General features: G+C 36.2%; 1 long non-coding RNA gene across 1 annotated transcript; it reads left to right on the forward strand.

Moving 5' to 3' along the window:
• Positions 1–14,350: 14,350 nt before the first annotated feature.
• On the forward strand, positions 14,351–17,007 carry LOC148655629 (uncharacterized). Its single transcript, XR_015940760.1, has 2 exons — positions 14,351–14,620; positions 16,025–17,007. It is a non-coding gene; the product is annotated as an uncharacterized LOC148655629 (long non-coding RNA).
• The last annotated feature ends 55,082 nt before the right edge of the window (positions 17,008–72,089 follow it).

Genomic DNA, 72,089 nt, shown 5'->3' on the forward strand with positions numbered 1-72,089 from the left:
CGTACTGTACATGAAAGTCTGAAAGCTTCTGTTTAGCAGAACAGCTTACCTTAAAAAGTACCATAAACTCGCCATCCTCCTCTACACTTGTGCATATGGACAAAGATGAACAGAGTTCATAACCTAACTTTGTAACTAGCTTATATGCAATATTCTAAATTTTTGTCTTTTTTTGTTATTGTATTTGAAATATCTATAATCGTGGGCACAACAGACTTTCAGGTACCTTTACACCCTTTTTTACTGTACTGTATGTGTTTATAAACAGGAATAACAAATAAAAGACAATGTTTAGAAAAAATAAACAGTAGAGTTGAAATCAGTTTACAATTGATCTCAATAGATTTCTTCTAAAAGGCCATAGTTTTGGAGGTCTAATTTAAATTAATATAGCAGAGAAGGTCACAGATTAAGGGGGAACTGTGGTAAAAGGCTTGGAAGGAGGATCCAATTGCAGACCAGCAGACTCTGACAGGGCAGAAAATGTTCTAAGGGAGAGATAGTGATTCTGGGATTTTGTGCAGGGAACATTTCTAGTAGTGGGTACATCTTGTTCCAGTCTTTCCAATACAGAACTATATCACCTATTCTGACCCCAGCCCAGAATAAACAGGATCTCTATTATCTTGCAATCTACTAATAAAAGCCTTAATGCAAATTTGCTTTGTCACATTACAGACCATGAACTGAGGTTATGATGGTCTGGCCTGACTTTCCACCTTTACCAGCATTATGGAAGTGAATTGTCTTTTGCTTTGTCTGAACTACAGCAGCTGAAAGAAGGCATGACTTCAGCATATTTTTCAAGATCAAAGACCAAAACCTGGGAAACCCTCCTGGAAACACCCAGGCTTTATGCAGATCACTTTTAGAAGAGATTGATTTAAACACGCTTAGAGCCTATGCACAACCTCATACATTTCTGTCAATAATGAGCCTCCCACTTTGCAAAAGAAATCTGACCTTAATTTGCAAAGATCATTCTGGCAAATTGAGACGAACTCTGGCCATAGTAGTTGCACGGAATTGGTGTGGCAATTAGGCAATTCACAGTACTTTTGTGCATTTATCCTAACAATTGACTATCAGGTGAGGTAGTTGCAGAGCAGACTTGAAGTCTGTCCAGTAATAAAGAATGACAAACACACATGCAGGCATGCATGGAAGTACTGTTCAGAACACACACATACAGTATAAGACATTTTCAATGAGCAGGAGATTGAATTTGTTTTTGGAATTCAAGATCATCTTTTTACATAATAGCCCTTAAAGATTCGACTCCTCGAGAAATTAATGGTAAATTTGGATATCAATAGACGTTATAATTTTCCTTTATGAAATAAAACTATTCCTGAAAGCTACTTCAGAAAAAAATGTTTATAGATTGTGTCTCATTCTTTAAATTGATTTGTTTTGAAAAGTATGTTTGTTCTACTTTCAAACATGACAGAAAAGTTCAGATTATAAAGTGTTTTGTTAGTCCAAGACTTTTACCAACCATGTCTAGTATTAATACATATTTGAAAATTAACACTGATACTCCAAATCCAATCATAAAATGTTTATTAAAAATATGCAAAGAATTTAACCTAATAAACACCAATTAGATGCTTAAAACTCAGTTTGTGGCTGGATAACAATTATTCATTATTAAAATGATTATTTTAAGAAGCCATTGCATACAGCTACACACAAATGGCTTTGCACATACAGTAGCATTGTTAGTACGTACTGTTCTGTATGTTATTTATTGTGTGAATTGTGACAGTTACCACATGTCAACATTATAGATGGTAGGTACTACAGTCCTCTTTGAAACATCTGAACAATTTTCAAATATTGCAGGAGTCAGTAAAAGGCAATGAATGAAATGACACACATTTGAAAGTTATTTAAAAAAATAAAATACAGTTTATGAATACTCCCCACATTTAGATTGACTTTAAACTATTCAAAGGCATACTGGATTTCCATGGGGAAGTGCCTCCTTTTGAATCCATCTTCCATCTTTTATAAAAAGATGATTCAGTTAAATAAAAAAAACTTACTGTTGCTAATTAGGGGTAATTTGCAATAAAGAGATGCAATGTTGCAATAAAGAGGTCAATTCACAGGAATAATATTCCAGCCTTCATAACACACCTGCGCACAACAAACATTCATTTTTTTTAAGTGCTTGTTCCTTCACACTTAATTTGATCCACTTTAAGAATCTTTAATAAGAGAAACAGTAAATTAAAGAGAAAGTTCATATTAATGTTTCAGAAATACTGTATATATTGCTACCATTTAATCATGAAGTTCTGACAGACATGGAGATGTGAATTTGTGGGTTACAGGCTTATGTTTTTGATCATTTGCATTTCATGTAATAGAATTTATGGAATCCTCAGAAATTAAAGTTTTATTGTATCCATCCTTAAAAATAACTAATCCATTACAAGTACTATATCTGTTGTTAAAGGGGCTAACACCTTACTGCCCGAATGCCTTCATACAGTACCATTTTATTAAACGGTGTCTCAAACAGATCACTTGAAGGGCTGGTCATGTGAATCAGCATTTGTTTAAGAAGGATTAAAGACTTAAAATATTGTGTTACTACCAATTCACAATTCAGGGTTTCAAAACCCTAATGTAAGTGAAAACCCACAAGTCTTTATTGGAAGATGTAAACCCTCACCGATCTCTGACATTATTGTCTTGGCAGGCTCTCGTGTGTATCAAAGACCTCCACAAATATTCTTGTTTGTGACTGCATTGGCAGAAGTGCAATGTAGTCCCTTTGCTCTGATTTAGTGCTTTCAAATAGGCATGCCTTCGAGCTCTGGCTGGCTATTGAAAGACAACACAGAGCAGACAGTAGAGTTTAGCATGGCCACTAGGAAAACACAAGAACAGCTTTGTTAGGCTACAACTGATTACTGGGACAAGTGCCTAAAAGTAAAGCAAACATACTGCTTTCCACACTCAGGACAAAGAGGCAATTGACTCTCCTGGTCCCCATTAGTCCATTCACTAATTAGTAAGCATTAGAGACATTGTCTTTAACACCCACAAACCACAAACTTGTTAACCTACAGTCCGAGAATATAAAAGAAGTACTAGCCAGCACTTTTGTAGTGTTAGCCCAATGCATTATAAAACTCTTCAATGCAGCAACACAAAAACCTGCTAAGAAATGCGACTGTCTTGATTTTCAGCAGCATATTGTATGTCAGAGAGGAACACTATTACAACTATTACAACACTATTACAATAATGTGTTTTCTAACTTTCAGTTTCAGCAGTTACAGTGTAGACCTGATATCTTTTTAAAATAATTGAAAATAACTTTACATAGAGTTCAAAGTTAAAAAGTGTTTTTTTTTATTTCAGAGCAAGTAGAAAAACAATTATTCTTCTGAAAGAAATGTTCTACAAATGTGAAAGTTCTGTGTGTTAAGTCAGTTGACTTTTACGTGAATGATCTATTTTTGTTAATATATTTTCATTATATATAAGTTTTATTCTTTAATATTTTGGCTCCCCCAGGGCTGTTTCTTTGAACAATATCATTTTTCAGTGCCCCTTAAAAATCCATGAAAATTTCATGCAGTAAATTAATGTAAAAGCCACCTTCAGACAGACAGACTTCATTGGGCTTTACTGTGCAGTAGTGAGAGCCCTGCACTGTCACACACCCCCAGAGTTTATTTTTCCACAGGGAAATATGTAATGAAGTACAGTACATGTCTGAAGTACAGTACAAAAGAATATAATCAAAATGCAAAATTAAAATGTTACTATTCTTCAACTCTTCTCAGTTTGACATGCATTGTAGATGTCTTTCCAAATAAAGATAGTGTTTCCAGGGTAGAAATTTGGCACCGATTTTGTGTGTGTCTTATCATAATCTGAGAGGTGAGCAGTAGATGCCTTCTGAGACCGCCCACATTGATACATTATTCACATTACAAACCTAAAATGTTATGAACTGAAAGAAAAACATTTAATAAGTGCAAACATTTAGTTATTCTAGTGTTATTTACATCCATCTATTTTTTGTCCAAATCAGGGTCACAAGGGATCTGTGCCTATCCCAGCAAGTAACGGGTGCAAGGCAGGATACAACCTGGACAGGACAGCAGTCCATCGCAAGGCAGACACAGACACAGACACAGGCACACACACACACACACACACACACACACACACACACACACACACACACACACACACAGACACACACACACAGACACACACACACACAGACACACAGACACACACACACACAGACACACACACACACATACACACACACACACACACACACACACACACACACACACACACACACACAGGGCCAATTTTCACTGAAGCCAGTTAATCTACATACCACTATCTTCGGCCTTTTGGCTAAGATCAAGCGTAGTATCTTTGGACTGTGGTAGGAAACACAGGCAAACATAAGGAGGAAATAAATTCCTCACAGATGTCACCTCAGCTCTGCGACTGAACCCAGGGCATCCTATGCAGGGCAATGCTAACCACTGCACCACCATGCTGCCACCTCTAGTGTTATTTATTTCTCATAATAAGTCACTTAAAGGAGACTGCTCCCTAAGGTTTCCCATCCCACTGAATACTCATACATCTGTGGTTAATAGGGAAAGTCAATTGAGATCTGAAAGTGTAGACAGATGAGGTGTGGGCAATGACTTTGCTTCTTTCTCCATACTTCACTTGAGTATTTTGTGACTATGTCTCCCGGGTTACTGATGGATGTTTGGTAATGCACAAGAACAAGGTGAGCTTTTACTAGTAAACATAAAGCCAGATATGTGATGTTCTAATTAACAGTTGTATACAAAAACTTCTGTATTGCAATACAAATATTGGTAACATTTTGCATCTGCCAAAGGAAAAATGTGTTAAGAAGAAATCTGTTTCAGAGAGTTCTCGGGGGTTTATGGCACTAAAGGGATTGGCAGCACTTTAGTATACACACCTCTAGATGGTGTTTATTTAGACAGAATACTGACCACCAACAGGCTTGCAATAGTAACAGGTCACCCTGAAGAGACTTCTCCAGCAAAAGCCTGCAACAGGGGTACCTACTTTTCAAAGATGCTGTATTTATAGTGGTAAGGGGCAGTGGTAAAAGATGGCATGGAAGGTGTCTTCTGCCTCCATTAATAGTATCTTTCGATTCCTACCCTAACCCTCACTCCTTGTGTCATCTTGTACAGAACACAGTCCACACAACACCATCAGACCCAAAGTCTCAGTGTCGTATGGGTGCTGGTCTGGGCATTCAATCACAACAATCTACAGTATTCGAAGCAAAATATAAGCTTCTGGAATTAATTTGCCCTAAAACAAACCACCATAAAACAGTCTGGCATCAGAAAGTAAAAATCAATAATAATGCGTATTCAGGAATTATCTTGGTGTGTTCCTCCCTCAGAGTTTCAAATGTCATTTTCTACACATGATATTTTGTGATTCACAGATTTGCAACAATCCTTTTTAAATATAGATGATTCCATTCATTTTAAAGTCCAGTTCATTGGCACATCTGAACAAAGAGAGGTTTTCCGGACAATACCAGTTCTCCACTTTTGAGATGAAGTCGCTGAAGCTCTGGATACTGAGAAATAGTCCATCGATGATGGCTAACTCTTACCCCCATCCTCGGTAATTACTGTGCACAATACACTGCAGGCTGTTGTGTATTTCTGTGCAGCCTCATTTGCATCTAATTAGTGTTATCCGTAAAGATGATATCCCTAATAGAATGACAAATGCACCCACCAAGTTTGGTAAAAGAGTAATTAATGAAAATGTGAAAAACCTACAGTGCTAAATTGCAGCTACGCAGATCTCCCATCCTGGATCTTCCAAGTGAGCTATACATTTGGACACATGCCAATGCAGTACAATTTCTTACATGTCATTCTGATATGTTTTAATGCTAATTTATACAGTACTTCTGTTTTCCTCTATCCAGAAATGGTTTTCTTTGGTGTGAATGCAGGACTTCGGAAGTGATCCTGAGTAGGATATTTGAAAGGACAGCTCATTTGATTTTATCAACCGATTAAATTAAACCGATTTAAAAAACAAAGCTACCCCAAATAAATGGGAAATTTGGTACCTAAGATATCTTACGTACATTGAGCAGGTAATTATAAAAAATTATATTAATGGAAATAAAATTGTCCTTTTTATTATTGTAACTTGATACAGGTGCTTATCTGTAAAAGCCATAGTTTCTGCTTCAGTTTTAATTATTCTCATGTGTGATTAGAGCTCAACATTTGGTTTAAATGTTATTTTTATTATATCATATTTGTTATTTGATTATTTCCTTTTAAAGCATACATTGTTTCTAAAAAATGTTCATTTTCAGTTTTATTTCTATAAACTATAATCCACAATTTTTATAGTAGATGATTGGAACAAAATTTGTCAGATTGTTTTATACATTACATTATTTCTATCATTTTATACATTGCTTTTTTAATAATTGTTTTATTTTCATTAGAAAAGATTGGTCATATTGTCTACTAACAATCAGATTTGTGACCTATTAGGAGGATAAATATGACTTGGATTAGAAGCAATAGAAATCTATTTTCATTTTCTTTGTTTTATCTATTTCAATTTAAAACAAGAATTTCAATAGGTCATAGGTTATGAAACCTCCATTTTAAAAGAAAACATGAACAAGAACAAGAAAGAACATGTTATTTATTTATATTTATTTATGCTGGCAAAGATTTTTAATAATGTATAATGGGTGCTTACTTAAAAGTAACCAAATATTGTAAAAACCTCAGGACGTTACATTCAACCAGTATGCAAAGGCCTTTAATTGAAGCACTTCACTCATCTGCAAAAATAGAGGAATTTTTATTAGCTATCTGCAAGAGGGAAACCACAGACTTATAATATTAAATAATTTTTATTTTTTATTTAATAAAATCTCTAACTACTTTATACAGTATATACTGTATAAACAGAACATTTAACATCACATGATTTTTAAAAACAATCAACTACATCCATGTAGTTATAATTTACAAATTAAGATTTCATTTTCCCTAAACAACAATCACCGTCCATTTTCTAAACCACTCTCTCCAGTACAGGGTCGCAGGCCAGCAACTGGCACAAGGCAGGATACACCCTGAGCAGGACACCAGTCTACCCCAGGCCACACACAGACACAACACACACGCTCACACCGGTGTTTACAGAAGAACAGTTAAAGGTTTGTTCCATGCTGAAAAGAAAAGAGACACAATGTTTCAGCTGTGGAGCCTTCTCTAGGTGTTCCTTTGCAGCCTCTGCAAGCTGACGCAGCTACAGTACCTACTTGAACAGTTTGTACCGAATTAACCAATTAACCTAACTGTATGGCTTTGGACTGTAGAAGAAAACTGGAGGACCTAGAGGAAGCCCATGTGAACACAAGGAAAACATATAAACTCTACACAGAGAGCACCACAGCCCCAGCACTGCGAGGCAGCAACACTAACCACGCCACCTCAAAAACATTTTGCGCTACAGTATACTGTATATCAAATTTACTAACCCATCTGAATCTGCCAAGGGATTGTGGCTTGAATGGGCTGCGATCATGCAAACCTTGGCTGCAGGCCTGGTCCATACAGTATACCAGGGCCTTACTGCTGAGTATATACTGACCCCACTCAAATTTTACAGTGCTGTGTTTTGAAGGGTACAAATCAGGGTGTCAGCTTACTTACATTAAGCACAAATTTAATTCCTGCACATTGGAATATATACTGTACAACTAACATTAATCGGGTCAAAACATAAGAATATAAGAAAGGTTGCAAATAAGAGAAGGCCACTTGGCCCATATTAAAAATAAAAAAAATGTGTACAATTTGGGGCCACTTCAGTTCATGCTGATATCACTTTTTAGAACAAAAGTAAACGTGTGTAATGAACTTGATTTTTGATGTTTTGTTCAGCTTGTTTCAGCTATTTTCTCTTCTCAAAATGCCTCTTAACCACTCTAAATGTCAGAGCAAACTTTTCTTGGAATACCTCTAGGCTGAGCCCTGTCTGTGTCTTTTCTACCATTAGTCACAACTCATCTGTCCTTTCGTGTACACAGAATTTCTTTTCTTTTTACAAAATAACCAGGCTTTGACTCTTCCATTGATTCAGGTTTTTGTGCATAAGCTTTTAAGGCATACTTGGGAGACTATCATTCACATCCAGAAAAAATGACATTTATAAAAGCAATCATAGGCATTTTTAGCAATAACCTGAATTGCTGTGATTTGTTTTTGGCGTTTGATCCTGCTCTCACCTATGCTTTTGTGCCAGTACACGTCTCAAACAATTTTTACCTTATTCTAATGGATGGAGTCTGAAAAGGCACTTTCACACACTCTCTAGAACAACATCAGCATCTTGGTACAACAGCAAACTGGAAGGAGTCAGAACCTGACCAAATAGCTCAGTTTGCACACTATGTAACATTAGCTACATTTTTACTGGTAATAAACAGTGGGAGGTGGGAGCCTTGAAGAAGTTAAAATATATAAAACTGCATATACTGTACATCTTTTACTTTCCAAATAGGCTTGAATGAGACTTTATTTACAAGAAATACTTGAAATAGCTTAGCTATAATTAATAAAATGAGTGTCTTTACAAGGGAAGAGAGCTCCAAATGAATTCCTCTTACAACCTCAATATCTGAGGCTACTTAATATTTTGAAAAAATGCAGTTAATTGCAATGACAGTCATAATTAAATAGTTCTAAAGAGGTGACTGTCTTTATTCTTGCTTGCTTTAGTTTATTCCACAAAGCTGTGGGGTTTATTTATATGCTATTTTATATACACTGATCATTATTACTAATATCAGAAATGATGATATATGACATTATAAATAACACCTACTGTAAAAGCATTTATTTCTTTGGTGCAGCTAGCTGGTAGCTATTGATTTAAACCTCTAAAATGTACCCAATGAAATACTAAAGGTACATGGTACATACTGTAATAGCACACTTAGTGATGTAAACATGTAGCAATGGCATTAAGCATGTTAAATGTGTACTGTCTTTAATTATGTGTTTAGAACACATACAAATTTTGAGCTTAAAATAAGTTAAATATTTGAAGTGCTAATGTGCAGCTGTAGTTCCAAGAAATATAATGAAACATATGTTTTTTTTTCAAACAATGAAAAATCCATTACAAAATGTCATTAAAGCATAAATTACAGCGATTACAGCTCGATATTCAGATAACTGAATATTGCAAACACATCATCGCTGTATACGGACTAATCTAGGTATAATCATATAGTGTAGGTTGACTCTGTCTTTTGAAATGAAAATCTGAGCCGGAGCGGAGGAAAGTGAACCAAAAAGAATAGTTTAAGGACTATTTCCCTTGATACCTCTTCATACTTGTTCATAGTGCATGCTGATACTGTGGTGCAGTGGGATAAGTGTGGACTAGCGCAGAAATTAAAGCACCCTAAAAGTCAAGAATGTTTAAAGTGCTTGAATCCTAAACTGTGCCTACAGCCTTTGTTCTTCTGCTCTGCTAGTTTTTAAAACGAAAGCTCTAATCTGTATTATATAGGATCATTAAATTGTGCATTTTACACTTGAACAACTGCATTCTGATTATCTGCTGCAATAGAAAGTAAGCAGCTCTGTTCCTGCAGACTTAATTACTTACTGCAGAATTCCCCATTATTGTCGGCGGTAGTGTGTCAGGGTCAAAGGCACTATTAGAATGAAAATTAGGCACTGAACGAGGAAAACAAACACAACATCGTAGCCTCAATTTCAGCACAAGTCTTCTTGAGCAATACAACATTCCTATTAGATGTACGGAATGATACAAAAAAAGTCAAAAGAATCTCATAAACAGCCATCACTTTTGTAGGGACAGTGAGGATTTGGATATGTCGCTGGTCTGTGATCTCGTCATGGGTTCTGATTGTCACAATAAACAGTCATTGTGCACTATATCAAAAGAATGCTGAACGTTTTGTGGCATGCCTGGGTCATTATTTATAGGTTTGGGTACTGACTGCAGTGTACCTTCCTTTGTATATCTAGGCCTGCCAAAAATATTCACTGTCATGAAGTCCTCTTAGAAATTTATGTTATTTTGATCAGATCTACTGTTCTTCAAATACGTTTTGGAATAATATAAAGACATCACTCTGCTTTTTTTCTAGCTATGCTTTCTCATGTGGACTCCTGTCTGCTTCTGCTCTGAGTTCATAATTAGTTACATGCATAACATGAAGTGATTAGTATGGGCATAAGGTTGTTAACACAAAATTTCCCTGAAGAATTTCCATTTAATTAGTGGGCACATTTTTTTTTCCCATTTTCTGCACATAGATATTTCTGTTTGCACAATGGAAATGACTCGTAGCTTTGATTCTAAAAACAGCTACATTTTTTTTTCAAAACCATGCTAACTAATCTTGAATATACTGTTTATCATATTTGAAATAATTAACTCATGAGTTAAACATACATCCTTACAAGATGCATCCTGATATTTGGAATTACTTCAAGTACTCTGCCTATTTGCACATATAAATTTACATAACTTAAATGAGTGTAGTACCCTATTTTTTTGTAAATTCATCTTTTATGGTATTCTAAAGACATTCCTCTCATCATAAATCTACCAAAATAAATGAATCAATAATGTATGAAGTAAACAGAACAGTTTTAAAATATTTTTTTACTAACAGTCAAGTAATAGAAGTATGAGGGCACAGAAATGTTTACCTGTGATTTATTTTTAATTAAACCTGTGTTTTAAAAAAAGTGTATTAAACAGCAAATACTGAGCATAATATTTCTTTAGTCAATATCATGATTTTGAAAGATTTTAAAACAGAAATCTTCAACTGTTTGAACTTTCTAGCTCTCTTATATGTAAGCACTGTCACAGATATAGTGATAAATTATTTCCACTGTGTTGCTGTGGTTACCCTCTCACATACAATAGGACTGCAATAGTTAAAGCCAACCAGGAAAAAAAAAGGAGAAGAGAGCTGTTTCTCAGCATGAAACAATTTCTATCACATTTCTTTTAATTATTGTATTGTGTACTTTCAAGATTGAATTAAAATGAAAAATGTATGAGATAATTCAATTTATAATACTATGTACTCAATATATGAAAGAGACATTGTTTCTTAATTATATAAATGTATCCATGTATAAAAATATTCTAAATACTGTATGTATTTAACTCTTAGCAGCAATCTCGGACAAAGATTTTTTCTTCACCTCTCATTTTACTGTTATTGGTTTTTATTAATTGTGTTGTCACTATTGTTACAATCCCAGATACTGTGTGGCTTAGAACAGATGATTTCACTTACCTACCTACAGCAGACACTCAGAATCTATTAAAGAAGTTCAAATTCTATCAGCATTGCCTATCGAAGTACCACTCCTCTTAGCCCAGAAAATAATACGTTGCACTGTGCAGCAATTCATTATCGAATAACAGAGAGCTGCAAGCTTGCTTAATAAAAGACAGCAATACAGACTATGTTTGCGCTCTTCCTTCCAGAAAGACATGCAAATGGCCTGCTCTCAGCATGGACAATCATTAGCATGGACAGTCATTAGTGCTTGTGTCTTTTTTAACACCCCCTAGATAAAAATTAGAATTCAAAACCCTCTTTTTCAGGGGGGGTTCGCTTAACTGGTTCTGTGTGTCCTCAATGTGAATTTTGTTTTGTTGTTGTTCTGTAAAGTGCTACTTTTAAAGGCACTATATAAAAATAAAGTCTATTTTTTTAATGATTACTATTATTATTCATACTTAATTATTATTTAAAAAACAGTATCCACATCTATCTATCTTAAAATGTCCACCCTTCAAGGTTAGGCTGAGGATTAACAGCAGAACTTATGGGTATGAATATTAATCAAGTATTAATTCTACTTATTCGTCTTAATAATTTGTCACAATTACCGTTGTGAGTGGATGGAGAGCTAATTATCTTGCTCTCTATTTTTTATCTTTGTCTACCTATCTGATTGCATGCCTACAGAATCTGCCTGTCTCCTTCAAGAAAACAGCATAGTGTGATCAAGCAACACCGAATATGCCATACACCTTTATGTTCACAGATGTAGAAAACTGATTCTTTTTGTTTGAAGAAAATTAATGAAAAATGAATCATGTTTGAAATGTAGTTGGGCAATACTAATCTCAGTTCTAGATGGTAGTATGATTTTCCCACATTATCACAGTTTGATCAATTTGTACATGCACACACTGTGCAAATATTTTTCTGAACATACCAAACATACCTTCTTGGCATTAAACTGTTATGAAAAAAGACAAATATCAACAGCAACAAATCAGTTATTTGTGTTTATCATGCATAAAATGGTGCCTTTTCTAGGTGCAATTTCTAGACAGACAAAGCAACCCTATAAAGACAGTACCAGTATGTGCACAGAAATTGTGGAACACAACCATCCTCCAGGAAAACTAGTCAAAACCTCAATAAAATAAAATGAATAGATAATACAGCAATTAATACATGATTGATCTTTGAATGTAATAGCTTGGCTACAATTAAGATTACAAATTCAACCGGTTGTGTGCAGTCCATTAAGTTGTGTGCAATATCTTATCTAAAAGTAAAAAAGAAAGTAGCTCCTTAGATTTTAGTTTTAAACTGAACATCTATTTTGTATTACTAATTGTTATAATTTCTTTATAAAAGCTTGCTCCAGCTATCAGAGCAATATCAAAATAGACCAACACTTCTTTTGTGACTCACCTGTAAGCAACACTTCACTTATTTATGAATGACACACAAGACTTACAGTTGCAGTGGACAATGCCTGAGTAACATCTGTTTAGGTACTTATTTCCTTTTGCCACAAATAAATAACTAATTCACTCCCTATATGTTTCACCAATAAGGTCTGTATTAGCCATGTCTTGGTGATTTACTAGGTCTCAACAAACAGATCCTAAAATATATTTAACCAGCGTTGTCCATTTGTCCATAATGGTGCTTTCACATCAGTGGTCATACTGTTAGAAGCATTACAAATGTTAAGCAGAGAATGAGAAATGAGATGACAGACATAAAGATGTTAATAAGAGTCTATGAATGAATTGTGTATACATTATCCAAAATAATCAAAAGATCTTCACTGTAAAATTCTACATTTAAAAAAATAAGTAAGTAGGTACCTGTGTTAGTATGCGTGGACTACAAAGGTTTCAAAAAATTGTTTCTTTCCTTTTCCTTTCAGCATGAAATTAAAACTGTACCTGTTCCATTTTTAAATAAAATAGTATTTATTCCTATCATGATAACAAATGTATGATACTTTTTCTGCGACCTGGTCATTATGCCATCGTGTTCAAAACGAAGTTGAAGAAAAGGGTTGCAGATAATCTGTAGTTATAAATATTACACTTTTCAACACTGTGGTGATGATGCCATTAGCTTCATGATGAAGTGGAATAAAAGGTTTGTGAACTTTGAAGGTAAAAATGTTACAACAATGTGTGATTTCTGAAATTCTTTTTAAATGGCCTGAAATGTACCATGCGCAAAAAAGCAATAATCAGTACTTTGTACAGTATCCTTGATAAGCATTTAAAAAAAAGATTTTTTTTTTGTATCTTCACACCATTTCATGTGCTATGATTTTGATCCATACAGGTATATTTTAACAAAACAAATGACAGAGTTGTCTGTTTTGTCTGAATTTAATTAATAATTTAATCATTTAAAAAGACACTAGTTCCATCCCACACACACACCCTCAAATGAAATAAGGAGCCAAGAAGAATTATACATCCTGTAAAAATGCTGTTTATACAACCTGATGGAAAGAGTAAAAGTGAGTAACCAGTAACGGTTATTTAAGCAAATTAAAATGTATTGCAATAATTTAAATTGTTTTCATGTCTTCATTTCTGTCATGAAATACCAATCAAATGAAGTGTTTAAATACTGAGCAACTGTATGATATATAAAGATAACTCAATTCTGCTGAACTATTTCCAGTTATTTCCAGGGATTAACACATTAAATATTTGAAAATAACACATAAACAGTATTTGAAAAAACACATACTACTGTATAAACAAAAACGTTCTGTCAATCTTTGATCATGAACCCATTAAACAGTAAGGGGTAGCTTATTTAATATTAAAAATATACAGTAGAATCAAAGCTCGAAGAAAGTATTTCTTCTGTTCACATTCATCTGCTTTCCAAATCAAATACACTATTTGTTCTCATTGCTGTCACATGACGGTCTCCTGCATTACTCTGCATCGCCACTGTATACAGCAACATCAAATGCTACAGTACTGTTTCTCAAATACACAATGGGAAACTGCACATTTGTCTTAGGGTGAATAATCAAAGGGGATATAGGTACTGTATACTTGGTTTCAACTGTGTTGGCTTTTAATGGAATTTACATTAGACATCAGCCTTAACACAACTGTTTTTCTGCAACCTCGCTACCCTGATTTCTTAAATGTTCACAGAAGAGGCTTTGGTATAATGGCTTCTCTAAAAGAGCACACTGGAGATGGGTCCTAAAAGGTAAGGAAAAAAACTGCTCCAAGGTAACGCACTTTGTGATTTTAATCTTTAAGGATACCAATAAGACATCATTCAAAAGAGGGCTAGAAACAAGATCAGCAGAAACAGACAGAAAAACACTTTCTTCTCAGGTAGCTGTGATAGATCGAATAATCTAATGATTTTTCTTTAAAAGACATAGCCATAAAGCTATTTTAATGTTCATGTGGGGAAAATACTGTAACGAACATTTTGCAATCTTAGGAGATTTTCCTTTTCAAATGTCCATTTGTATGATACTGAATTATATCAATATACTGTATACTGTATTAACACCCACTGTACATAAGTGCTAGTTGACTCTTGTCATATTTGGTGGTTATGTTAAAGGGTCTGGCAATGATTAATTTCTACAAAATAACAAGATAACAAAATATTTCTAAATTTACATTTGAAATTTACCATAAAAGCATAAAAGTTCATTTTGGGGTCAACCTCAGTGATGATTTTATTAACATACTCTGTATAAAAGGGATTATCTACAGATTTTTAATTTTCTGTTAAGCGATTTATGCTAGATTGCATAAATGTCTAAATGTCTTTAGGCAGCGCAGGTGAGATAAAAGATTCTCTGGGGAATTTAAACTCTAGACAACCAAAAGTTTCAGCACTATAAGATACAAATTTCTATAAGAACAGATAAATACAAAAAGATACACAATGGATACAAAATATAACTGACTGAATAACTGCATAAAGTCAGTAATATTTTCTCATTTGCATCAGGCAATTTAAATGACCTAATTGTTAAAAGGTCCTTATTGTTATTTATTTCTTTTATTTGCTTCCACTCATCTTTTTTCTTTTTTGGATTCCATGGATTTGCAATTACTTCCATAACTGCTCTTTCTGTTGACAAGACCCTTAGTCCTAATATGTGGCTGAGCTTTCCGTTATTAATGCAGTTGCTGGTTGAATGACGTGTAGAGGAATTGGTTACACTGTTGAATTGAGGCTTTGGGCTTTGGGTTTGAGTTTGAACACAACAGCATTGTAATGCGTGCTTGTTGTTACTTGAGACATCAGCTAATACCAGCCCACAAATTATTGAGCCAATTAACTTCATTAAAATAATCCTAAAATCAAACTCCCTTTCCACAAAAAATCGTGACTCATAATAACTACTGTATCCCTCTGCAATTTCCTGCTTTGAAAAACGTGCTTCCGTATAGCACATGGCCTCTTACAATTATTAATGTTTAAAAATAACCATTGCAATAAAGTACAGTTGCCAATAAGTTGCGTTATAGCCTTCCAATTTAGAACAGCCAGTTTCATGTCTTTGCTCACAGGAAAGGGGAGAATGGGGAAAAGCAGGCTGCCGTCTCTGACCCACCCAGCTTCAAGCCCTTCGTCTTTTAACAGGTCACGGGCACCTCAGGCCAGTACCACCGGATCAGCATCGATTGAAGAGGAGGCGCCTCCCTCACCAACAACACAGGCACCCAGGAAGCTCCAGGGGTCACAGAGAACCGAGAGCCATCGTTGGCTAGTCCCTCCCAACCCCAGATAACGCTCAGTCAATTGTATGCCACCACTCAGGGAATCTCAGCCACAGCATTTCCTGACACGATCCAGGCTTGGATCTTTACTGGTTGATCAACTTGCGAGGCTGACTGCCGTGAGTCAGTTCTGGTAAGATTAAGATCCTGCACCACAAGGAGCGGGCCCAAGGAAGTCCTCAACAGCTGAGTACTCAGCGACACATGAAAGGCCACAACAGTGTCTACAAACAGGGAGGCGTCTTGCGCCCTTCACGTACAACCTTACATAGACACAAGAGTGACGGAAAACAACCACCAGGGGGATTTAAATGAACGTGTCCTGTCTAACATTAAACCATTTCACAACATCACACCATTTTCAAGTATCATGGTCACCAAAGAAATAGTGGTACATAGAAGAGATCAAAGCAAAGGAAAACATTATAGAAAAATGTAATAGAAGCCTTTAGCTATCCTTGAGATACTGTATTTTCTATTTTTCAAATATATTCACATGCAGAAGGCTCCCAAAAAATCCTGTACACCCGAGTTTCTTTTTTTTAATTTCCAGTGCCATGTATCAGGTAAATGGTGCCATACGTGACAAAAAGGACACTAAGTTTGGAGTTTTCATGCATTGTAAAAGCAGTGGGACACTTCTTAAATACATTTTTTTAAAACTTCTAGAACATTTTTAAATCATATTGTGTGTTTTTATCATTTGGACTGCTGTTATGTAACTGGAGTTCTGAAAAGGGTGGACAGGTCATTTTGGTGAACATTGTGAAATCCTATGATGTGTTAAGATTCGGAACACAATGTTCCGTTTTAAAACACATTAATAAACTTCTAAACATGACAGAGCTTTTACGGCTTTTCAGCTGTGATTTGTTACAGTGTGTTTAAAATGTTTTGTGGTTCTGTAAGAATGTTGGAGCATATTTTTTAGGGTCTGGGCCATAAATCTAAACTGTATTTTTCTCATAATAAACAATTGAAATAACAAAACATCTAATAACAAAACATGAAACTGCAACATGAACAAGCAAATCTTACAGTATATTCAAATGATCTTCCACATCAAGGGAAGCTAAATGACCAGGTTATGACATTTGTCCTTAATCATTGATGTTCATTCCTTTTCTTTTTAGATCGTCTCTAAATTGAGTAGAAGCAGAAGTGTTTCTACAACTAAATGTTACCTTTAGGCTTCAACTCCGATGAACAACTTTGAAACACTGATGCTGCTTATATTGTTATGATGACGATGATGAAATAGTCTATAATCATAATGATTCCATAGTCATTTGATTTAATGAATTTCAATATGACAACACTCTTCACGTTTTCCTAATGGTTACTATGATAAATGCAGTCAAAAGCAATCATCTAATGTATCTCTAATGGACCCTGCTAGCCCCATTCACCTCTTCGCCCAATCAGCAATGGACAACAAGGAATCCCTGAATCAGCAAATTAAAGCCCTCTCATCCAGTCCCTATTATTGATGGCAGAGCCTGGGGGGTTGGGAGGAGGCTGCAGATGATTCTGGAAATTGTCAGCTGCTGCCTCTCGCAAAACAGGGTAAAACCGGTTCTGGCCTGGGATGTTCAAGTCACTCTCGATTTTTGTCAAGCCGGCCCTTGCCTGTTTGCCTCTGTCGCCGAATGGGATGACACGCGCTACAGTCGATGTGAAACTGTCCCACCACCTCACAGTCAACTTAATAATTTATCCCCTTCCCGCATTCTGCAGAAACACTAAGAACGCCGCTGCCGAATTAATGGGCTCGGCAAATAGCGGACCGAGATTGCAATGTTTAAATAATGGAAAAAACGTCAGGCAGAAATCAATTAATCATTGGGGGGGGGGAGAGAAGTGCCGTCTTGTTTCTGAGCCTCTAAGAGATGTCAGGGTGTCGCAGCTTCCTGGTCTTCATCTGTTTCAGACTGCTCCCAGCACGCAAAGCCTTCATTTCCATATCTCCCTGTCTGGGCTGCTGCTGTTGCTGCTGCTGCTGCTGTAGCTTGTGCCCTGGGACAAACCATGATTAAAACTCTCTATTAATAACAAAGGGTTCACAGCACGGAAGCATTCCACTCTAATCTTAATCTGTTAACATTTGCATCAAATTGCTAGAGCTCGGAGGAGATTTTCTACATTATTCTCTGTGACATCAGTGGAATAAGGCCATTTCCTACTGCAGCAGTAGGCGTGTGTAATGCGAGGGCACGGCTGGCTAAAAACACTGACTTGGTGTTTCCAGAAAAAGGCATATTTGTCACTGCAAAAATGAAAGTGAATGGGTAGTTTCCGACTCCAAAAATGTTATTGTATGCCTAAAGCAGTATTTACAAATTCATTACTTGCAAATTGGGTCAAAAAGGATAAGATGCCTGGCAAAATCAAGAAAAACATACTAACATGTTTGAATTATACATACATAAAGTATGTGTTAATACAAACATCCTATAAGCATACACACATGGTAAGCATATTTTGAGTTGCTACTGTACATTTCCAGTTTGGATCAGAGTAATGCAGAGGGGGGAAGAATGTGGTGCTGTTTTTAATCACATTTTAGATTAGGAATCTCAAATGCCATTTATAAATGTTTTATGAATTGAATATATTAATAAAGTATTAATAGAGTGACATAAATGTGACAATAACTAGCCTTTCCTTTAGATTCATTCTGAAAGATACTGACCATAGCCTGAGCCACACAGGACCCCTGTACCTAGGAGTATCTTTGGAAGGAAGCTTGTTCCATCCTATTATTTATTTTTAACATGGGTTCAAATTCAAATCTGACTTAAGAAAATAAAAGTTGTGCAAAAAAAATACAGTGATTAAAGTCTACAGTACAATCAGGACTCCATCAAGTGTAATGTAAAATATTTTGTATACAGTGTCACACTGGATAAGGACATCTACAAAGCAAACAAATAACACCAAAAATTCAAAATGAAAATCCCAATTAGAGAAAAGCATGACCCTTTCTAAAGCGACATCTCCATTCTTCCTTGATCACAATGGGTTTTTTTTCTTCCACTTCCGGGCTCATTGTAAAGGTTGTTTTCGAATGGTTTTCTGTTCCATTTTTTTTTCCAATGTACTCTTCAGGCCAAGGACATCTCAGGTCAAACAGCAGCTCTGCGTGGATCCGTCGGAATAGGGCGTGATGAAGCACTGCAAAGATGAGTCCCAGACTGGCACACTGTGAGGACAGTTAATGATTCAGCATCTTTGATGGTGTTTGGAAGCACATCTCATGTCTTAGGGCACAATGACTGAAAGTCTGATCTCCCTGGAGCTTCCTCTGTAGTGAGAGGCAAACAGTAAAGCCAGGGGAGATGACCTAATAAATCAAGAGTGAGCAGAGAGCTCCATCGCTTCAGCTGAATACAGAGGCAAAGAGCTGGGAGGACTTTTGTACAGATGCAGGTAGCTTCTTCTTTTTTCCTTTTAATCTCAAGCCAGACATCAGATTAGAGACGTAGATGTTTGAAAAAAAAATACTGATTCGGCATGGCGTAGGTTAGAAGAATTCTAATTTTCAATTTGTTGGATTTTTTGTCTTCAAATTTCAAACAGTTAAAATTTTAACAGCTATTCAGATAAAGTTTCAAGGGCATTGTTAATAAAAAGCAATATGCCATCAAAAACTCTTTCTTTCTTCAAACCTTCATAAAACATTTTTTTTAATTTGATGATACTTTGGTGTTACATACAGTAGCACTATCTACTGTACCTTTACCTTTGCAACCATTTTTTGTTAAAAAATTGACTCGCAGAATACTGAGACAAATGTCACACCTGCTACTGATACTACATGTCACAAATTTCTATCATTTTAAGCCCATAAACCTTTGGAAATACAGAACATATGTACAGTATTTGCAGTTATGCTACCAAGGTGAACTGTTACAATAAGAAAATCCAGTTTTCCTCATCACTATATTCTAGTTTTAGTCCACAGAGTGCAGTTTTTCTTCTTATTAATCTTTGCTATGTTAGTAAACAAAAGTTTATGCTACATTTTAAAGCAGCTGAAAAGAAGAGGAGTTAATGTGAAACATTTTAAATGTTGATAAACTTTGAAGATATTTGTAAAGACGGAATCTGTTTTGGATCTGGAAATCTGGCAAGATCTGAAGAGATCCCAAGTAAGTGTACAGTCATGTCAGTCATACAAATAAAAAAAATAATAATGTTGTGTCTACTGACAAGGTCCACTGACTAGGGAAACCAGGAAATGATGTGGAGAGGAAGGGGCTACACTACTGAATTTAGACTTTGTGCTTTGGGCTCAAGCTCAATACAATCTTGCAAAAAATGCATATATGAAAAGCAATCCTAAATCCCAATTAATATCAAGTTTAATAAACTAGGTTTACCCTGAAAATGTTCTTTTTTCTACAGATTTTGGCGGTGACGTAATTTCATCATTTCAGAATTCAAATGAGAAAGTTTGAGTGCAAAGTGTGCTGTGAGTCACACGCAGCACTCGAGTCTGGTACCCCCGCGCAAGTGACCAATATGAGACATGAAGTAGTTCAGGTGGGGAGCTGCGTCAGCATGCGTAGGCAGCAAAGGAAGAAGTAAAGGTTTATTCCCTGCTGAAAACAGATTAAGTTCCTTTGCAATATGAGACTTGTCCACCCATATCCTGAACTCCAGCATACAATTTGCAGAGACTGGCAGAGGCATTACATATAGCTGACAGGTGCCCTCTTCATTTCATGACATGTGAACAGTGTCATTCGTTGGTGGTTGTCTCTGACACATTTACCCAACTCATCTCTTCTGTGTTCAATTGGATTAAGTACAATACAACAGACTGGTGTATCCTGTTTATCCCTGATTATCAAAGCAAACCCTTTAATGACTCTTGCAGTGTGAATACGAGCTCTTCTTGTGCTCTTCTTGAGTCACAATGTGACCATGGACGTTTGAGTCAATGCGTTATGGATCTTCACACAACTGTTGTTGCTCTGTGGGCTGCTGCTGTTGTGTGACAGGTGTTCCTTTTGAATGCACACACAGTTAACCTAGTCTGCCTATGTCACTCATACTTTTAGTCTGTTAGTAAGCCATACCTGTGAAAACTGTATGACATAAAAATGTGATACATAAAAAATGTAAATTATAAAAAATGTTAACACATTTTTTAGCATTTCAGATAATTTGAGGCATAATAACTGAATGTGGACTGGAACATTTGCAACATTTTGAATGGCACGTTAATACTGTTCAAAATGTGGTGCTAAAAAAGGTTAATTGGTTAGCATTGTATAATTAACAATGAGTTGGCATCTGTCTATCTGCAGAAGACAAGGTGTAGCAGGGGACCATGTTTGCCTTAGGTCTTCTGACACTTTCTGGAGAGGCTGAAGAGGCCAGTGATGGAATGACAAGATCTGTCACACACTGCATGTTAGTGAACATGACTTGGTATACAGCTTCCTATACTAATCCTTTTTGTCAGTTTGGAGGAGTTGCAGTCTTATAGTGTCTTTCCATGCCATTTTCAAATTGCTAATGCCAGGTGACTCTAATTCTGACAAGAGATTCCATTGGTTTTAAATATGCTCTTGTCGTGGAACTAGGGATGGTGTGAGAGTCTGCTTTCCTCAGCTAACTCGTTCCACAAGATGTCCTTGAGGACGTACATACTGTATATGGCCCATCCTGTGTGTCCGACATAGGTGTCTTCCATTCAGCAGGGTCTAATAATCTAATAATGAGTATTAGTGCTTAATACTAATTGTTAGAAAACACATTATTTTACCACAAAGATTGTAATGATTTTCATTTAAATGGAGCACAACTGAAGTTTAAAGGCAAAAAATGAAGCTTCCCCTGTCCCAAGCACTGACTGTTTTAAAGATTATATTATCAGAGATGCCCGAAAGCTAATAATATTGAATTTCAATTTGTATATACTGTATGTATAGGATGCCTCAGGTTCAAGTATCTCTGAGTGCTTCTTAAAAATCCAATTCGCCTACACTTGCAAAACAAATAGTTTCTGTCCAGAGTTGCAGATCTTCACTGATGTGTTCTTGATTTCTTCAGACAGGGCTCTGTGTGCCCCAAGGCAGAGAAGACTATTCTAGCCAAAAACTCATGTCTGGGAACACTTCCCAGCCTGACTTGCCTGAGCAGACGGCCCATTAAAAACATAATGAAGAATGAGATCAGCAACATATTTTTAGAGTTTTTAAGAACTATGCTACTGCTGTGTTGTTACATTGTTACATTTTGTGCCGTGGCTGCAGTTACCCAGTTGTGAATATCAGAGCATTTCAAAACTGTACAGAACAGGTGCAAACGATGCCCGAAAAGGAATGTGATTTTATGGATTGAGCTGTTGTATATCATTTTAAAACAATCCATTTATTTTCTAACCCTTTTAACCAGTACAGGGTCATGGGGAGCCAGAAACTATCCCAGCCAGCATTGGAAGAAAGGAAGCCAGTCCATCATAGGGCAGACACACACACTCACACCAGGACCAATGTCCCCAGAAGCCAATTAACCTACCAGCTTGCCTTTGAACTGTGGGAGTAATGCGGGGCATCCTGAGAAAACCCACGTGAACAAGGGGAGAACAAACGTCATGCAGATAGCACCCCAGAAATTGAACCCAGGGCCCCAGTGATGCAAGGCATCAATGCTAACAACTGCACCACAATGATGCCCCTTGTATAACAATCTTTATTCAAAATGTACATTTAAAATAAACATGATACCTCATTTTTGCTAAATTTATTGAGTAGCCAATTCTCTTAATTGACAGAAAATCAACCCCTTTTACCTATTTTCTGTTTTCCCTCTTGCAGGAACTGCTAAATCAAATTCTTATAAAGTTACAACACTGAAATAATGATAAATGCACATTTCTATGCAAATATAATTTGAGCAAAGCTGCTGACTGAGCCGCTAAGATTACTGTTGCTATGTGCATGAATCAATAAGTCATAATTTCTTTATAAGACATTCACCTTTCAAATATAGAATAACCTCCATAAAGTGCCAGGTTCCATTCTTTCAAGAAACAATTTCATTTACAATACAGTAGACAAGATTTTTAAGTGCAAAAAACAAGAAACGAAAGCATATGAAACAACAATTAAAACACAAAATCCAATAATAAAAGCATTTTATGTACCCCAGAGCATTGGAATCTCCTTAAATAGGTATGCAGAAAGAATAAAAACAAGCCATGACCCACACCAGTCCATTCCTAACCCAGTGTGTACAACAGCAAGTATGCAGGCTGGTGGCAGAAATCTGACTATACTTTAAGCATAGAAGAAAGGTTGCATAGGCCACTCATGTGGTTGCTAGCAGTGAATTGATCCATAAACTCCATCAAGTAATAACCTAAAAGTTCCGACAAAGCCTGCTTAATCAGCGGAAAATAATTGTCTTTCATTTTCTATCCTTTGCACTCCTGAGCTTTATTTCCACTGGTGTCTCCAGCTCTTTCTACAACCCTGGAATTTGGAATTTCCAGGAGTTCCTACAAATTATTTTCTGCCAAAGGTTTAAAAAACTTCGTTTTCCTTATTTTTTGTTGTTGTATCTGATTTGAAAAGTGTGAGAAGTTACAATATAACATAGTTTTCCTTATTTGTATTTGTGCAATGTTAAAAAATTGAAAGATATAAACTTATATCTTTGCAATATTGTGGTGACCAAAATTGTACAAATTTCTAAATGAGATTTTACTAGTTCCTTATATAATTTTAAAATAACATCATTTTGAATGAATTCTACTCTTGTGATTAACTATGCCAACATTGTGTTTGCCTTTTTTTATTACCTCCCCACATTATTTTTAAATGGAAAATACCTGGCATTTCTGTCATAGAAATTACTGCTGTGTTTTTACATCTACATCTACAGTATTTGAAGAAATCTTGGGATCAATACGCAGTTGGTGAAGCTCAGTAAGGAAAACTGCAATTGAAATACTGCAATTGCACAGCAATATTCTAATATTCAAAATGTTGTTACTTTCATCCTTTAGATTTGTCCGAAATATTTAAGTACTCAAAAACAACATCTTACATGCGGTTTAGAAAAAAATCTATGTGATTCCTATTTGTTATAAAAATGGGGTCTAGTCTAGTCACGGGTAAGACCAATACAAATCCTAAGAGGTTCAGAAACGCAAACTTTGTGAAACATTCAGCATTAACATTTTAAGATTTCAGACAACAGCATGAAATGTTGAGCTTTGCTACAATGACTAGTTTTATTTTTTAAAGAAAAAAGGATTAGCAAAACAATTAACATGAAATAAAGACTGAAAATGAAAGTCACAAGTAACTGATGATTTAACATTTTTCATTTTAACAAGTACTGTGTCCTACAAGTTCATTCATGAGGTTTTGTCTTATTTTTGCTAGGGATAACAGAATATAAGCAACAGTACTTTGGGTTCATAAATTTTGGCATAGTTCAAATAATTAATTTGAGTATGTGATGAATTCACTATAATGGATGGAAAGTCAACGGACACAGCTGACAATAGAATCCACTCTTGTGGAGAGCCGTAAGCAAAGGTTCATAAACTAAAGAATGGAAAATATCTAGATTCTATGATATACAGCATATCTTCATTTTGAAACATAATAAATAAAAACACTTGAAATCAACACATCAAACAAAACATGTTACATAAGATCTACATTATGTGTTACTTAGTGTAAGCCACATGTTTTTTTTTTCTCCGAATCAGTCTCTAATCTCCAAACAGAAAGCGGTGGATGACAAATTTGAAAATTACTGTAAACGGATAAAAGAAACAGTCACTGAACTGATAGCACTAGCAATAGAGACTGCAGTGCAGCTACCTGAAACAAGCAGTGCCTGCAGATTAAGACAGATTAGGTCTGCAGAGAACATGGTGATAGCCATGTGATTTTAAAGGTACATTGAATATATGTTTAAAACACCTTTGCATATACAGTACTAGACTATAAATCAATACTGAAAGTATAATTGGTAATATATGAATGCACACTGTACATAAATCTTCCAGAATCATTGATCGCATGAGGAATGAGGAATTATGATGATGATCATAATGGTGATCATGATAAAAAATGAATTCTCAAAATACTACATAGTTCTTAATATCTGTTAACGTAAATTGAACTGCTTCGACTTAATTCTAAATTAAATGAAACCCTTCGTGTTACCCAAACTAGGGGCTTCTTGAACAGAAAGGTGTACTTCCACACAGATGTACAGTACGTGTAGATTTCGAACGACGCTGGGTTTACACCCGCCCAGTTTCCAATGGAGAAAAGGATAAGACTTCAGAGGGTCTCAGTTGGTAAAGGAGCTTGTCGGAGGCCAGGCATCGTGGGCTGGGGCCTGGGTTATGTCATCAGGCGACTCTAAGGAGAATTCCCCAAACAGCAGTGCCACATTAGATGGGCACTGCCAAGTGAAGGGCTGGCAGAGCTCTCTCAGCCACACATCACTACTGTTTCTGCGTCTGCAGATTAGTGGGACTGTAGTATGGGAGAGGTACATACCTCTGCTTCAGTCAGCATTGACCTTTTGGCAAAGGTCTGTGCAGCTTGTGGTGTACTTAAAAAGATTTGGCTCAAAGCTGGGTGGGAGAAACCTTCACAACCTATTATACATGCTGTACACTTCTATGGTACAAGTATGCAATTGAAGTATAAAACTGTTTATTTTAATTCCTGTATTGATTACACACATTCCATAGTTACATTTTTTATATTTCACTGCAAACTAATTCAGGAAAGCACACCGTGCTTCAAAATAATCATCACACAATTTCTGACGTGGCTTAGTTCATTTAACTTTTAAGATCTACTTAATTCATGCAATTTTCACTATTGTCTCTTCTCAAAAGGCAAGGGTTATATCTTATATTGCAACTTGCAACTTCCAGAAAGCCTTACACACAGCATAAAGACATGAACTAATTATGGTATTTATGGTGCATCATATTTACAGAGAGCTTTCCTGTTATGGCCCTATCATGAACATGGGAGGTTACAATTAAGGCCCAATTGATGCATAGCAGTTGCATTTGAGAAATAGGACAGAAAGCACTACTAAAAAATAACAGAATTAAATCAGTTTTTGTGAGAATTAATGAAAGGCATTGACATCTGAAATCATGATTATGCTTCTTCCAAAGTACAAGGTCAAAATAATCATAGAATTTCAGATGTTTTATCATTTATATTGAGCGTTTTATATTTAAAATTACACAATTACATGATTTATAGCCTTTTCCCTGCCCAAAGAAATCAAAATAATTTTAATCACTTGTCTACTCACTGCAATTTAATCATAAAGATGTATTTCTCAGATATGGCCGGGTAAACAAAAATGAATGCATCCCATGAATGTTTTAGAATGTCTCTGATCCTTTCTTTATATATTTAACTAGGTAGGTCAATTAAAACAACAAAAAAAAGCAATATTACCATACTTCTCTTAATGCTTTCAGTAAGAATCAGAACAGTATTGTGACTGCTTCAAATGTTTCTGTCTCTGTCTATACCTGTGCATATGCCTATACAGTATGTGTGTATGGGGAGAGAGGGATTTGCTTCATATTGCTAGTACCTTCTATTTCTAGGTCCCATTAAATTTATGTCTGAATGTATTATACGATTTTGCAAAAAAGGAGCAAGCCTTAATGGGTTTTCAATAGAAAATCTTTAAGTGGCAATATGAATCTGGTGAAAACAGCCTAAAAAACACATAACCAGAGGTGCTATTTTAACACTAGCCTGTGACATGAGTCACAACCTGTCACTCATACGTTGTGGTGCAAAAAGCATTTTTAACGCATTTGGGGAGGTAGTGTATTAGTCCCGTTTCTTTGTTCCTGAGTCTTTCATCTCATCTGAGCTCAACACTGGAAATGTCTGTAACTTAAATATTAAACTGGGATTCATGCAGCTGTTATTTTTTATTTACAGCAGTTTTGGAGAAATTCAGTGGTCCCAAACCCATCATGTCTAACAAGATCCTGGAAACCTGGTACTGAAATGTGGAAAATACTTGAAATAATCATTTACACTATCCACCCACTGCAGAGTAAGAGGGTGTAAAGAAAACTGGAGACGTGAACATATCAATAAGAACAAATTTCATATTTTTACCAATTAAAATGTCCTTTAATTCTCAGTTTAAAAGGCTCAATGTGGGATTTTTTCCAAGAAACAGGTGCTTCAAAAACAAGAACATTATTTGTATTGTAACTCAGCCTCTTTAGAAAAGCAAAGTCAAATACTTGGTACAGTACCTCCAGACAAAACAAAACAGTTTTGCAGTAACAGATCAAGCCAGTGAACTCCCGTTTGCATGACCCACATAGCATTATATCCAGTGGGGTGTGAAATCAACTGTATGTGATTTATCATTTCTGCAACCATATTTAAATATGAATTATGCATAATTGTGAGCTTTTTCATAGTATGCCATGCCAATTAAACCTAGGTGTCGCATAATTTACTTCTTTGACAAAAAATTACAATCTAGAATATATCAATATGTATTTTTGCAGTTAAAGTAGTTGTTGTAGTTGTAGGCACAATTTCTAAAAGTGCAGTGCATTAAACCTGCCTTAGACAAATGTCCTAAACTTTAACATTCATCTAATACCATTCAAAGAGAAACATAGAATAAATACGGTTGTAAGCAATGTGAAGGAAGTGTTCAGAAAAAAAAAATTACTGCTCTATAAAATGATAATTCATGGTCTCACTAGAAATGTAAGCAGTGCCCATTCACCTGAAGCGTAATTTTAAAATTGTGGGCTTTATTCTTTAGAAACCGGGCCAATCACATTAGTTAATTGAGAATTTAAAATTACTGAAGCAGAAAGCTCATTTTCTGCTTTAAAATGAAGAGCTGGGCATTTTGAGGGTCAGCACCTACAGTCCTCTTAAATGCTAGTTAAATCAAACACGTTTCTTAGAAAAAATGACCTGGGACACTTTACAAGAACTACATCCTGGCACTCTTGGAGGGCACCGTGGAACTCTTCACTACATCTTCACGTACATCTGCCAGGTGTTTGCCCAAATTTGAAATCTATCTAAATCTTTTTAAGTTCCTTCTACAGTAATGTGCTGATTCTATTTTTAACACCAGTTTTCTTATTATACTGAAACTACTGTAGGTCTATGACATAGTGTAAATAGGAACAGCAGTGGTCTTAATACAGATCCCTGGTGCACTCCATTACATCACCATGCTGAATCATTCACCCTTTATCGCTATTCTATGTTTCTACCCACTAATCAGTCCTCAAACCAAGCACACATATTGTTTAATGACTGAGGACTAATCTTTTATTTGAGACTTTTTCACAAAGTTTTTCTCAAAATCTAAATACCATATGTTCAGTGAACTTTATTTTTGATCATTCAAATTAGTTAACTTGTTAATTAATTAACAAGTTAGTTCAGCAAGACCTAACATTTCTATCCCTTAAAATCCTATTTTTTTCTTTGATTATGATCTAGTGTAGTTATAATTATTATATACATAATATTACACATAACAGAAGAAAGACATATTAGTCTATAATGATTTGGTCCAGTTATGTCAGCTTTTTTATTAATAGGCAGTATATTAGCAATGTTCTAGTCCATGGATCTACCCCTATCTTGAGCAATTGCTGGATTTTTTGTTAATGACCTAGGAATAAGATCTCTTATTTCCTTTAGTACACTTGGTCTAATACCATCAGGCCTTTGAGATGGCACATCTTGAGTGCTTCCAGTACCTGCAGCACATCTTGAGTGCTTCTTGTACCATTAAGAGAGATCTTTGTCTTTCTTCAGCTTTGGGCATGTTGTTGATTTTCCCTGGTAAAACCTGATTGAAATATTAATTTAATAAATCAACAATTTCCTTTAATCTTCTAGAAATTATTGTCTCAGATTTATCCTTTATCCAGGATATATTTTACTTCATATTTTATGTATATTATAATTATATCGCGCTTTTCTGGACACTCCACTCAAAGCGCTTTACAGGTAATGGGGACTCCCCTCCACCACCACCAGTGTACAGCCCCACCTGGATGACATGACGGCAGCCATAGTGCGCCAGAACGCTCACCACACACCAGCTATCAGTGGGGAGGAGAGCAGAGTGATGAAGCCACTTCATAGATGGGGATTATTAGGAGGGCATGATTGGTAAAGGCCAATGGGAAATTTGGCCAGGACACTTAACTGACTGATGTGAACTCTGATATCATAGCCTAAAGGGACATGTCACTCGAATTCTGTGCTGTCATGTCATGCTTTCATATTGTTTGTACTAATCATCTACTTAAAATAATTTCCCCAATACACACAAGACACTAATCCTACTTATTTTTACTTTATTGTAGTAATGAACATTCTATTTAGTCTTCATTCTTTATTAGTTTTAACGTTTGGCAGGCAACACAGCCCTGCGCTTGCTCAGTACTGACTGAATGAGAGGCACATCCCTCACTGGCTGCAACGCAGGCCTGAAAGTGCCTGGGAATCCACAAGGGTGGCTGTGTGTGGAAAGAGATTCTTGGCCAACTGATCCCACCCTACCCTCAAATGCCTGAGCTCTGACATAAAGGGAATTCCAGCAACAGACAGCTAGTAATATGATCCAGGCTCTGGTCCATGCACATCGGGCTGAACTTCCATTCAGCAAACTGGTAATTGACCACACTTACCAAGTGATGTATTACTGTGGTTTAATATAGTCCAAAGTCTGCAATGGAGATGGAAAACAGGATGTTCTATAGTTGGGTATATAATTTCTGAATCTATTTAAATGTACAGTATGAATATTTTAAAAAGTCAATCATGATTTCCAATTAAATTAAAAGTATAAGGAAAAAGAAATGCTTTAGCAAGATATTTTGGCATCTTTAATCTGTATATTGAATTTTAAATGGAGTTTTAACAATTTACTTTACAAATCTAAAGGTTAATATTTTTGTTAAATATCCATTCTCCAATGCACTTCAAAGTTTTAGGATGTGATTTTTCCATCATATTAGAAACCAAACCTTAAATGTCTCATTAAAAAATCAATGCTTAAATATCGAATTAAAAAGTGTTTCAAGTATATGATCCAACATAATACGATACATACTCATGGCATATAAAATGCAAGCCATATTTCTCATTGACACTGCATGTGACATTTTATAAATTTATAAAAATGCGTACATTTTAAAATGAATACATCCAAGTTTGCTTAATTAATTTCACAGTTATAAAAGTTTCAATCTTTATCTTTTTTCCAAATTTATGTTCTCACTATTCCCAGAGGCTATTACCCTGTGTAATAATTTCTGACAGTTGTAATATCATTCCAAAAACCAAAGAAGAATGTTCTCTTATAAATTATTGTGAGATTTGGGAAACATTTATCTAAGCTTTATTTAATAATAATAAGAGATGCTGAAATGCTTTTAGTTTGTGTCTAAATCTAAGGAGGATTTATATTTCATTCCAAACCTCACATATTTGGTTCATTTTTAAAAGTGTTTTTATCAGATGATTGCATTTTTTGGTCATTCATTTCTACAAAATGAGAGATGCACAGAACACTGAAAAAAACAACTGGAATGCACAGACAAAAGAAAATGAGATTAATGCATTCTGGTTCTTTTGTGTGCTTTTAGTTTTTCTCCAGAAGGTAATATAAAGAATGATGTGTGATTCTGATTATTAGGTGGAATGTCTGATGTAAAGGCCTTATATTTGTTTTTTAAAATCACTTTATATTGTGCTCCCAAATCGCGCTCACTGAAAAAGAAATCAATGAAATAGTTCTTTGCCAGCTGGCTTTTATTACAAATTCTGATATACCGTTTACAGTACAGACCAAAAATAAAGATATTTATACACTGCATCATTACACATAATAAGTGAACGCTTATAACACTACACACACACTGTTATAGTTCCCATATAATTACATCTATTTTTCTTTTTGTGCTAAATAATACAGACTCAAGAAAATTGTAGAACCTTTTCCTCCACTGTCAAGAATCTGAAGAGTATCATCTTGAGTGTTTATTTATCTTTTTTTTAATCCATTGTGGTCTCATTACAAAAGTCCTCTATCCCTCCAATTAGACCACACAGAGAACCAGCAGATAATGGGTGCAAGGCACAACGCACTCTGAACGGGATATCGGTCCATCACAGCTCCCAAAGCCATGGTGTGGCGGATCTGGTTGCAGCGCGGTGACATCACCGCCCTCCCTGTGCATAACAGGGAACTCGGCGGTCTGGGCCGGAGGAGAAAGTCTCTGTTGCATGACGCCGGAGACCTGGGTTCGCGCCCAGGTAGTGAGGGACGAAGCGGCAGGGCGGAGGGGCGAGGGCACGAGCCCGCGCAGAACCGCTGCGGTCACAATAGCTTGAATAAATGGGGTGAACACTGAAACTGTGGTGATGGAACTAGTGGAGTACCACAGGGACCTGTACTAGGACTACAGCTCTACAGTATATCAATTTGCTAGATTCCGGTATACTTAGTAAACTTGTCAAGTTAGCCAATGAAACCGAATTAAGGATTTTCGAATACTGCAGAAGGGCTAAACGAAATTGATAAAGATGCAGATAAACCCATAACCGAACAAACACCTGACAACTGATGTTTAATTGGACAAGTTCCGTAAATTCCGTGGCCGGATACAGCCACACAGGTGGTGATTTGTCAGAACCCAAGTGCAAGAGACCGGACAGTGAAAAGTGTAAGGTGATTATGAGCTGCTAAACACAGCTCAGCGGAGAAGGGAGTCTTGGGTATGGAAGGGACCCGAATAGCGAGACCCCTGACAAAGGAACCAAACAGGTTTAAAGGGCAGCCCTCAAAAAGGGCCAGGGTTGCAGATCGGCAAACTCAAGGGTCGAGGCGGTGAACAGTGAAAAGAGAAACTAAAGATAAAGGGTGTTGGCTAGAATAGAGACTACTCAAATTTAGGCAATCGGGCCTCAGACGATGCAGGGCGCCAGCTAGGAGCTGGAGCTGCTGTGTCAGGCGATGCCGAGAGCCGGCTAGGGGTGCCGGGCGACGCTGGAGCAGAGAGAAAACGTGAAGCCAGGATGCTGCCAAAAGGAATCTGCCGGTTGATAAATGGAGTCTCGTGTGTGGGAGGAACCAAATTGCGAGCTTCATGGGAGAGGACCTGCACGGCTAGAAGGGCAGACTTGTGACCGCTGAGACTGCTGCGCAGAGCAAAGGCCGCCTGTGTGCGCCGGGTGACCCTGGAGCCGGAAAACCCTGTACGTACCAAGGGCTGGCTCGATGCACCGGGCAGCACTGAAGCTGAAAACTACAGCGCAGAGCAAGGGCAGAAAAAAAAGGAGGCTCGGGTACAGAGAAATCTCGAGTAGCGAGCATCCAGAAAAAGAAAAATGTGCGTAGAGTAAGGCTGTAGGCATAAGAGAAAGAACTGCGTGGCTTGGAAAAAAAACAAAAGAGAGGCTCGGGTATGGAAAAACCAAATGACGAGCCTTATGAAAAAGAGAAACGGGCCTCAGGGCAGTCATGGGGATGCAACATACAGTAAGTACAGACACGACTGTCTGTCCACAAAAATGTGGAGTGAAACAGAAGTTGGAGGTGCAAGGGTACAAGTGAAAAAATGACGAAGTCCTGTCAAAGCGGCACCTCAGCTTTATATAGAAAGGCAGGAACCGAATAATGAGCTCATTAACAAGGATCACGAAATGTGTAGTTACAAGTGCAGAATGAAAACAAAGGGATGATGTGCTAAAATTGTACATGGGTACGACTAAATTGAATGTGCCATTTGCTGCTCTAGAATCAGAACATAAAAGAGCAACCAGATACATTCCTGTGCTGAAGGGAATGTCCTACAAAGACAGGACCTTTTGTAGTCTTGACCAGAGATGACTATGAGGGAACCTGAAACAAGCATTCAAAATTCAAGTCAATATGCCATACAAAAGTCAAATCAGAATGAAAAAATCTGAATGAACAAGTTCAGAATGACAGGGAAACACTAACCAGAGGACACAAGAAGAAAGTGCATGAAAGTGCATTTAAAACCAACAACAGGAGACATTTATTTACATAAAGGTTTGAGAGAAACTACCCTCAAACTACCCAGCCATGTTTTGAAGATAATACCCTGGCTTTCTTCAAGAAATGGCTTCATAACATTCTTGTATCAATTAACAGCTCATTAATGGGTTAGATGGGCTAATTGGTCTCTTCTAATGTGTAGCCTTTCATATTTTAGTACTTGATGTACTAATCACAAAGTGATCTAGATTGTTATTGTTACCCACTGTTACTGGGCAGCGGAGCACTTTTAGCAACAGACTGCTCCAGCTACGGTGTTCAAGGGAACGTTTCCGCAGGTCTTTCCTCCTGGCGGCTGTCAGGGTGTACAGTATAACACTGCCCTAGGCTAGGACTGTTAGCCCTTTATTTGCTCGTCTATGGACAGCATGTTTGCTCCATTGTACTTTTTGGACAATCAGTCTGTATAAACCAATGCACATTTTGCACATATTTTATTGTTTTTACACACCTATGTATTTATTTATTTTTATTTATTTTGTTGTCTTTTGTTTTATAAGTATTCTGTTGTCTGTTTTGCTTGTCTTGGGCTGGACTGCTGTAACACATCAATTTCCCTAATAATAAATTATTATCTATCTATCTAGATTATTGTAAGGTACCAATAGATATTTGGATCTGCTCAGTATGAACAATAAAGGTGTGTGAAAGCAATGTGACCATGTTTCCTTCAGTACTAGTCCCAAGACCCTTTCCCTCAACTATCCGGGAAATTCAGTAACTAACAAAATACTGTAGCAGTCACAAACTCATATTATAATATACATGTATACATCTCAGAGTTGTAATATCTGAGGTAATATTATAGAGGAAATTATTTCACTTATTTCATTTATTGTGCTAATTTCTGTTGTTTTAAATTTCCATAATGAAGTCTGGTGATTTCCTTCTCAATAAGATCCTTGAGCATCTTACTTAAATTGCTAAACAAAATCTAGCACATTATCCAGAATTATTGGGTGATGTTACACATGTGAATCAAAGCCTTGCAATTTATGTTTTATGAAAAGCAATCCTATTTCACTTGATGATCTCAGGGAATTAACAAAATGTCCAGGAACCACAATTAGATCATTAATTCAAGCTTCCAATTCTCAAAACCGTTCTAAATTCGAAATATTTCTTTTTCTATTCTTCTTCCCATTTCACAATTGTGATGAAACATGAAACTCTGTATCATAATAATCACAATAACAAAAATCACAATAGTAATGGGTGAAAACTTTACACTTCATTCATGTTACGTAAATGTCAAATAATCCAGTTAACAGTTGTAACCATTAAAATATATATGCATATTACACATAATATCCCACTAAATTCATGACCATTATTGTTCATAATTGCAACAAAATCACTAATTACTTGATGATTTTGCAAACAATTATCTTGTTGATTGGACAGTAATACTGAAATACGTGGTGTAATACTGAAGCAGCAAAATAAATCCTTTTATAACCAAATCTAATATTCTACAATGTTTTATTTTTATAATAAAAATGTGAAAATATGTTGCAAGAAGCAGAATACTTATAATCTCTATAGTTTATTTGCACCTTGCTCTATTTGTAGATCTGCAGGTCCATGTATTGATCTTGTTTTTAGGGAAGATTTATATGTGGCCTATTGGAATATTACTGTATGTTCTTTTTCAGAAAACGTTTTTTTTGTCAAGAATAAAATCCATGGTCAGATGCCGTAGATATAGGCAAATAAAATAAAATATATTTCAATCATCATACAAAACACTTGATAAAGTGTTATTTTGTTTATTTGCAAATGCGGTTCATTTGTTCTGTGAATTGTTTTAAAGCATCCTTTTTCAGTGGCATTAGAATTTCAACGTTATGACAGACATCCATGCACACACTCAATCATCCATACAAACAGAATAACAATTGCTATGTTTGAGAAAGCTCTGTGCTTTCGTCAGTCCCTTGGCTACTGTTGTCAAGTATAGGGATAAACTCAGACAATAACAAGAACTTTGGAACTTGACAGAAGAAATGTTTGCCATAAAATAACAGATATGCTGAGTTTGGGAAAGCCTAATTTATTAAATTAAATTCAATGAAAGCTGAAAGATTTAAGGCAATATTATACCAATCACACCAAATTACTTAACTGCGCTCATGTCCAGAGTTTGCATGATCATTTAGCCACAATGTCATCTTTCAAGTCAAAGTTAACAGTAAGAGTAGAATCATCAAGCTCTCAGCACGCCACAGCCAATGGACAAAGAAATAATATAATTAAGAAAATGAAAAGAAATAAAACAAAGATGCTTCCACAACACCTTCATGACCCTTAAAGACAACACATGGATATCTCAATTACGAACAGCTGTTTAATTCTAGGAATTCATGGAGAATTCTGAAAACAGAATCAGGTCCTTTAAAGTCCAGGAATGTTTACAGAAGGTGAGATAAAAGATAAACCCTTACCTATGAGTGTTTCGTTGTAAATATGTGTGTATCCTGCTCATCTATTCTATGCTTTGAATCCCTCCCTCCTGCCTACCGTTTCTCCCTCACCTGCTCTTAGTGGGATCCCTACAGCTTTGTCCTTATAGTCGGGCCATAAGAGTTTGCATCAGATTTGCACCTAATTATCTGTTGCATACAGTACATACGTACTTCTGAGCCTGTCTGAGCATATTGAATCTGTTATTATTGTTTTTAACTTCCTTAACATCATCATTATACTCTTCCTCTTCCTACTTTCTCCTCTCCTCTTCCCTGTGTTAACGATTTATACACTGTGGTTCGATGCGCAGAAACACATATACAGTAGAACAAACCCTTTCAAAAAATAAGAACTTAAAGAAGAGAGTTAAGCAAAATAGACTTCCACCTTAACAACACCGCTTTTCTAAATGTTGAAAAATAATTACGAAGAGTGTATCGAGCAGCCTGATAACTGAGAGGAAACCTTAGTCCCTTACAATCCTATGATTGTAGATGGACAACTGAGATGAAGAGGAAGAAAAATATTGAAAGAAATACCTTTATAACAGTGTTAGATAAATATGTATCTTGGATAGAGTCTGGGTAACTTTCACAAAGGGAAGGAAAAAGATGACATCTTTTTCCCAGTACATTGTATACATGGCTCTGGGCTATTATTTGCCCAGCAGACCTTCAGTGAAAATGTGACAAAGCCCAAGTGACCAGATGGTTAATATTCCTGACCTGGAGGCAGGATTGCAGAGGCATTGACAGTCTAGCTGCTCTCTGCTCCAGACACTTGACCTCAGCCATCTTTGATCGCTGCAGACAACTGGAACTGAATTGCTTCATGAATTTAAAAGAGAAATAGAGCCTGGCCTGGCCAGAATTAGAAATGAGTAGCTTTAGAGGACAAGATTGGTATGGAGTGTCGATCTGGTAAAAACGGAAATGTAAAATACTGGTGGTGTTTTTTATTTCTTAATTGAACTATACTTTATTCATCCTGGATTGAAATGTATGTACTGTACAATCATCCGTTTTATTAGAATAAAAATAATAAAGAAATATTTATAGAATTTATTTGTAGAATTTATCATCATTTAAATATATATTGCACTGAATATCTAATACTTATTGGATTAACAAAGTACTGTATGTTTTGATTTAGCATCATTCAAAAAGTGCATCATGAATACTAGCTATGAGCAATGGTAATGTGATTATATTATTATTATTATTATTAAATCAATTGCAAAAATATCTCCTTTTCTCTGGAGCTCTACACCTCCAAATGAACATATACTACTGCTTTAAAATCGACTCAAATGACTCCATTAAAAATAACATTAATAGATAATTATTGGTGGTTATTTATACTTTTGATTTATAATCACAACAGCCTATTTTCAGGACATTAGTTTTCAAAATGAATATTTTTCATATCCAGTGGTTTGGTGTTTGATGTCGTTAGGTTTTGCCCAGACTTCAGACAATGATCAATATGGTCTATTGTACAAAATCTGTGAGGAAGTCATGATATAATTTTACATTTGTAAAAAATACTTCCATTATTTTCGCATCATCTCTTATTCAATGACCTCCATTGCAACTGAATTTGTTTTGGTAGACAATAAAGAACACAATCAAAATCTCTGATGTGGTAAGCTTCTGATTAAGCGATAGTGAAACTGTAAGAAAAGGCATATAATAAATTGTAGCCATAGGGACCTACTTCCCTGACAGAAAGGCAGAGTCTTAATGAATATTCATTAGGCAGGAAAATAAGGTAATTGTTGTTATGTTGCACCAGTTTGTATCCTTAATCATCCACATTTAAAGAATAGATTCATACTTTTCATTCAAGTAGTGCCTGGAGTACAGGACAAGTCATTTCTAGCTATTTAAAATATTTATCTCACTTACAATATTAATCCATATATTTTCACGTCATAGTATATATTCCACAAAAAATGTATATTTATTCAATTTAGGAGAACAGTAGATCCACCATTTGCACTGAAGGCTGATTATCATAATTATACATGTTTCTATGGAAACACACAAGTCTATCAGTTTTGATTCATTATATTGTTATACCTTCTAGCAGCTTTTAATTATTAGGTACCCATACAAAAAGGGGGCTCTGTTTGGTGGCTTTTTTAGAAACACCACGAAAAGTGTTTTCAATACAAAGATAGATGATCTTAGATACTAATGTCTATTTTGATAATGCACTGTAGTATGTCTTTAATAGAAATAAAAAAATGAAAACAATGTCAGACTTAACAAATTAAAAAGAGAAATATAAACCTGAATGTTGCAGATAAATGAATTAATGAATGATACTGACATGGAAGTATAGATACTGGTAGGAAATTGTGGTTCTCTCCACCAGTGTAAGGTGAAGACGTACAGTATGCAATCCACTGTAACATTAAAACCCAGACTTCTCTAAAGAAATATTAATACAGGGTTAAAGGTAGAACATCTCATTGTAGTAAGAGGAACAAGCTGACATGCTGTCCCATTGCTTGATGGACACAGAACAGATGGCAGAAGTGTACCATAAAGTTACTCTGCTAGTCTGGTGGAACTGGTGTACAGTACGCCACAATAGGCCATGATATTAGGAACCCACGGTCAACTGAACAGACCCTCAACAGCAGGCAAAGTGTGGCTGTCTTAAGGAGTATAAGACAATCTTCCAACACCTTCCTTCGCCTGAACATCCCTCAGATCTAAGTCTTAGTGAAAACTGTTGGAATGATTTGAATATGCATTTCAGCCGTGCACATCATTATTGTCACGACACCCTCAATAAGGCCCTGCTTGGGAGGAGAATGTACTGCAGATATTGCAGGACCTTGTGGAATACCTGTCATGTCCTATTTGTTGTTCTTGTGGGCACAACCTATTAAAGTGGGCATCCTAATAAAGTAGCCAGCGAATATGCTATAAACTCTCTGTGTGTACTTGGTTATTTGTTTCCATTGCTTATGTTTGCTGTTGTGACTACAGTATATGTGTGTTTTTCTGTGCGTGGTGGACTAGGCCTTCTCAGCCACATTGTGTGAAGCTCAAAAAGCTTAACGTCTCTCACTTTCTTTAAAGTAACCCGCAGCTGGCATTGAATTAAGCGCAATAAATGCCCTGCATTTATTAAGTCATTGTTCCGAGTGAAAAAGAAAGGATCATCATCGATTGAATTATGGGTTTATTTGGAACTCACTTGTATAAAATCTAAAACATTGTCTGTCTCTGTCCATGACAAATGATCTTAATAACACACTGTAGTGACAGCAAAGAAAAGTGCTTAACGTCTGGACACTGTTTAGTTCGTGCAGTTTTCAAAATGTCCAAACTTACATTACTGACTAAGATTATACTTACAGTATGTGGACATGGCCATTCCATTTTTCATCTTCTTAGAAGTAGCTTGTGTACTGTGGACACAATAAGCACTTAAGTATTTGATCTCAGTTACATACCCCTCTTAACTATTTCTAAATGCTTTTTTGTAAAGATAACAGATCTAGCAAACGCAGCAATCCATTTGTAAATGTGCCTGAGATCCTAAAAGTTAAATCTTAAATTACTGCCAGGTGATCAATATCTTATTTTTAGATAGATTTTGGAGCTCTTGAACACCTTTCACAATCATAATAAAACCGGCATTTATATTTTTCAATTTCCTGCCTTGTTTCCTTTAGCACTCTAAACTTTTACTCATCAAAATTTTAAAGAAGCTGTGTCCTACAGCTTTTTCTGGAGGCAAAATTCCCCAATGGTATTGTAGCTACATAAACCATACCATTTTTTATTTAATCTACCCATCACTGTTATGGTGTTATTGAACACTTCATTATTGAGTGTTCAGATATTCTTAAACATGATAAATTGCAGTTCATTGGTGTGTTTAATAAACCAAAGCACCAAAGCTGTAATTTTCATTGATATTTTAATGAGTTATCATTTTGGCATTGATGACTTGGACCAAGGTCAAATGGACTCTCTTTCACATTTCATCTTTTAAAACTATGTTTCACATGTCCCACATTTTATACTGACAAATGTCTTTCCTATCATTCTGCTGGATGTTTCCACCATATTGGTCAAACTTTACAGACTGTTTCTGTGCAAAAACAGAAATGCCTGTGGTAAATACACATGAAATAAGTTTGTCAGAAAGCTATTTGTTTTCACTTAAGATACCAATTCTTCACTGAAGGGTTCTTTTGATTAGTTCAATACTAAAACATTCACTTTGGGAAACAAGGGTGTAACTTCTCTAAAGACAAAAGAGTACATTTGTCTCTGAATCAAAATAAATCACTCAAATATAACAAATAATAAGATATTAGTCCATTATATATTAAAGCATTTTCATTTTTGCACTCAGACTATTGTAATATGTTTCAATTATAATAATGTATATAAATAAGATCTGTTTAGTTACAGTAAATTTTGAGTTGTCTCTCAACACCTCAAGTCAGTACAGTATGGTTGGTTGGCCCAAACATCTGCACATATTCTATATACATAATAAGAAATTAATAATAACTCCAGTGAATGTTTAAAAAAACTGACCCTTTCAACCACCTGAATGCAGTATTCAATATTCAGCATTTTAAATTGAAATGTTATCACTGACGATTATATCATGTATGATTGGATCTCTCTTTGGTGTTTCTTGAGTCTCATATACAGTAGGTCCCAAATATAAGCTGTTATTTAATTGTAGGTTCGTATTTTATTTACCATTTCTAAAACCATTCCTAAATCAGCATAAGAATGACATCTACTGTACCTTAAAAACAGATTTCCGCAGCTTGCATTTACATGGAGTAGAAAGATAGCATTTTAAAATGAAACAAATATATAATGATCAAAATAAATGAAGTAGTACTGTAAGTGTGAGTAAGAAAAGGATATAAATGTATGGATCTACAAACTGAGAGACCAGATGTGCAGAGAAAGTCCTAAAGAGATGCTCTTAAAATTTAATGAGCATGTACAGTAAAATAAAAACAACAACAACAGCTGTGAAAGCAGATGTCCAGACTGGACTGGTGTCAGGATAATAGGGAAGGAGCAGAGCCAGCTGTGTGGATCAAGGTGACTATAAAGTACGCAGGTTAAATAACTTAGAGACATTCATCAGTTTATTCACTGATGCCTAATTTGGGACTGCAAACAATCTAAGGTGTGACAATCACACATCACAACTGTATGAGTACACTCAAGTTGTGCATGGGTTTGTACTTAGTATACAAAAAAGCTATGGTTCAGTTAAAGTGACCATAAAGCCACAATGGGAATACTGCTGGCAGGAATGTCATAGCATTACATTCCTGGGTATATTGTGCCTGTCCATCCGTCATCTGCAGTGCTACCAGCTCATGAAAAAAAAGTCATGATCAGTCCTGACCAAGTGGAGATTGTCTAAGGCATCACCTCTTCTCTGCAATAACAAAGGCTGCTACGATGGTTGTGCGTCTTCGGCAGAACTGCAGTGTTCAGTCAGCTAAGGGCTGATGATACCCGTTTCAAGGGCCATCACAATGATCATGTCATGAGTTCAGAGTTCAGTTTATTTCTCAACTGACAAGTGCAATGAAATGCTTCTTTGCATGTACACTCCAATACAAAGACTTTAAGGAAACACCAACTTAAACACAGAACAACAGCAGCAACAACAACAAAGTTAAATAGTACTCATCTTAGTATCTCAGTGACTCAGTATCACCAGGTTACATGTCTACATGTGCCATTCAAGACTGCCTGCTTCAATTTAGGACCAATGTCAAGCACCGCCCAGGTTCATAACCACATCTTAGCACAAGCTGAGCATGCACAGCACAAGTTGGAAAAATGCATACATTAGCAGCAATCAGCACCAAATAACAGAGCTAAGCTGATACCTCCTGTCCATGTTCAATATCCCTGCCAGGCAAAGCTATGCTTTTCAGTTGCTTGTGTTCAAAATTACAGTGAATATAACAAGTGCTGATCATTTGAATATAGTTACCCGACTTGACCCCTGCCACCTATGCCTTCCACACTCTCTTATTAAGAATCTGTTCACAAATAATGTCTCAATCATGCCTTAAAGAATAAACTCAGCTGCTAATCTCTTGGATACAGGGACATGTTTTTAAATATTTTAGGTACAGAGATACATAAATTAATATATACATTACTACCCGTGGTTTGATAGACATTATTGCATATTCATACCTTAGATAAGAGATAAGCATCTTGAGTGTGACTCAAGAGAATGATACACCCCTGAGATTTCAATACAGTCACTGCCTGGCTGAGGGGTGGCTGTGAGATCATGATGAAACTCCAGAGGGTTAGGGATGAGGGCATTACAGGAGAGGTGATGGGTAAGGACATGAGCAGACAGGGAAAGGCAGGACACCCTTCTGTCACACACAACAAATTACTTCCTATCCTACATTGTCAAATCAATCCATCTTTTTCAGGGCAGCAACAGCATAAGACGTAAAGGACATCTAAGCTGTGTTGTGTCTTTCTATGAAATAACAAAACTCACTGCCTGTTTCCACTGGAACAATATACATCCTTATTAGAATGCAAATTACATTTCTTTAAGCACCATGTTTGCTCTTTAGTTGTGTATGCTTAGGTGAAATTACAGAGTAAAATTCTGGTTTTCTGAGTGAAATGTCTGAGGCAGAAAACATAAAAATAAACTTGTAAGAATTAATATGATTTTAGGAATCATACTGAAAGGAAGATGTGTTATCTATCACTTCAAATGTCAAAAAGTTAAGGTGCCCCTGTAAAATTAGATTTATAAGTCACACCGTCAATCATTTGAATGGCTGGAACTACCATGTGAGCACATTTGACCTTGTGTGTGCAGATTTATTATTTTTTAATTATATTGTTACAATAAATTACAGATGATTCTTTATTAACAAAATATTAAATCCCACAGAACATGACATTAATAACTGCTAATTTGATTCCCACAGTCATCAAGCCTGCGAAAATGTGCAGATGTTGAAAATATGCTGCTCTGCATCGGAGAATATGGAGCGTGTTTGCTGAGAACATTCGAATCAGTATTGACTCCTGCTGGGTTCTTTCATCCGAACGAGTCTCAGCCAGCAGGAGCTGTGTGTGACCTAGGGCGTCTGCCCTGGAGCTGTCCACAGGAAGGTGCTGAAAAAGACAGACACAGATGGCCAGGTATGCAATTATTTCCACTTTAAATGTGTCACACTGGTCAAACTCCATGACTGCCTTGGCAAGAGTTTATTTATTTAATTAGCTTATTTTATAGCACAAAATAATTTAGGAAACAATGTGAAGAGTCATCAAGGACATCTTATATTTAAGCCCTTATGTTGGGGATATTATGTGTTGAATTTGTGAGCAGCCGAACAGTACTAATAATAGCAGTCTGCTTCTGAATACTGCAAGATGCCTACACTGTAGAGGTATGAAATGGTGTTCTGGTTGTCAACTGTTTATTGAAGACAAGCTGGGCTCTCAGACTTGCACAATGCACTTTTAACCCTTATTGGTACTGTTTTTTTTACAGCCTTTTCATTTGAGTCTGCTTTAAGTACCGAAGGTCACATATTGCTCCTACATTAAATCTTAAACAATCCAAGTCATTTTCAAATAACAAATACTTCAGAAATCACAACAAAACTATACAGAATGATAAGTGGTAGTAGCAAAAGGTAATTGTTTCAATATGAAAAAAAGGGAGAAAGAAAACAAAATGTTTCGTCCGTGAAGCCTCACGTTGTGTTTTCTTTCTCGCTTTTTTTCAGCATGGAATAAACCTGTCACTTGTTCCTTTGCAGCCAACGCATGCTGACGCAGCTACCCACCTGAATTGTGTCAATATGTCACACTCAAAGTTCATGTCATGTTGATGCCATTTACCAAACTGCTTTATACCACATGGTGTCGCAGGAAGCCGGAGCCTGCCCAGTAAGCAATGAGCTCAAGGAAGGGTACACCCTGGACGGGGTGCCAGTCCATCATACATGGGGACGGTTTGGAGGCCAGGGTAAAGGCTGAGGGATGAAATTTGGCCCTGACACTGGAATAACTCCTTACTCTTATCGAGAAATACTCGGGGATCTTTCATGACCACTGAGAGTCAGGACCTCGGTTTAACGTCTCATCCGAAAGACGGTATAATGTTGTTACTAATTATAAATTATATCCATTATAATTCTAATTTGTTACTTCTCTTGCATTGTCCTTATAAACCCTCTCATAGACACACACTGCTTGAGTTTTGGAAAGCCTGGACACAAAAGCAGTAATGCTCCTTTCTTCCTATTAGGAACAGTCAGCTGAAGGCAAAGCCTTAGGAAAAGACTCAAACACACTCAAACAGACTCAAAAGAAGCATGCAAACCCTGAATGGAATAAAACTTAACCTTTTATCATTTTAACCCTTTACTGTTTTCTGAACGAAAATTATCCTTGATAAGTATAACATTTTTTGCATTTTTGTCTAATGTCAGCTAGCGTTTGGCAAATGTTTGCTGCCTGAAAAGGCTTTTTTTGTGTTTCTAAAGATGACAGTGGTTTTCACTTGTGCTTGCTTCGTTGTTTGATTTTCAGAGGCATTTGAAACCCACAAAATTCAATCAGAAGACTTTATTTTTCTTTTTTAGTAATAGGTATTTTTTTAATGGGTCATATGTTGTTCCTAGGATAAATAATAATAACTGGTTCCAAGTCATTTTTGAATAACAAAGCTTCAGAAATTAGAACAGAATTGTGTTAAGTGATATAATCTATCTCTTCAGTCATATTTTACATGAAGATTTCATGCCACTAGTCTAATTATTTATCAGACTGTAGTGGCACTTCAAAAGAGTCTGAATATCCATAAATACCCTGCAATTTGTATTAAAAAATAAAATCATCACTACATTAGTTAGAAAAGGACGAAGCATGCTGTGGCCTGAGATACAGTACAAATCAAGCAAGGCCAGCTCTGTCATCTCGTCAGCCCTGCTAGCCTTCTGCTGCAATGCTACCTTGACTTCCCAGCAGTGTCCATTTCTCCTCAATGAAATTTTGCCTTTGTACCCTATCAGCTAAACGCACAGTAATGTAACTATAGAAGTCTCCAAAGGCCTGCTGCCCTTCCTCCTTCTTGTTGTGTAATAACGCCTTAAATAGCTACTTTTGTCCTAACATTTCTCCAAACCAAAAGTACAATTCTTTCTGCTGTGTTCACGTCCTTAGAGCAGGCTGGTGTATTTTATGCTGCACAGAGAGTCAACAGCCTGATTACGGCCTGCTGAGCAGAGCAGTCAAGTCAGACCATGTGGAATTTGTTTAAAGCTGCAGTATCCTTTTTCATTTTACTGCCAGTGCCTAATTTTTAAGCCCATCAAAACTCATTTGCAATATACATCATTGTAAAGTAAAAGGAAAGGAAAGAGGGTTTCGTGATTTGGAGCAAATACAGAATACTAAGAAACAATCTTTTTTCAGGGAATATTTAATCAAATCACATTGTATAATATGAACCTAATTAGGCAGGGGTGGCAAAGAACTTGCTTTATTCACAGGTTATTTCCTTTTTGAAAGCACAATACATATTCATTTCCATTACAGATAAGCTATGGGTTTAAATAATAATTTGTTCTTCATCCTGTCATAACGTTTCAGGTGTCAGAACTGTCTTTCTATCTTCGTGTGCATTTAAATGATCATAAATTAAAATGAGTATAATTATTTTAGATTATATAATATATATTATAAAATGTTATGTATAATAATATTATAAATATGTATAATATATAAATATTATATATAAATGATAAATTATATAATTGTATATACAATACTGTATATAGCAAAATTATACAGTATACATATATCATTGTAAATTCAAATTATTCTGAGTTATTGCTTTTAGCCATGGACAGCTGTTTCACCCTTTGCATGAAAACACAACACTACAAGAGAAGAGAAAAAACAGAAAAACATGGATCCTAAGTTTGAATGAAGTTTGAAGCAACTTCTGCTGTTAACTATAACCTGGTAGGGAGCGTATTCTAATATATAGAAAATTAATTAGATTGCAAGCAGTGTGATTAGGGCTTTGGACTTGTAACAGCAAGGTTGTGGGTACAAATACTGGGAGCAGATTTGCTCTTGCACCATTATTTAAAGTACCTGAATGAAATACCCAGCTGTCCAAAATGCAAGTTACAATGCAAGCATTATCCAAATTAACCATTTCATAATTGGTAGATGTTTCAATCTTACCCACGGCAATTAAAAATGAATCTACCTTTCAGTGTAAAATATCACATAACAGTGACATCATTATTTTTGGAAAATATAAAATGGAAATAGCTGTCTTTGCTGTGATCAGATGATTTTATTCAGAAGAAATCATACTTTGTAGTTTATTACAAATGTTATTTTCTTTGCAGTGCATTTCCAGTAACTGAAATGAAGCCAGTAACTTTACCGGCAGGTCAAAATGTTATTCAAATTCGCTAATCAACTAATTGGACAAAGTGTTTATCCTATCACTGAGCCTATATATTTTTCAAAGTTTAGTATATATTACATTTTGAATAATGTATTCAGTGCATGGCTCTTCTCTACATCTTCATTTCACCTTCAGGTGGTGAAGTTGATTAGTTATTGATGTGGAATGAAATGAAAGAACCCATACATTTACAGTACATACATATTTTGGGGCTTTTTCCTTTCCCTGCGGAAGACATTACTTTATGAATGAAATCTTACCCAGGCTATTTCTGTTGACTGCATTTTCAGCACATCATTTCCTCTCCTCTATTCTTGCATGATATCATCCTGGTTTAGGTGGAGCTCTGAGCTCTATTTATACTGTGCTGCACCGTCCTCTAACTGACCTTCCTCAAGAGGCGTCCCTTGTTGTCACATTATGAACCTTGTCCCTGGGCTTATTGTGCGGTGGCCCTTGTTTCAGGAATCAATACTGCAGCCACTTCAGCCAATGAAGGCGGCCGACAGTGTGAATTCAATGAAAGCTGTTGGTCTTGTGGAGAGGGCTATTGTTTTCAGAGAAAATCTTCACACGATTGCTCGCTTTACTCATTGAGCTGTTGTTTTGAGGCAAGGCATGAGGGTTCCCCTAATTTAATTTTGACCCACTGATCTGACACAGTCTGTTTTGCCAAAGTCTCATTGAGCTCTGGCTGGCACTGGCTTGAAAGTGAAGCAAAAAGGCACAGAGCCAAAGGCAAGCACACTTGTAGTCCGTTCCGTTCATGTCGTTGTTTGTCAATTGATCGCGTCGGTTTGCATTTCTTCTGTATGCTGAGTTAAGTGTATTTTTGAATAACTTCATGAATATCTTCACCTCTAATTAAAAAAAAAACAGAAGCATTATTTCTCAACAGCACTTTAAGCCATTGCAGAACTATCAAATGTTTTTAACTGTGTGCAAGTATTTGTATGTGATTTCCATGAAAGCACACACCGTAATAAAAGAATTTTACGGAAAAACCATACAGTAGTTCAGCCCTTGTTTGGAATAGTCATCGGAAGAATAAGGACATCTGTCTAAGGTAGAAACAAGGAGTTCTGCTTTCTGCGTGCAAAGATCACACGTGCCTAACTTTGCAAAAGCTCTTTGCAGTCTTGAGGAGGAGGGGCAGAGTCTTCCATTAGAATCCTTCAGCCTTTTGTTTTCGAGAAGTATATTGTTGCAGGTCTCTGAAAGGTCATGTGTATAATAAAGAGGCAAGACCCAGTGCAAGGTAATAATTAGGCAGGCATTACTATTATTTTGCTAATTAGTTGAAAATCTATTGGATTTCCTGTGGCTTTCCCCTGCTGAGCCATGATTTGATCATCCTCGTGTTGATAAACATGCAGACCTCGATTCTGCTTCATTTATCACTTGACAGGGGGACAGTGTTTGCTTCATCATGTGTAAATAAGAGATGGCCAAGGGTAGCCAAGTAGGCAGCACAAATTCAGAATCAGTAATGCTCAAAATGAAAAAGTTCCATTAAAATAACACTCCACACAACAATTGCTGTATCTTCTCCTCACTGGGAGTGCATTTCTTCTGCATGTTCCTCTGACATTTTTGCATTTGACCAATTTAGGTCACGTCCCTGCCCTGTTTCTTAAAATAAGCTTTTTAAGTGCAACCTTGTAATGTCAGTCAATTATTTATTCTTGTTCCAGAACTTTCATCTTAACACCACACAGAAAAGGGCTACAATGTATCTGGATTTGTTTCCATTGTTGGATAATCGATTAACATAGCTGCTTCAAAAATAAATTCAAGGTTTTAGGAATTTACATTTTGTTATGATAATAAATGCACTTTTTTTCAAATCAAATTGTTTGCAAAGCTTCTTTATAAAATGTTCCAAAGCTTTTTGCTTTTGAGAAAAGGAAAGCTGCCTGTTGTTCACCTTCACAGATATTGACACAACAGCTCCCATTCATCTTGCCTCCCTGTGTCACTCCTTCTGTCTGGCGGACACTGTTGACCTTGTAGTATATCTCTTCTGTCTTACCTAACTGTGCTCTCCGGCTTGTGTGTCTTCACTCCTTCAGCGCTACCCTGGCCTGACCATCTGCCTTCCCTTTTGTGCTGTGAATTCTAGATTTCCCTTGGATTCCAGCGCAAGACCTCCCTTTATCTTCTACTTCGGTTTCTGGACAGCAGTGACATACCCTGCTGCACAACAGCTTTTTCTGGGTGACTCCAACCAGCATGACATGTAACAAACCAATTGTATGCATATGCTCAGGACTTGTCTCTTCTTCACAGTAAACAGCCGAGGAACTTTTCATAACTGCAATGAAGCGTTGCCTGTTTCTGTTCTTTTAATGTGCCAAGCTGAGCTGAGGGTAAAATCAGATGTACTGTATTCCTCTTGTACTGTTTGTGCTTATCTCTTACTTTGTGTCAACATCGAATTTCAATCTAAACGTTCTGAAGTTGCAGTCCAGCAGGATTTGTAAATCACATTGTAGATATTCATCAACCATCACGCAAAAATGATCACTTTCAGTTCCTCATTTTTCACTTATATATTCATCTGGAAGATGTTTCCAATTGTCTGTATTCTTAACTTTAAATTCAAATCCTTTCCTTGTCTGGTGGAAATCTTACATGTGTGGGAATCTCTAGTTTTTGAAACCTGTGTGCCCACTTATCATTCCTTAATGGTTTAATTTCTAACACAGCACATTGCTATATACAATATTTTAGGTGTATTTTGATATTTTGAAATATAATGAAAAAAACAACCTCTTTGAGTGTGAGATAATGTAATGACGATGTAATACTGTTTCTTTAAGAGTTCTGACTGCAGCTGCAGTAGGAACAAAGGCAACTACAGTAGGTATTGTGTTTTCCAGTCTATTGCTTCTCCAAAGTGTATACAAAGACCTTCTTGAGGATGGATAGCCTCTTTGTAACAGCTATAGGGTATCCGGAATGCTTTCAAATGAAAACCTCACCTGCATGTAAGTAATCTTCAAACAAAATGTTCTCCTTTGCTTTGAATTCCACTCCATATAAAAATGTTGAAGTAGTTCAATGTTCAGTCAACACAAACAATTTCAATTTGTATTTCACTTTTTAAGACTGCTAATTATCTTCTGCATATTACTAAACAAGCTGAACAAGTGCATACACCTTCCTTAAACTGTATAGAATTTAATTAAGAAACAAAAGTCATTTTAACAAACAATCAAATGTTCTGTCTATTGTAGTACTGTAGGCACAAGCCACAGGTGTATCGGTCAGGACAGAGACCTTGAGGCTGGCTGGCTAGTGACACTAGTAATAAAGATGGCGAGAAAGTTTATTCAAGAATATAGGCTGCTGGACATCAAAGTCACTGTTTCAGTACCCAACTCAGAGGACAATAAATATGGGTGCCCCAGGTACATAGCTCAGGAAGTCTGGTTTTGGAGTATATAGAGTGTGCCACATCACAGTGCATTCGTATTCTAAATAGTGCTGTAGTTACCTCACATGTGTCTCACTAAACTTATAGCTGTTACTGTAGAGCTATTGCCTTCCTGTTGTTAAAATTCTCAAAACTCACGTCAGACATAGAAAAAGCACCACAACATTCTCTAGGCATACTGTAATAACATTTTCAACAAGACGATTTTATGGACCATACCCATTTAATAAAATGCAGCACAGTGTATACCAGAACTCATCAACACAAGCAACAACAATAACCTTAATGGGATGTAATCATGTCAAATTAATCATGAGAAATAGAATGGTGAGATACTCCCATACAAAACTGACTTTGTTATTAACCCCCAACCGTATAAAAGAAAAATCTACCTTGAATCAAAACATACAGAGTAATGTTCCAGTTGCTTTTAAAAAAGCAGAATTAAAAGATTTTTGATATCCCAGATATCAAGGATAATATTCAGAAGGGTAGAAATAAAAGCAATAATAGTCATAAATATGATGATGGAGTAGTGGGTATTGCATATTCTAAACTTTAAAGGGCTTTTTTTTTGGAAACCCAGAATTACATCCAGTTCATGACCAAACCTGAGCAAGTCTAATGGGCTCATCTCATCCCCCAGTTCACAGTAGTCAGTCGCCACAGAATTTGGCAGCCTTGTTTGGCAGGGACCCAGGATTAAGGGGTGTTTAGGAAAGGATTGAGGAATGCTTGCATAATTGTGAGAGGAGACTCTCGTGGCACCTCTTGAAACTGTGCCAGACAATAGCCAGTGTCATTCAAATTAAAATACAACTACAACACTTGAAATATTAATATATCTATAGAAGTAGATCAAATTGTACTGGTCGGCCTTTAGATTTTGGACGAGACCGCAGTCTTGTGGGTTTTCCCAGGTAAATGTTTGGGCCACACCATGTTTTTCTCTTACCTAGACCTGAAATCCTTTGAAACCCCACACGGCAGGATGAGAAGTGTGTTGTGAGTTTCAAGGAAGTCAGAAATCTAGTAATACATCATTATTAAAAGATACATTACTTAAAATCCCTCAACCTTTCAAAGGCTTTCAAAGCAATTGCAAAAACATAGACGGACCAGTGACTTCCAAAAGCATGGCTATGCCATGCAGTATGAGAAGAGGGAAGCCGGAGTCCATAAGCGTAGATACAAATTACAATAAACATCTGAATTGGAAACAGAAAGAAAATGTGCAGTTTTATCCCACAATTTTAAAATTCCATATTATACAAAATGATCACAGTAATATTGTCCTTCATGGACGAATGAAGCTACTAAATGGTTCATTCTTTTCAATAAACACAGAGCTGCTGCTTCGTCTTATTTTTACGTGATGGCTAATTCAATAAGTGCACAAAACCACGGAGACAAACTGTGCAATATCAGAAAGGAAATGTGATACAAAACACGATAGCAGTGTAGTTTTCCTGAACCCCCGTCTTATCTTTCAGAGATGCTTTCAATTTCGAGCTGTTTCTTTAGAAGGACAAACGTGATTCTATTTTGAGACCCTCGAGTGGCATGGATAGTTCATCGGAAGGTAATGTACACTATATCAAATGCGGATTGTGTACACTCCTACACCAACAGGAAAATAAAACAGATTTTGGTCACTGAAAACCTGATAAATACTGAGCGGTATGTTTGAGACGGGTCAGTGCAGGATAGCCTGTGCCTTTGATAAACGCCTGCAGAATGTGCAAGCAGGGACTGTATTACTAGCTGCAGAAGGCTGCCACGATTGGTTGAATCGATCACTGCAGTTGTTTGATGTTAAAAAAAAAGTGGTGTAGGGGAGCATATTGATTGGAAGATAATCAGAGTCAAGCTGACATGGCCTCTTCAATATTTCAAAAAGAGGATTAGAGGGCGATTCTGGAGGATTTGATATATGTGGTAAATTTCATCACAGAAGGCTTGGAATATTCTTGGGACTTTCATTCGACTTGTTGGTAATGTTTCAGTACTACTCAAGTATATGTTTTAATAAAGTGGTCTTTTATTTTAGATGCATAACAGAAAGCTTAAAGCGGATTCAACCAGAAAAATTAGAACACTGCTTAATTGCAGTGGCCTCTGTCTGACTTCTACCTTGCTACCCAGGACACATAGGTTTACCGACAAGATGAGCCATTAAATGTATTTGATTTGGGGGCATAAATGATCTCACCCAGTCATTTACTGAAAGAAGCCAGGGTATCGGCTTCAACACCAAGGCTAAGCAGCTTGTTTCACAATCGCACAGACATTTGATTGCCTCCTGTTTTCAGCTTTAAATGCACTTTCCTGTAATTTCCTCTGGTCAATGTTTCACGGTAGATTTTGTAGAAATCCAGCGAGTCAGGTTTCTCAGTGCCTTTGAGGTGCAGTGCCTTTGCTTTCAAATACTTGAATCAGATCCCTTTACAGTCTTCTCTGTTAAAGACAAAAATTGTGTAGTTCTTTTAGCGTGTGAATGGAAGACATTACTTTAAACCCTGGGAAATATCTAATCACTCTCTTCTGGAATGATTCTGAAACAACCATATCTATTTTGTATTACAGTAACCAAAATAATACACACCATTATTTATTCAAACTATATACAGTATTCTTCACTGTTAAATCTACGATAAGTACTAACATTCTGTCTGTTTTATTGGTTCTCCAGCGTGTCTGGAAGATGAAAGTGATGTCTCCATATAAGTGTAAGTGGTCTCAAGCTTGTTGTTTCACATTTCTTATTTATGGTTTCTGTTTTTTACTGGCTACTCTGCACTTAACATACATTCTCTACATAAAATGTCATCCTCCAGGTGCTTGTCTGTTCCTGACTGAAAGCGGAGCATACACTCCTACACACATTGTAATGGGCAATAACTTCATGAGTGTAAATGGCATGAAATTGCCATTAATCGTGCCTTCAATGACATTTTTGTCTTTTAAATGGATAAGAAATTGTCTAATCAGTTAATAATAATAATAATAATAATTGTTTACACTTATATAGCGCTTTTCTGGACACTCTACACAAAGCGCTTTACAGGTAATGGGGACTCCCCTCCACCACCACCAATGTGCAGCCCCACCTGGATGATGTGACAGCAGCCATAGTGCACCAGTACACTTGCCACACATCAGCTATCAGTGGGGAGGAGAGTAGACTAATGAAGCCAATTCATAGATGGGGATTATTAGGAGACCATGATTGGTAAGGGCCAATGGGATTTTTAATGACCACAGAGAGTCAGTACCTCGGTTTTAAGTCTCATCCGAAGGACTGAGCCTGTCTACAGTACAGTGTCCCCATCACTATACTGGGACATTAGGACCCACATGGACCGCAGGGTGAGCATCCCCTGCTGGCCCCACTAACACCTCTTCCAGCAGCAACCTTAGTTTTTCCTTTTAAAGTTTTCCTTTTTTCCTGTTTTCAGCATGGAATTAACCTTTACTTGTTCCTTTGCAGCCTACGCATGCTGATGCAGCTACAGCACCTACTTGAACTACTTCATTCGAACATATTCATTTAACGTCAATACAATATATATATTGTTCCTGAATCAAAGATTTTTTGCCAGGGACAGCTGTCCTGTTTGTTGTAACTGGGAAAGCTGCTCGCCCAAGTTGAGCTTTATGATCCAGGGGTCCTATCCAGGGTCTCGTCCCTAGCTCATTATGTCCAGCGTTCCCTAGCTGGCAGCACACAACTGGAGGCTGATAGTAAGGTCTCTGTCGGCTCTTAGCAAACATCGTGGCCTTTACAGGTGTGCAGTGCTGTCAGTGCAGGATGTGCCTCTCCTTCAGTCAGTGTGAATGTCAAGTAGGTGGCTGGGTCGCCTGTGGCGTGTTAAAAGGCAAATCTCTCGAAGGTGCCTGAGACAAAGCCGTCTTCCTACACGACCTCATTCTCTCCTTCGTGAGGTCGCAAGGCTCACAGCCATTGGGAATAACATGAAAACTCTTGGCGTTCCTCCCAAAACATTGTGTGGGAATAACAAAAATATGATTGGCTATTTTATTTTTATTTTTTTAAATCATGCCTGACATGCTCACATAGTTACTTAACCAGCCAAAGTGGATCCAACAGAGGTGGATTGTAAACTTGTTAAAAAATTCAATCGGATGCATTCTCTATTTATGAGTTCTGAAAAAATTTAACACACTGGCTTCTTTGTAGTGAATTGCATCCTGGTAGGCTGCAGACACTGCTCCTGACTCTTTCTGATGAATTGCAGCTGTTGTGGGCTCCCATTTGAGCCGGATAAAAAATGCCTTCAGACTTATCTAATTAAATAACTTTTCTGAAAATGCTTTCCTAACCTCTGGACCTGCATTGTTAGTAAAAGCTCATCTTCTTTTCATATTGACTATGCTGATGAAGAGCTTCATTCTAGTTACCTAACCATTGAATCGCTGACATCTTATTCAATAAGCTCCTCTAAAATATCTGAAATGCTTACTTTTCTGTTTGTAGTTCAATAGCTATTGAGTTTGATTATTATGAAACATTTGTATTATAATTATTATGATGCATTACAGGAGGAAAGGGCTGTCTGAACACACACTGTACAGTGTACACATTTGTACAAAAGATTAAATGAAAATAAAAAATACCACTACTTGAAGAACTCTTTCTGAAAACTATACGGTAAAACAAGATTTTCACACCCATCCATACATAAGGTTAGGAAAATAGAATATGTATTGTAATTAATGTCAGAATAATAATAATTTAAATCAAAGAAAAGGGCTGGCCACATTTGATCATATTAAACGGAATATGTTTTAAAAAATAACAGCGTTTACAGCTAAATGTATAAAGCTTATTAACTTCAGCTGCACCAGGTTGTGTATATAACGTATTCATTTGCCTTTGTTTCTGTATTATACTAATTTCACCACTTTTAAAAGTCTATGGGCTGAATGTTGAAAGCAACATCTAGCGTTTTAACTCATAGATGATCTGGCTCTAAAGAAATACGTGCCTACTTCCAGATCAGATGTCACACGTTACGCATTGAGAACAGAACCAAACTGTAAGAGAGGGAAAATTATATATATATATTTATCACCCTCAGTAGAAGAAACAGTGACACTGACTTTCATTAAATGATATGGCTCTATGATGAGAGAGGTCAGGCAGACATAGGAACTATATTAGTATTGTAATGTCATTCTTACAGTATATTAGACTGTCTGATTTTTCCAATTTTCCTTAGAAAAAATTTCTACAGAATATTTTATTATACAGTAGATGGTACTTTTAATATATACTGTATGTTGGTTAGCGTTGCTGCCTTGGCTTCTGGGAAAACTGGCCATGGTGTGAGTGCGTTGCTTGCCAGAGTAGGCTCTGATTCCCCCACAAGCCTTCACTGGATAAAGAGGTAAGAAAATGGATATACTGATGTACAGGATATACTGAACTATGCTGTAGTAAGTGTAATGTTGTTTTACTTTAGCTGTATTATACTGTATATGTTGTGTTAAACTGCATCTGGTGTTCTTGGAAAAGTGCATTTACTATACGAATAAAACAAAACTAAAGAAAGGTTACAAATGAAAGGAGACGGTTTGGCCCATTTAGCCCATTTGATAATTAGAAGTTAATTGATCTTGTCCAACCATTTCTTTCTAGATGTCAAAGTTTCAGCTTCACCTTTCTCCACACTCTCGCAACCCTTTTTTTATGAGTAGCCTATTAGAGCCTTTTCTGTTTAAAGTTTATGTTTTTTCTAACTTTATGCAAAACCCTTGAAATTGTCTATATTGACATATGTCTATATGTCTTTAATACTGAAATCTAAGTCTTTTTGAATTTGACTTGTCGATTGTACAGTGTTAACTATCCCTCCTGATTTGGTATCATATGGTAGCTTACTAGATAGAGCAGGATCTATATCACTTACAGAATATCAATTAAAAAGATTAGTGGTACCAAAGCAGATTCCTATGGTACTCCATTAATTACATCGCCCCAATATGAAAAATCAACTGTTTTCACTCTCTGCTTTCTATTTATAAACCAGCTCTCTCAATGGGTTGTGAAGAGTAGGGACTTCAACTCTGCTGTCCTGGCTACACTGGATACTGGGATTTAAAAATCTTGCCTAACTGTAGTTTCTCCTTAATTCAATTAGTGCCGTAATTTCTTATCAGATGTGTAGTGGGCCCAATGATGCATGCTGGCAGCCACATGTAGCCCAGGTGGGGGCTGTGCTTTGGTGCTGGATAAACTGGGTCTTCTCCTTTGTGTGAAGTGCATTGGAATCCTTTGGGGAAACAAAGTGTCATACTGTACATATCCGAAACAGTTTCTGTTATTACCCTTATCAACGCTATATCCAGAACTAGCTGAACTAGTAGATTGAGCTACTGTAGCACACAGCTACTGTACATGCTTAAATGTCATTTATAATGATAAAATCTGTGTACCTAATTACATGGAAGGCAGAGTAAATATAATATTTATATCTTGGCAATTGCTTTATATACATTTTGATATTTTGATATGTTAAAATTCAGTATTTGTAAGATATTGTTTGTTACAATTATCTCACTTTGGATGGCAACGTTGTCTTAAAATGTTTTTCTCATTTCGTAGCTATCTTTAACAAAACAAAAAATAAAACAAAAGTCAGTAAAAACATAGTTCACATTTTGTGGTTGGAATAATAGGCTAATATCAGTAGCAATCTTCACCTTGTAAAAATATGCATTTGAGGCTCTATTTACTACAATTATTTCCAAGTCGATCAATAAAGATTCTTTGATATCAACATAATAATTGGATTCAAAATCAATCATTTCCTTTAGAATGAGGTCTGTATGTTTATAAACATATTTTTTCACCTTTTGTGTGCTACAAGACGCCTTTAATTATATTCAGCTTTTTTAAATGACTCATTATAAATGGTGAACATGAGCTTTCCTACTGTTTTAAAACTTTATCAATTGTGTGTTCCCTTATTAAATACCCAGAAGATCTCATATTGTGTTTTAAGAATAGTAAATAAATACAACAGAATTACATCTAGTACTCTCAGAATAATTTAGATGAATTTATAGAGGTAACATCTAGCAATGGCATCACAGACAAACAGATAAAGTACAGTGTCATAAATGATGTTCATAAAATGCATGTTTTCAGCAAAAGTTTAATTTATTTACTATTTTGGGCTTGCTCTTAAAAACTGTGCCCCTAAAATTGACCTCATATTTTATAAATCTGGGTCATTTTCAATAGCATTCATCTTCTCGTCCTGTGACCCTTGTCAGCATTGCAGAACAGATATTTTAAAATCATTGCTGAATTATACAGCATGCACATTTGCAAATCCAATGTAATGTCAGATCAGATATTATTAAATACTAATATTAAAATTTAAGGGCAGTGCATTATTTTAGTGCAATTCTGATGATGGCATTCTTAAAATAGTATCAGGACAAAAGAGATGCTCTACAGATTTACAGAAAAACAGAACATTGAAAATAATATCTCTTGTACAGTGTGTATGAAAGGGAATATGTTGAAATATAATTAGGAAAATCGTTTATATAATTTATTCATATCATCAAAATGTATTTCCTAGTTTATGATGCTTTTGACTGCTGCTTTTTCTACATGTGTAATAAACAATGTATTCCATGTTTATTCCATGCTGTGAAATAAGAATGAAACCCCAAGATATTTTTGTCACTTTATAGCACTTTTAAACACACAATTACAATTACATGAGCAAACCAAGTTTATTATCATTTTTGATCATTTTTTTTTACAAAAATGGAATACCTTGGATGCATGGTTTTGTTAACTTAAATTCTGCAAACTATTGCAGACAAGGCCCGACACTGTATGCCGGAATGTATGAAATACTCTGTTTGCTGATGCATGATTTTCTAATATAGGCTAAATAAACAAATTATATACTTTGAAGGCTTTGTGGCTTTCCTGGAAATAACGGCCAGGTGATCTTAAAGAAATGTGCAGCTTAAAACATTTTATTCCTCCCGATCAGACAATGGAATTCATTAGTGCAGTCAGGGAAGACTAATGGCTTCACAGAGATAAGCTGGAGAATCTCCATGGGGGGCTTAAGATATAGTGCTTCAGCAAAACATATAGACCATTCACATGTGCTGCAGTCCTGCCCCCCCCCCACCTTCCAAGAAAAATATAGCTTGGAATATAATAAGGTACTGCAGCTTGCAACTAAGGTTAACATTAATACGGACCCTAGCATTTTTAAGTGTGTATTTTGCAGAAGCATTCATAAAAGCATGTGACAAATAAACTGAACTAAACTGAAAACGATAAAGAAACCTTAATAATATCTGGTTTAAAAAAGACTATGATGCAGAAACAGTATAAACAGCAGCAGACATGCCTGGTGTGTAAATCTGGAAAAGGCTTAGTGTATATTATTACTTAAACACATCATCACAACCCCTGAAGTCATGCTGCACTATTTAAGAACAATTTAAAAGAAACATTGGAGTTTCATGAGTGACTCATACTGCAGCATTTGCTTTGTGCAGATCGAGTATTTACCTTGTAGTGTGCCTAGTTTAGGGTCCTCTGGTATTGCAGTGCTAAATTAATATATCAGAAGTGCTCGTTGTGCTTTTCATTCCATCAGCTGCATGTTGCGGAAAGGCAGCAAAATCACACTGCTTACCTAATGGAAATTGCACACCTGCAAGCACTACAAAGCTGATGTCACTGCGTGCTTGTCTGCTTTTTTTTTTGTTCTGATACAATGTACTGTACTTAAAATCAGCCCTGTGTCACTGGCTTGTGAAAGCTGCCACTTAATCCCTCATAATATAACATCTATCCTGCTCTGAAGAGGGGAAAACAAGAAAAGAGACTACAAATTATTTTAAGTTATGAGTATAGATGTACATTTCATAAATAACTTTAACTGTTTTAATGGATCTCCACTTTTCAAACTTCAGGTTAGGCCTTTGTTAGGGTGTTTTTGAGTGCAAGGACTACATTATTAAAAGAAATTAATGCACCATCTCTTTTTCTGTTTTCTTATGAAGCCCTAAGATAAGGATACATTTCTGCTGTCTGTTGCCTTCTAGAAGTATCATAAAGCTGTCCTTGGGAGAGAAAGCAAAGAAAACCAGTGGATTAATCTTATCTAAATGCCTATAACACTTGAGAGCCCACAAAGATCATCTTCTAAGAACTATTTAAATGTAAATTGCTAACAAACAGAAAAGAAAAAAGAGGATGGAAGCCTTCTTCGACTCCAGGTCCAGGTTGAAAATCATTTGTAAAGCAAAGAGGAGCTGTAAATGAAGACGGTAGTAGAATATAATTATGGGGGTTGATTCATTTCAGACCAGCAAAGAGTTAACAGATTCACAAAGCTGCTGTCTGAATTGCTAGTTGACCTTGACCCACATGGTTTAGGTGAGATACCTAGAAAATCGCAGGCTGGCAGCCTCTGTTGTCTGCCTTCTGCTCCTCTGACACCACTGAGTATGTGTTAGTTTTCCTTCCTTGGCCCAGCATGCCTGCCTTCCATCATGCTAATGGTTGTGCACTGTCTTTCTAGGTCACTTGTGCAGCATCATCCATACATGATTTTTTTCTTCCTTCTCTTTCTCCCGCTCTCCCTTTCTCATATACTCTCTCTAAAAATCTATATGTGTCAGCCATCCAGCCAGAGAAAGACAAAAGCAGTGAGTTAATTACCCATCATTTGCTGCTGCTCAGAACAGATGGCTGCAGACGATATGTAAATGGTTTGCGGTATGTGTTGGGGTACAGGAGGGAGCAGGGGGAGGGGGTGGTGAGCGGTGTCGATTATTCGATTCCTCTTAGATAAATTGTTAATGACAAAAGCTGTAATTATGGGTTGTGAAATTGCGCAATTATTTGCCGTCTCAGTTGGGTTCAGAGTCTGAAAATTTGATGTCAGATTATGGACATGATCAAAATACAAAGCAATTACTGTCATCTACTGTTGCTGAATGCTAAATTAAGTGTGTGTTAATATTCATGATTTTTAAATAATGCTGTACAAATGTTTTTAACATGCTGAAATGGACAGATCTCTTTCAGAGACTAATTCAGAGCCAACTGTTTTTTAGGGATCATAAAAAAAGCCAATGCAAAATACAGTACTTCACAGCTCAACAAAGATGTGCTGGGTGTTTAATTTCTGCCATTTTCACCCCAAAGCAGTCTAAACTTTAGTTCCTCTATCTGCTCACACATATCCTTTGACATACAGTACATACTGTAAATGTTCAAAACATCAGCAAAGTGAAAATCTTTTTGCATTTTGCCAGAATCAAACACATAGTACCATATTCCCACTTGAGAAAAATAATTAAACTGTAGGCATAGTAAACATATTCACATATTAGTAATTTGGCACACTAAATATTGTAACGATAAATATAATGCTTACTTTAATACTCTCCCTTCCAAATACAGTTTTCATCCCAGCTGCATTTGTAAGTTTTAAACCTGTTGGCAAATTAAGTAAATTAGAATTTTTACCATGTTACGCTTTCATCTTCATGGTATACACTGTTAAGATTTGAAAATAACAAAATAAAAATATTTAAGCATAGAATATGTCCAGCAACATACCGTACAATGTGCTGCCTGGAAGAAATATGTATACATATTGTCTGGAATAAATGGCCTTGGTGTACATTTCATTCAGTGAGAATCTGAGTAAACTGAGACACGATAACAAGTGCACATTTAGAAGAATAGAAAGCACACAAAAAACAGCAAAACAAGGTACAGTACATGTTCAGAGGACAAAGACAACACTTGGAAAAATGAAAGTAGACTGTGCACACCTGCTTGCACTCCCTTAAGTTAATTTTACCATTTAAAAAAACCCTAGCCAGTTGTCTCTTTCTGATGTAGCTCCAAGAAACACTGACATTCGTTGCAACGGGGTTTTTAAGAGAAAAGGGAAAACCGGCAGTCTTACAACGCCTTTTGAAATGTATGAGACGAAAACAGTAAAGCTGATATGTCATAAATATGTTGTTTAAAGTGATAAGGATCGAAAGTGAAGAGACAGTGCTAAAATCATAACAGAATATCTGGAACTTGTGTGGTTGTGTTCATTGAGTCATTTGTAGCAAAAGAGCATAGCCTGTTGCATTTTCCTTTGAAAATGGAATTGGCTTTGATTTAATTATTACACGTATTGTTGCATATCTTATCGTTTTCAGTTGCTTTTTTGCAAGGTGTCTTGGCATATACACTGATCTCGTGAATATAGGAATGTGTACAAATACAGTATATGTAGAATCTCTCACGTGGAGTCCTCATCACTTGAGATCAATAAGTGTGGACTGTCCAGTTCTGAATCTCACACTCCAAAGAAGTGCCCACCACCCACGCTGACACCCTGGCTCCTTAGAATTCTCACTCGACACAAAGGGATAGACCCAGATCAGTCATACAAAGGAACAAAAGTTAAATAATGTTTTTACAGGTAAGTTTGGAGTGTCTAATGGATCACTCGCTTGAAATCTGTTAAATTGCTCTACATCTTTTCTGCTACTAATAGAGGCAGCATCAGTGACGATGGCGAAGGCAGGGGAAAAACACATGAAGGCAGATCAGGTCAGACTAGAGCTGAGGGTGTCCACAGGCATGACTCAAGAACAGCAGAAACGGCACTGTTGTGAAATAAAGACCATTCTTTCCTGCCTCATTTTCCTGTCGAGGAGTCTTTGTTTCCTTGTATTATCAATTCTTGGTCTCTTCCCAGTTCAAGAGCCAGTTTGCTCTGAGGCAACAGTCACCAATCATCCCTCCTAAGATGACAGGTGCAGAACTTCCAGTGGAAGTGGCATTAAGCATGGCAGATAAGTAAAAATTAAAAATAACCAAGACTTCCCAAACCTAGCACTATTACTAACTCAGCCTGGGGGATGTGTCAGCCTTTGCTCACATACACAAAAGGTAAACACAGAAAGAACAACGTAAACAGTTCTTCATGCACAGTATCTTACTTATCCCAATGTCCTGAATGTCCCTTGGGTCTTCTGTAAACAAAATCGTTACTTAATACTCGCAAATCCAGGCCTGTTTAACCAACTAACCTATCACCACCATCATTTTGGTAGCTAGTAACTAATTGAGCCAAAGATCTCATCCAGTTGCACAAGGACATAAGAAAGGTTACAAGACAAGATTGGGCAATGTTCCAGATAGAGTAGGTAGAGCACCTCACACAAATAGAGCTTTAACTGAGTCACTATAAGAAGGGAATTAAGTACTTATTGCAAAAAAGTAGAAGTAGTTCATGGCTCAGCTGTAATGTACATTTGATTGTCTCATAATCGCGCCTATCAGAAGGCTGTTGGTACTGATAAGTTGGCCGATCGTATGCATCGTGTTTGCATGGTTGTAGTCAGTTTTATTTTTCACATATTGTATGGTATATGCAGTTCCTAACAGTTTATATGGGCTGAATGGCTTCCTCTCATTTGTAACCAGTCTTATGTTTGTATTGAATGGTGTTGAAACACTGCATACAAAAAGGATGACGGGGGACCTATTGCTCTTCCATTAAAGTCTATTCATTTAGGGGATTTACATACAGTATTAAACATGCTGGCTTCTCTGAACAGCCACTTTTATCTCCCAGTTATTGTAAGGTTTTGGAAACAATGTATACTGGAATACTGCGGTACTGAGGTTCTTCACTGTTCCCCACATTGCATCCCTAAAAACTAGCCTTCACTCCAAAATATTACAGACTTTGAAGGAAGACATTGTCTGTTGTGATGGCAATGAAATTTCCCTTCATTGATTTGGGAATGTTGTACAAGTGGTGTGGGAGTGTGTGTTACTGGTCATTTCATGTTAGGGTACAGTACACATTTGTTTAGTTACTGGGAGTTCCAAAAGGGCCCCACTTTAAAACATGATAATTAGAAGAAAGTACATTTGTATGCAGAGAAATCAAAACTTTTAATATGCTAAGACTGCTTGATATATCAGAGAAGAAACATAGACTCCCCAGTTGGACCGTTTTCCTTTGAAAGGGAGGTCATTTACTACTACACTAGTATGAGATTGTTGTTTTTAATGAGTCAGTAGCAGAACTAAAGTGAATTTACAAGATGATTGATATTAACAAGGATGTAGAGCTTATATCATACTGGGTACCCTCATTGGCAAATATGTGTCCAGATTCTCTTGCTGCCACCAAAACAGGAGCTTTAGTTCATTCGTGACCCATTATGAGCCAGTCAGACCCATTCATTAACCACTATGACCATACATGAAAATGTGATTTAGAAGTTGGTTGTCATACATGGGCAAACACACATCAATTACTAACCACATTACAGAGCAGCCATTCCCAGCAAAGTACAGGGGAAAGTTTGACACCAATAAGAACTCAGCATTCCCTTTAAACGCATCTGTGCACATGCAAAAGCAAATGGAAAGGATTTTCAAAAGTAAGAAGGAAAAGAAAGGCAATGACACCTATGTGAAAAGTCTGCAAGCATACTTGTGATATGGTTGTTGGGAGCATAGACTACATGTACATTTATAGAATAAGTCCCCTAAAAATGTATGTAGAGGTGTATATTCTGTACTGGTGAGCATAGCAATTGATGTTTCTAGGGAGACTGACAAACTCATATCCAAGCTAATGTTATCAAACCAATATGCCCCCCGCCAAGTACACTGCTTTACTAAACCAGCAGTTACAGTACATCTGCTTCTGCACATGAAACAGTCGACTGGCTCATGCCTGCAGTATTAGCCACAGTAGGCTGGAAAAAGCCCGTGGCATAAAATGAGTCGAGCAGAACAAGCATTACAGCATTATAGGCAAAAGGTGTTCTCTCTGAGTGTCTTTTCCAGATGAGGTCTTTGGGAACCGAGTAGTCAGACTGAACTCAAGTTGAATGTCTCATCCTAAGAACAGGTTTGGGACACTGGCATGGAAATCTGGCTCAAAGAGAAGTGCAACCTCTGCCCATCACTACCTGGTAAGTACTGTATATACAGTATATGTATATATCATACTGGGATACTTACATATTTCCTATAGTGTTCTAAGGAGGACATACTGTAACATTAAAACCTTTTAATGTTTTTTCCAAAAATCTAATACTAACATAGGAAATATTTAATGTCAATAATAAACTGTAATTGAAACTGTATTCTTCCAAGTATCCAGCATTTATTTTTTGCTTTCTTGTTCTTAACTCTTGACTTCTTAAAGTCACAAAAAGGTCCCTTTTCAGTTGTTTCTCCTTCTTCTGTTGTGCCCTCAATGAACGCCTATTTCAAAATGAAGCGCAATATTAATGGCGGGGATCAATTAGCCAGAGACGCAACCAATTGCGCATGGATTGCAATGTACTTGTGTCATGCAGCAGAGCCCTTGCAGAACAGGCAATGACACAGAAGAAAAAAAATATACAACCAGCCAAATCAATAATGCTGTAAAGAACATTGACCCGTTCTGCTACAGTACATTGGTCTATAAATCAGACCTTTCAGCACAGAGTATTTCTAAAATGTGTTGTATTTCTAGCATGTGCTGGGGCTCATGGGTCTCACTTTTTATCAAGGCCTGTATCCAGGTGGGAGTCAGACCTAGGTTGATGGTGTTCAATGCTCAGGTACTGTATGTAATTGGTTTGGCTCTGGATGTCAATGACTTTGCCAGGCCTTGACAGACAGTCTTCTGAGTCACTGACACAAGCCCACTGCAGTCAGCGCCTAACGCAGTATCAAAAAGATTTAGGCTGGTGTTGAGGTAAGAGCCTTACTGCCGTAGAGCACATGAAGAAGGTTTCTGCTGTAACCTCACCTGCAGCACTCTTTGACCTCAAGATCTGACTACATCAGGATCTGACTTCATCTGGCTAGCTAAAGGAAGACATTCTGTGCGCTTCAGCATTTTAGTGCTATAACACCTGTGCAGAATAAAGGCTGAACAATAAAACAGACGATTTCATGTGCTTTATTTGCATGAAAGTAAAGATCTTCATTCCCTTTCAATGAATTATCAACATTTCAACTAACACAAGAAACAATGCTTTCCGGGTAGGATTAGATGATAGTAAGGGATCTTCAGTTTTTATTAAGAAAAACTATACTATTAACTTTTATTAAATGTTAACCTTATTCAAAAATAGATCAATAAAAATACTTGAATATATTAGAATTATTAATTATAATTACATAGTAGCAATGGCAGAAGCAACAGTGTTGTTGTACTATTGAGCAAGATGTTTCACCAAGAGGTAGCTGCAAAGGCACAGACAGCATGGAGGAGGAATGCAAAATGAACGAGGAAGAAGAGAGGGTGACTCCATAGATCATTACCATCATATACTGTACAGCAGTATGGAGCATGACAGAGATATCAATGCTAATCTTCTATAATCATTGCAATTATATCAAGTACATGGCTCCTTTAATTGCAAAAGCACATTAACACAGAAAATAAAACTGGTGATAATACAATATAATCATAAAAATACACTAAGAATGAGCATTGTTTGACTAGACTTGAACAGACTCAGTCTTGCCATATCCATGATTACTTTTGTGAGAGTATTCTAGAGCACTGAGGTACAGCAAGAAAAGACCTTGTCGCCCATACAGAGTAAAAAGCCACATAACAGTTCATAAACAGAAAACCGATTAGGTAGTTACTAGAGGGTGATACCATATAGAGCTATGAATGTACACGTTTGAAAAAAAGGGATTTGAAAACCACCTTGTATCCTGACAGGAAGCCAGAGAAAGGACTTCTAGATGGGAGTAGTGTAATCATTTACATATCAGCTAGTCAGCATTCTACTTGCCAAGTTTTAAACATATTGTAACCTGCTAAGTGTAGTTTCATAAAGTATTGGAAGTAGGGCATTGCTAAATGAATGTTTGAAAAATAACATTTGAAAAAAAATACTGCTTTGAATGTCAATAATTATAGGATGGGAAAGCAGAAAAAAAGTATTTACAATACTCTGTATTTATGAGGTCAATACAGGATCATCCCCACATTCTTTCTGGAACAAAACTCAAGTACAGTGCCAGCAGTATATAGGCTTACATAACTGATGAGAGGAACCCAATAGTAGTATAATACTAAAAAGGCTTCGTATTGAACCCTGTGGAGAACCAAATTTAACCAATCAACCCTCAGAATTTAAACCACCAAAGGTAAAAGGTAAAGAATTCAAGTATTTTCTGGCCTTGCCAAAAATGCCTAAAAAAACTGCAACCTATTAAGTAGAATGGCATGGTTAGCAATATTGAATGCAGCACTGAGACCTAAGAAATTTAAAGTAGATCCTCTACCTCAGCTGCTATGAGCAGATCTTAATCAACTTGAACAAGAGACATTTCATTGCAGTGCAAGTGCCTAAAGTCAGATTAAAAAAATGAAAATAGTTTATTTACAGTGAGATGGTTATGTACAATAGAGCTAAGTGGCACTTGAGAATGACTTGTGACAGAAGACCTGGTCTTTCTGCATAGGGGAGCTCACCATTGTCAAGAGAGTGGTGCTCTGAGTCCATGAACAATTGTAACGTAAAGTTTTAATATCTTTTAATATGTCTATAATAAAATATAATAATGTTGTGTGGAAGAAAAACTACTATTATCAGAAGCGAGTGGTATTATCTAATGAATGTGGTGTTTTCCTATTACCTACATACCGAAGTTAAATATACAAATCATACAATTTTTCACCTATAACAGCAGAAACTTTACAGAAAAACCATGTAGGAATGTACAGTAAGTTAAGACTTTCAACTTTCAATTTTCAAAGTTGATTGCTCTGAAGTATAGCATTTCATTTCTAGGAGTAAAAAAACAACTAAAAAGTTACAAAATAATATGACTTACAGGGTGGGTCTTCTTCTTGTATCCTACATTGTGTTCTGATGAGCCTGTCCCACATAATAAAATCATGCACATATATATACATAGCAAATTAGGTGACATTCTAGTTTACATTTGCTGGAACAATATGGAAGATTAAAAGTGTAACAGAAGAAACACTGCAATTTAAATGTGGGCTTGTGGGCATGCATAGCATAACCTTCTGGAAGCTGAAAAAATCCACTCTTGCATTGTATCCGAGTTATCGATGTGGATTATTATCTAGTACTCATTTCAACAGAAAAGCAAAAAGGCTTTATAAACCAGGACTGCATATTCACACAAGCATTTGAGAAATGCCAATGCCAAAACCAATCCCAAATACTAAATGAAAATACTATTCATTTGTAACATTTGATTGCATAATAAGACCTGTATTCATCTGTTTTGTATGTGTTATTAATCATTAAATAATCTGCATTAGGTTTTACGTAATACACTCTCAACAATGACCAATTTTTCCATATTTGTCTCTCTTTATTGAATTTTGTACTTTCAAACAGTAGAAGTCAGTGTTCTAATTGTGAAAAAGTCACTTTCTTTGGTACAAAACATGAAACATTCTTTTCATGTAGTTAAGAGAGTAGAATTGCTGTTTGGTTAATAAAAATCAGGAGTCTGAATCAAATATCTTTTTGATGAATTTTCTGTTTCTCAGTTCACAAAAGTATGAAAAAACATGAAAGCACCTTATAAACCCTGTCAGGAAGGAACTGTCAGTGGACAATGTCTCTTTGAAAAATTATCATTTTATTGCAGTATTCTTTGCAGAGAAAAATATTATAATTCATCAAATAATTGATCAAATGAACTGAACTTTTTTTATCCCATGTAACATGCCTGTCATTGAACGCTTTAAATTTTAATCAGACTAATGTCACAGACTGAGAATTTGAACAGCAACAAGTTTTTTAAAGCTCTTTCTAAAACAGCTAGACGAACATTTGTCGTGTCTCCTAAAATAACTTTGTAACAAATATTGTGTTTCAACCTACTCTAAAATCAAAATAGACCACCTTCATGTTTCTTAACTTCAAAATGTCATGTAATTTACATTATTAATGAAAATGTTCCTGAACCCAAATAACTTTATATTGAGAAAATTCACAGTAATTAAGGAATGTGCACTTTCGTAGTTAACAAAATAACCTTTCAAGCTTTGTCCTGCAGAGTGAATATTGTTTCTTGTTTTTAGAAACAAACTGTAGCTGACTGACAGAAAATATTGTGAACATGTGAAAGAACAAGGGAATTTCTGTTTTCTTAATAATTATTTTGGCAACCTGGCTAAAGTTACAGTGTCCACAGATACGGAAATGTTATTTTTAGCATGTGTTCTGCTGATGGCTCTGAACATGCTGTATAGTGCATACTGTATACCTTTTAAGCAGTACTTAACATACCAGTCTCTGTGTCATGTTCATGTAACATTTACCACCCACTGATGGGTGAGTGACAAAACCTATTAAATCCATTAACCTCTCTGTCAAATGTGCACTTCATTCAGTATTCCTTTGTAACATTACTCTGGCAGCTTTTTTTTAAGTGACCTCACAATAGAAAAGAGACAACAAAAGAGGAAGCTATGCAATAAACTGTTTTTTTTTATAAAGTATTTTATGCCCCTGGATAAGTATGACACTAAATGTGCAGATGAAGAGTTGTGCAATTCTACCTCGGTCTATTTGTTTCGTCTCGATCTCCTACCTTGTTTGTACTATTACAATCCTATGACTATGACACCCGAAGAAGGCTCCAAAGCCGAAACGTTGTGTCTCTTTTCTTCTCTTTTCAGCATGGAATAAACCTTTAATTGTCATTTTACCATTGTTCTGTTTAAAGTCTTCTCTTCCCCAGTTCAAAATGAAAGCAACTGTATCAGTGTATCAGTTTACCAGTGGCTGCAATTAGTACTCTAAATGAGCTGGAAAAATAACAGCTCATAAACCTGTTGGAAAACTGCAAATATCACGTTCAAATTGAGTCAATATAACTCTGTATTGTGTAGGGAGGGCAAGTACTGTATATCTTAACTTGCATTTGTTTACATTATTTTGCATGTTTGGTGACTTGGTGCATCTTTGAATGGAACGCATCTTTGAATGGAAAGCAGGCTAATTTTTTTTTTAAAATAAACCTCCTTCTTTCTTTTTCTGAAATTAAGGCTTTCAGTTCTGTAGGGTTTGTTTTGCATCAAACCAATGAGGACCTCTGTTGGTATATTTGCGGTACTCACTTCAGCCACACGCCTTAAGAGAAGGAAAAACAGTAATTAGGACATTCCAGTTTTGGTTATCATCTGGTTATTACCTACCATATCTTGCATGCTTTCATCTATCTACGCTTCCATCTATATTTCTAAATTTATTAAAGAATGTGCAATGGCCTTCAGTTACCTAGAATTCAGTAAATCAGTGGATATTAAGAAATAAATAACTGAATCATAACCTCTTTAATAAGCCTTATTAAAGTATATATCCTTATCATCCCAGAAAAGTTCATTGTATAAATATTGTTTCTAAAGAATATGTATTATATAAATTTAAAATTAATATGAGTCTCTATGAGAAATCATTGTAAAAATAACATAAAGTCCATAGTACTGAAATAATTATGTTATAAAAGTTTTGGAAAAATATTTGTAATATTCTACAGGAGATAATTCTTATTCTATTATATTGAGTACTAGGCAGGATAAAAGAATGCCATGCAAAATAAAATATATATTGTGAAAAAACATTAACAAAATATTTAGTTTTCACATCTCAGCTGTATTTTTCTGAACAGTCCTGACAAATTTGTGCTTAGGTAAAAAAAAGAGTATCTGGTTTTACAGAGTATTATTTTAAGTAATCTGACATTAGATCCTTCAGTCTCCTATCTGATGCATGGTGTAAGCTGAAAACTCACCTTTCTAAATATATTTTCTGTAATACATTGCAACCTAACAGTACATCGCAAATGTAGTCTTGATTGATTCACCCAATAAAACAGGTCCATGTACTGTATGTGTTCTGTATTCTGTATCTAGCAAACCTAATTCCTATACTACCGTTTCTGTGCCTATATGTTTCTCTATGAAGGTCATAAACATGTTTACTGTTTGTGGGGCAACTTAGCCTGCACTGTGCAACAGGTCAGAGGGTTAACGTCTGAGGTACGAACAGTATCTAAATCTAACAACTTTACAACTTTTGTTCAAGCTCAGCTTGAAACCATTTCCTGGCACGTTGTCTGAGATCAAACATCTGAAATGTTTCTACACCAGGTCTATCCTTCCAAGCATGAAATATCTGAGCATGAGCGTGACTTACAACACCCACTCTAGCTCAGATCTAATGCTTCAAGATTTTGTACCTTGAGGTACAGAAGAAGTAACGTCTTTGTACTTCACCTGTTAAAATATAGAAACTACATCTCTAACCTGCTGGCCTTGCCTTTTCTCCGTACATCTAAAATCTGCTCTTTTGGCTGATCCTGTTTGGCCAGGAATGTTTCTCAAACAAGCTAGACTGATGCCCCTGACACAGCAGCAGTCAGTTAGATAGCTATTCTATCTCACCAGGACTCTTAAACCTGAATAGACAACCCTTGACAAGCGTTTCACTTTTTTTTTAGAAGAACCAAATTGCAGTCAGTTGAAGCCGATTCCTCTCAAAACCTGACACTGCAGATCCAGCTGCATCATTGTATTGTATTGTACAATCCAAGAAGTGCTGACATTGTTTCTCTCTGTGAATGAAAGAACATACACTAAGAAAGATTATAAACAAGAGAGGGTTATTGGTCCACCTCACCCTTCAGTAATTAGGAGCTAATTGATCTGAGAAACTCATCTAGCTGTTTCCTAATACAAGCCAGTATATTAGTTTGCAACACATGGCAGGGTAATTTATTCAAGACTCCACAACCCCTTGAATAAAAAATACCTTCTGTTATCTTGTTTGCAGTTCCCCTTTGTTTCCATTTGTATCCTTCAATACAGTATTTCACTTCTCATTCTTAAGAAGTCTATCTGATGGATTTTATCAGTGAAGATGTGAAGATTTTACATACTTGAATTTTGTTCCCATTCTTCTAGTATCTAGAAATGAATCAGGTCAGGCTTCTCTTGACTGATACCAGCACTGCAACACTCTTTTCTTGTAATGTGATGACCAGAATTGCTCACCATTGTCACCTGCCAAGTGTTTGCACAGTCCTACATTTTATCTTTTTTTTTTCAGTTTCTACAATGTTTGCTCATCCTATTATTTTGGCATCATCAAAAATAAATTTGAACTATAAATTATGAACTATTATGAACACTAAGAATGTGTCATAAGTAAACTAGAATTTAGGAATTTGTTAGATGTTTATAAAATCAATCTGAAACCCGCACTGCACCATGATTTTTTTTTAATTACAAAGTTCACAGTTATTACTCATCTCTGTGGTTAAGATTCCATTAATTTAATAGTATGAAGTTAATTATATTATCATATTCTTCCAAATAAAAAAAATGATTAAACCATCACACCATTCAGAATTTCTCTGGAATTTCTATTAGAGTTTAAGGTTCATTGTCACTTAACATAAAATCTTAATACAATCATAAAAGCTTATTTATTGTGGTACATTATTTACAGTATACTGTCTGTAGCTCAGGATCTCCATGAAAAACAAAAGTATGGAAAGTATGGAAAAAAATAATACTAATGTTATTGGTATTACCATGACTGTCACACATATTGACATTGTTTAAATACTGTTAACATACTGTAATGTTTAATGTTGGAATTTATTTTGGGGTAATTAAAAAATACCAATGTGATTTTGAAGTTTTAGACTGGAGTCACCCAGCACATCTTACTATAATATGGTCAAGATGATAGATGATCATCAAATAAAACATTTCTTCTCTTTTTTCATATTTATTTTCATATGCATAGACGAACATGTTCACCTGTGGCATTAAACTAATAACATAATATAGATAAGATATTAATTTGAAATATTAATGACAGTATCACAGCTACCCATATGATGAACATAATTTTGTTAAATACATGACAAAGAAATGATCACATAATAATGCTGCAGAAAATTAGAATTGTTCGTCATATACTAATAAGGCAATGAGACAATTGCTGTGTAGAATCATCCACTATTTTCTTGATTTGAAAAAAAATGATACATTGCAGAAATTTGTTTTGGTACAAAAGCACGTGTTTGAACTGAGAATTGGTTAATATACAAAAAACAGACAGTATAGATAAGAGGTGTTACAAACTGTGGGGATGTACAGTAATTAGTGTTTATCAGGAATGCATACTAGATCCACAGCTTTTCCTAATTCATATTAATGATCTAGATTCTGGTGGAAATAGTGATCTAGTCAAATTTTGCAGATTACATCAAAATTGATACCAAAACTAAAAAAACACCGTTAATATTGATATCAATTTGGTT

Source organism: Lepisosteus platostomus, chromosome 8 (genome assembly GCF_059453375.1).
Source record: "Lepisosteus platostomus isolate fLepPlt1 chromosome 8, fLepPlt1.hap1, whole genome shotgun sequence".
NCBI classification, from domain to species: Eukaryota; Metazoa; Chordata; class Actinopteri; order Semionotiformes; family Lepisosteidae; genus Lepisosteus; species Lepisosteus platostomus.